Source organism: Equus caballus, chromosome 23 (assembly GCF_041296265.1).
Source record: "Equus caballus isolate H_3958 breed thoroughbred chromosome 23, TB-T2T, whole genome shotgun sequence".
Taxonomy (NCBI): domain Eukaryota; kingdom Metazoa; phylum Chordata; class Mammalia; order Perissodactyla; family Equidae; genus Equus; species Equus caballus.
The window spans coordinates 46,126,905-46,198,993 of NC_091706.1; the positions used below are offsets into that span (position 1 = coordinate 46,126,905).

At 36.9% G+C, this 72,089-nt stretch overlaps 1 protein-coding gene across 4 annotated transcripts; it reads left to right on the forward strand.

The window, feature by feature from the left end:
* The first annotated feature begins 23,228 nt into the window (after window positions 1-23,228).
* Window positions 23,229-41,586, forward strand: TYRP1 (tyrosinase related protein 1). Of its 4 annotated transcripts, none has more exons than XM_014735365.3 (8): window positions 23,229-23,471; window positions 23,902-24,372; window positions 25,510-25,832; window positions 29,108-29,312; window positions 32,926-33,093; window positions 34,783-34,962; window positions 39,503-39,649; window positions 40,512-41,586. In XM_014735365.3, exons 2-8 carry the CDS (start codon window positions 23,970-23,972, stop codon window positions 40,715-40,717), a joined length of 1,632 nt encoding a protein of 543 aa, XP_014590851.1. In that variant the 5' UTR covers window positions 23,229-23,471; window positions 23,902-23,969; the 3' UTR covers window positions 40,718-41,586.
* The last annotated feature ends 30,503 nt before the right edge of the window (window positions 41,587-72,089 follow it).

The window sequence follows — 72,089 nt, forward strand, 5'->3', positions numbered from 1 at the left end:
TTACTTTATCTATGTCATAAAAGAATACAGAGGGGGTCCACCTGTTTTGATGTATCTTCACATATTTCCCTTCTATTGAGATTTTTTTACAAAAACATATTTTATTTATTTTACAAATAAAGCAAAGATAAACTTAGCCAAAAAATAACCTGGAAGAGTTCTTGCTACTGCAGAAAGAAAGAGAATAGTAATATATTTCCACAAGATAACAACTAATTGCTAAATTTTTTAAAAAGAATTTTCACGCTGTCATAAATAGATGTTTCCTCACTTGGAATGGTCAGAAAATCCTACCTGTTGTAGAATCTCTGGGGACAGTAAATACCTTAAAAGCATTGTCAATAGGTATACAGCCTCTCTAGCCAGCTACAATTCAAAGGCAGAAGGAGTGGAACCTTTTCAGCAGATGGGATGGTGTAAGTGTCTGGGGCTGGGGATTTGCATGAATATGAATTACAAATAGCACAGATAACATGGTGTTCAAAAGCTGTTACGAATCTTGAATGTCAAAGTCATCTAGCTGACATTTGGAGGGACATAATTACCTTAAGAACATGAAAATGGGTTGGTCTAAATTGCATGGGCAGAGAATCACAGGACACACAATGGCATTGCTTTGGCAATAATTGTGACAAGTGGGCTTGGCCAAGGAAGCCAAGAATGGCACACATTAATGCAATGACATTTTTTCAATGTGTGCTGCCCTTTCAGAAATATGCATATGAGGCCTAAATAACCTCTGACCCATTATGAAATAACAGGAGACCAAAAAAAAAAATCTACCATAAACCCTATCACTGGCAGTCGAAAGAAAAGAGTTCATTCACATTTCATACACAGTTTTACATATTTTAAATATTTAAAATGCATTTAACGTTACTAGACTTCAAAGTTTCATCATTCGTAGTAGGTTTACTTGCAAGTCACTAATGATACCTAAGTTATTTGCATTGAAAAGACTGACAGTTCTTGATGATAGAATATGATGCTAGCTAAAATAATTTTCTATGTTAACATAAATTATCAGTCAAAAATTAAATATGCAATTCTAAAGGAAAAAAAATGTTTTCCAACAGTTTCTCATTTAGTCAGGTATATAAAAAAAGATTTTTGAAATGTGAGGCACTGTGAGATCCCGAGGAAGTGTACCAGACATAGTATACACAATACCAGCTCAGTTCACGGTTCCCTGGAGCAGGTAATTTACCACCTGTGGTGGGGACCTACAAGAGGGCCTGTTTCACTTCCTTAATTTTTGTCATTGATGCTGGACCTTCAGTATCAACTATGATATTAGAGGACACCATAGGAGAGTAATGCTCCATTAACATTTCATCAGATAATTCTCATATCATTCCGAAATATTGATTAAAATTCAACACTAGTGATGCAATGAACACTTTAATATCTACCCACTAAAAGGAAATTTGTGAACCCTAATTAATATTTCATTTTCAAAAGTGAATGAGATACTTGATTTCTTTAGCAGATCAATATCCCAGGTTTTAGTAAGATTTGGAGCTCCAGGAAGCAGACTTCAATTTACACTTCTATTTGCCTCCATGCTGATGCCAGCCCTGCTGAATCTCAGCCTCATTGGTAATCATTTCCTCTTATGTTCACTGGCACTCGTGGTCTGTTCCACACTGTTTAATAGTTTAACAGTTACTCCTGTATTGTTTGCTAGTCTTTCATGTACATCAGTATGTCCTCTTTTATAAATTTTTATTAAAATTAATAATTTTTATAAATTATTTATGGAATGATTAATATTATATTAAGGATATAATAATTACTGATAGAATTTGTTGATAGACTAGAAAAACACCAATTGCTGTGTGCTGATGAAAATAACAAATATGGATTGCCTACTGTATGCTAGGAGCTGTGTTAAAATATGGAATAAAACTTTTGAAAGAATGTTGAAAAGAAACTTTTTCACAGGCTGTGGAAAAGTCGAAAGTAGATAGATACATACATACATACTCAGAAGTCAAAGTAATTGACAGACAGACAGGATGATAACTGCTACAATAGAAAAACATTGTTATAGCAGGCAATATAATGGACCTAAGGAGTTCCTGCTCTTGAAAGGAATAAAACTACTCAGCATAGAGAAGCTTATTTGTTAACTGTAAAATATTTCAAAGTCAAATTTCAAGAATAATTCAAGATCACGCAAAATTCAATTGACATAACATTGGAAAAGTAACGGAAATAAAATCAATGTTAAGTTATCTCTAATTTATCTGGAATTGAACGAAACAGTGAAGTCGCTATAAGATATTTGTAAAGGTATTCTGTCCTAAAGAACTTGACTCTGAAATACAGTCATCAGAATCAAAACTGGCTCATTCATTCAGTGGATGAATACTGAGCCCGTGCTCTGAGCCAGACAACATGATAAAGTGCTGAGAGAGAAAAGTGAGCAAGACAGACCCAGTGCTGTCCTCATAGCACTCACAGTATTTCCCTTTGAACAGAGGCATGTTTATTTTGTTTGGCTCAATGTGAATCTAAAATTTCAAAAGATTATGGTCACATTTTCCTTATAGTAATAATTAAATATGTGCATATTGCAGGAAAATTAAAAATAGAGAAAAGTGTAAAAAAACTGTAAAACCATTAATAAATTAAAAAAACTGTAAAACCATCACTTTAATACTTAATACTTTTATTTTTTCCAGATATCTTTTATTTAAATGTAAACAACATGTTTTAAAACTTGAGATCTCATTGTTGACATAATCTTTATCGTGTTTTCGTATAGCTTTATGTTTTAATTATTCTCCCTATAAATCTTCACAGGCATGATTATTAATGTTTTCATATCACTCCAGTTCATTCATTCCGCAGATAATGACTCAGGGCATTGACACCTTCATGACATGCTCATGACACCATTCTAGATGGTGTCACAAAGGAACTAGGTAGATGAGGGACGTTCTCAGGGATCTTTCAGTAGTTCATATGACTTTACCATAATTAATTCTTTAATTCACTATTTTTGAACACCTATTTCTTATCACTAGAATAAGGAAGTGCAACAAAAGCCTTCTATAAATATGTCATCTTATATTTGATCATTACCTAACGATAGAGTCCTTGAAACAAGGCATAAGCAGGTATAGTTAAAATTTTTGATACACACTGCAAATTTCTTTAAAGAATAATTTCATAAATATCCACATGCCTGTCTGTTGCGTATGAATGTGGGCAGCATTATACACTCAAAGCTATAAAGGTTTTTAAAATCTTTGCTGATTTAGTCGTCGAAAAACATCTGAAATTGTCTTTATTGATTATAAGATTGCATAGATTATCTTAAACTCATTAGTAATATGTATTTCTATTATTTATACTGCATGTGCAAAACATTTGCCCGTTAGTCAATTGATGGTATCTTTAATGGATTTGTAAGTGCAATTTGTGTGTTTTAGTCTGTAATTATTACATTTCGCTTTTAGTAAAATGGCTCTGTGCTGGAAAATTCCTTTCCTATTTATGTCAATTATTCACCTCTTTTTTATAGAGATTTATATTTTACATTAACTAATCTATTTAATCTATTTTTCTTATTGAGATAATGTATAAGATAAATATCTAACTTGATTTTCTCCCCTGTTGTCAGTATCAGCACAACAGCAGCATCATGAGCTCATCTCTTTATTTTCAGCAGGTATATATTCTTTTCTATTTCATGTCTCATTCTATTAGGTAGAACTTCTAAAACAATATTCATAATAGTGGTGACATAACGAAAATATATGCAATCTGTTCCTATGATAGATATTAAACAATTGGGACTAGGATTATCCTAAATTTTCTTACAAGTTTCTAATAATCATGAAGGTTAGGTTTATCACGGTGCCTAAATCTCTCATCAAATATTGAGGAACACATTTGGACTCTAAAGAAATCCTCAGGGCCGGCCCAGTGGCGAAGTGGTTAAGTGTGCAGGTTCCGCTTCAGCGGCCGCCCGGGGTTCGCTGTTTCGGATCCCGGGTGCAGACACGGCACTGCTTGGCAAAGCCATGCTGTGGTAGGCATCCCACATATAAAGGAGAGGAAGATGGGCATAGATGTTAGCTCAGGGCCAGTCTTCCTCAGCAAAAAGAGGAGGATTGGCAGCAGTTAGCTCAGGGCTACTCTTCCTCAAAAAAAAAAAAAAAAAAAAAAAAGAAGAAAAGAAAAGAAATCCTCCATGCCTAGGAAAACAAGAATTGCTGTTATTTAAAAATACGTGAAATACTATTTTACACGATACAGGTTAGTCTAAGGAAACCAACAACCATTAATACAGTCATATATTTATAAAAAAATATTTATTTACATTGAGTCAGAAGGTTTCTGTTTAATGTAGACCCAAACAGACATCAACTAAGACCTAGCTAACACACAGCACAGATTTTGCACCTGCCTTTCCATACCAACATGATATTTGGTTTTGGTTTCTTTTGTGTGTGTGTGTGTGTGTATTAATCACTGTACTCACTAGTGTAACGCTTCCAGTCTGGAGTTAGACGAATTTATTTTTCAGCTTAAAAAGGAATCGTTTTACCATATTCCTTTTAAATAACTAATGTGATCTGCACATCTTACAGTTGTTCCTTGGCAGTAATTATTCCCCAGAAGGTAATTGCTGTGGATGTATAATTAATGAACTAATATGAAGGTGAGGTGTCACTTAAGGAGCTGGCAGATTGTCTTTAAAACTATTAATGTGTTTCTCCAACTCTTTGCACTTAGTGCAAGGTGCTGCTTTCTTTTCAATGCCTTTAAATCTCAGGTACCCACACACAGAATAAGCCTTCAAATCTCAGATACCTACACATAGAATGGGTGCTTGACTTGGGCTTGAAAAAACTTAATTTGAAAAGAAGAAACATGGTGCTGTTGAACTTATGAGAACACAAGATTTTCCAAGTTTAAACTGGTGACTTTCAAACTTGTGAGGGAAACACAATATTGCATTCTTTGTCTCGGGAGTCACGGGTTACTGGTACATATGCGTGCGTACACGACTGTCGTCACTTGGCTCAATGAACAATGCCAAGTTATCAAAGCACCCATGAGAACTGCATTTATGGAATTCATTCAGTTATTTCCTTTCGCACATATTCCCTTGGCATTTCCTTCTATTTTAAAAAAGTAGAATGGTTTTAATTTTCTTTCTTTGGAATTTCTCCAATTTGACTTGGTCAATGTGATTAATTTCTTTCATGCCTTTTGAGTCTCAGTTTCCTCAGATTAAATAGGCTCCATAGGATTCAATGATTTCTAAAATCTGATTCCCATGTAACACATACTGTCATTTGCAGTTGGTAAAAAACATTGGTATTGCAGATCACATTAATGACCTGAAGGTGAATGCAGGTTTCTTTTTACTTACTTGCACTTATTCATAGCTTATTTATTTAAATAACTCTGAGTATCTTCATATGAAAAATAATGATAGCAATAGACCCCACCTCATTGGATTGTGGGAAAATTTAAAAAGATACGTCTGTAAATGTTTTTATAGTACCTAGAATACGGTGGGTGCTCAATAACTGTCATTACAATGATTATTATTCTACCTTCTCATTGATGGGGATGTTTTAAATCAAGTACTAATGTCAATGAGGGCACCCTATCTTATAAAATAGCTTTTTAAAAAAAGAAGCTACAAACATAATCTGTATCATTATTTTTTAGTTAAATTTGATTCAACTGTCATAAAATTTCTCATGTGCACAATTTTTGGAAACATTTAACAATTTCTTATTTCAATCTCCACATCATTATTTTAAGATTACGAGAATGTTATAGGCATAGTGTGGCTGATTTTGAATAGGCCATTTTGATAGTCATTCTGATTTCACATTGCAAAAGCAAAAATAATGAGTGCTGAATTAATGTTAAGTGGCTTTTCAGTGGGATGAATGATTATTCATGTGGTCATTACTAACCAAGCAAAGTCTACATGGAAGGACAACTCTGTAAAATACTGGGTATAACTTTAGCTACTAAAATGTGCCAAGTTTTTAAATAAAGAGATAGTAAACGTGAGTCAAATTCACAAGTGATACAGAACTGGATATAAAAATCAGGAAGGGAATAGGTTAGAATTATAAAGGATCTTATCAGGCTGTAAAAATTGGCAAAGTGAGCAAGTGAAATATAACAAACAATCAAACATCAAAAGCAGCAGTAGAAGGTAAAACAAATTTGAGAGAAGTGATTTCCCTATCAGCTGCGTATGTAAAAAGTTCAGGTTTCTATTGACTAGAAGCTCAATGGATGATGAGGCTGCCAAAAAATACAACACAATCTTAGGATTTATTTTTAATTAAAGAATAGGATATAGAAAACTGGTGTTGGAAGTCTCATATTATTCTATGGTAAGAAGAAAACATTAAAGACCTGGATACAATTCTGGGTACAGTAATTTAAGTGTTACATTGACCAGTAGGAGAATGTTGGATGGATGCCAATAGAATAGGCATAGGCCTGGGAAACGAAATAGGTGAAAAATTATATATATCCATAAATCACAGAATAATCATGGAGAAGATAGAACAGCGGGATTAGTTTGGGAAAGGTGACAGCCACAATGTCATCCCAGTTCAAGCAGGTCTTATCTTTTGTGATGCTGTCCATGATACAATGGAGCAGGAGTTACTGAGAGATTAAATCTGTTTATATGGCTGAACTTTAAACGCTGCACCTAGAATAAGGAAAAAAATCCCTTCTTCATTGTCTGTATTTGATGAGCTCAAGCACTGGGTGGATAACTATTTAAGAAACCAGTTTTTTAAGAATGCCTCCAGAATATTTTTGAGCACATTGTAAAAGACACTGTTTTTGTCCCAGTATGAAGTCCCATCAGAGAAATTTCTTCATTATTATTGATAGAAAAACTCTGATCCCTAATCAGGAGAACTTTTTTTTACTGGACAATGAAACATCTGTAACTGATCATTCTCCCCGTTTCCCTTCTACTGGTTGGAAACTCAGAATTCACTCACTTATTTATTCAATGTTTATTTATTATATATGTCCATTGTATTTCAGAAACTATTCTGTTCTAGATACTGAGAATATAACAGTGAAAATGACAGGCAAGGAACTTTCTCTCATAGAACATCCATTCTCATAGGCTTGGAGGGTAGAAAGAAAGACATGAAACAAACAAGTAAAGAAATACCTGAGCAAAATAATTTCAATAGAGAGAACGCTATGAAGGAAATTAAATAAGCTGATATGATTGTGAGAGTCTGGCTTTTAGATAAGGCATCAGAGTTGAGTCCTGACTAATTCAGGAGAACTGCCAAAGCTCTGGGATTGAAGCATCTAAACAAAGGGACCAGGAAGAACAAAAGCCCCAAGGAAGGCAAGAACCTGGACTACTGATGGAAAACAGAGGAGGAGGAGGATGCAAAAGTGGCTGCACTCAGAGTGAGATCAGGGAGGTGAGAGAAAGGGGCAGGAATAGATAGTGCTTGTGCTGTAGTATTGAGAAGTAATTCAAATTTTATTCCACATGTGAGGGGAAGTCAGTCAAGGGTCTCAAATTTGGAGCAGCATGGTCTGTTTCTTGTTTTGAAGACAATCAACCAATCTATAAAGCTGTCAACTCTTTAGAAATCTATGATACACATATATGAGCATATGCATTCTTAGTTTCTCCCATCTTCATCTTCCATTCTGTTTTCTTTGCTCTCCAGTCTCGTCAATTTATTATTTAAATACCAGTATTTTATATATATACATATTCTCACAAGCTGATTCAAATCCCATGAAAAAAGGTGAAACATGTATTTAAAAATTAAATGAATTATGACTTGTTGGAGACATTTTTGAAAAGGATTAATTTCAAAGACATAAGTTTAGACTCTAAAAGCTCTATCAAGTCTGAGATTCTAAAAGCCTATTGTGTTTTTGTCAACAGGAGACATTGGGAGAAAAAGTGAATTTCAGGCCAGATAGGAAGGGGTGAGACATTGAGGAAAGAGGGCTAGGGAATGTGGCAAGAGCAAGCTTGGCCTAAGGACACCTGCATTCACTTTTTTCCTAATACTGTGCTGGTCAAACAAGACTTATTTACCCCTCAGAATTTGGTGCTTCCCGTGATGTCTGTTAAATATCTTGATCCACAAACTCAGGTGTGAGAGAAACAGTATTCTATTTTCTTTAAGTCAGCCCCTTCTACACATAGGTGTGAGAAACTCCAATGAATAATGGGGATCTGTCTCACCCAGGCCTATGAGAATCTGAAACTTTAAATGATGCCAAGAAATTGAAGAAGGAATGCTAATTTTCAGTATATCCTGGTCACTGCTGGCATCCTCATTTTCCAAGCTCAGAGTGACCACTCAAAATCCAGTGGCTCTTCACTTCTTGCCACACATTGGCTATAGGAGTGTTACTCTGGTTAGGATTCTGTGATTCAAGTCCTACCTCCCTAGATACACCATGCTACCAACCCCTGTGAGGACTGGCCACTTCCTAGTTTCTCTGCCAGGGAGAATTTCCTGGGTCCCCATTACTCCCTACATGCTCCCAATATATCCCCACTCACCCCCACCCTACCTCACTCCATTACCTAATACAGCTTTTCCATCAGCTTCTAAAAGATACCCTCCCTTTCCTCTCTTGCCAGTAAACCAAACAGAATCTCTTCAGTTAGCTTTCACTTTCTGAAAGACAGCCTTTTTCAGATTATTCTTACTATTTAGGCAAAGATTCCCAAAACCTGGCTGACTTGGATGAGAGGGAAGAGAGAAATCAATAAAGAACAAATAAAAACTATTTTCTCCATAGCATATCATATCTTTTAAAAGCTATTTCTGTCTGAAAGTATGGTCTTATTCTTAAAATCATATGAAAATTCCGGCAGCAAGTCACTGACAAATCACAAATATTGCTTTCTGAATTTCTTAATATCAAATTCATTTTTATGATAAATCTGATTTAGTTAAGAAAAAATGTAAAACTATGTATTATGGCAAATTAATGAAGAATGTGAAAAGGATACAGACTGTTTTTAGGACCAAGCAGCAGAAGAAATAAAACAATTAATAGCTAAGGTAGTGAGTGTAAAATCCTAATGTTCATGAGCTTCAGAAGAAACTAATTGCAAATTGCAATTTCTGCCTTCAGTCTCTGATTATACGATTATATCGGTTAGACAACCAATATCTGTGGCTCTCTGAATGTTCTTCATCTTGGAACCTTCCAGGGCCTTCTATAAATGTGTCAAACACATATCCTATTATAGATCAATTATTTTTGGTAAGGATTAGATGAAACCAAGGGTAATGTCCAAAATATTTAACAACAGTAAGAAAGATGAACTGATCAGTCAGCCAGATACAAAGAGCAGGGTCCTGTGGCTCCCGGCTTTAACCCCATTGTTGGATCACAGGAGGTACAAGGGGTCCTGACAAAGGAGCTTTAGTGGGACTGGGCTCTGGGAAGCTACTTGCCTATTGATGGCAAAATGTTTCAATGTTTTGTCCACTTATAACATCTCTACTGGTGTTTGGCAGCTGACTATCAGCCCTGCATGTAACCATACAAATACCACTCCGTGAGCTAGGGAAATTGGGTCAGGCAAATTCAAGTATTTCTTCTCCCTATAGTGGAAATAGAAAAATGAAAAGAAATTTATTACCTACTCTACAGATGACATACGGAGGATACAATTTTAAATTCAGTGTAAGCAGTATTTTCACACTTTTTATATTAAATGCCACCTCTTCATGGAAGCCTCCCTGATCTCCTCGTTAAAAATGAAATAGGTTTCCCAACCCTCCCATTAGCCTCTTCTCCATTCCTCTGTCTGTTTCCTTCATAACGCATACCACAACTTGCAATGTTTTTAATTTGTATATCTGTTTGTTTGTTTAACTGTCAGCGTTTGGGATTTAATTTTACTTTTCTGTGCGTGTGCGTGTGTGTGTATACTGGTTCTTTGATCTAGAATACAAGCTCCTTGAGATCAGGACCCCTTTTTCATTGCATGTATTTGTATCCCCTTTGTATTCACAGTGCCTGGCACATAGATCAGTAATTTGTTGAATAAAATAAAGATCCTACATCATTAACCAAAATTAATCACTCCATATTGTATATTTCCATTTCTTTAGTCATTTACCTCTGTTTTAGCAATTAATATTGTGTGCCATTTTTTAATGATTTGAGCTCCTTGAGGACAGAGGGGCACATCTCATTTTTTTGTGTGCCATTCCACTGCTCAGTGCCACGCCCATAGCCAGAGTTACTAAATAGTAGCTGAAACGAGAATGGAAAACAGAGAAAGCTGCTTCTATTACTTCTCCGCAACAAAGATGTGATTATTTGGCCAGACTCTGAGATGCTTATCCACGCAAAGGCTGGATCTCAGTCTCAAAACATAAAGTTTATGCCAGGATCATATGAGTTACACTGAAAAAAAAAGAAAGGAATGCAAACTATTTCTGCCTGAAAGCATGGTCTTATTCTAAAAGTCATATGAAAAATCCAGCAACAAGTCACTGACAAATCACAAGCATTGCTGTACAAGTTTTTCTAACTATATATCTCAAATACTCTGTATTAGGAAACAAAGAAATAATCATATGACCTAATTCTGAAGTCTCTTCCAACTTCCAGAAAGCTGGGTCATCAATTAGTCTGAGGAACTTACAGATAGCTTAAATCTTTCTCCACTTCAGAGAACCAAAAAGGAAACTTGAATTTCTCCTTTAAGCCTTTAGATTTGGGACACAGAGGAGGATTCATTTGTTTAACAATTTGACACAATACAGCATCCACAAGAATGAATGTGATAAATTGGTGCAAGTCCTACACTGAGGTGAATGCTGACAGGGTGAGGGGCCCTGTGGTTTGTCTACTGCTGTTGTCACACGCTGGCTTAGACCAAGTGGTGGCAGCTGGTTCTTTGCACTTCAGTTGAGGAGCAATGAGTATATCAGTTTTATTCATATCAAATTATCCACATTCTTTGAGAATAATCAGGAAGGGTAACGAGCAATACTTTTTTTACCTTTTGATTTTAAAAAATTACGTTACTCTTCTGAATATAGAATATACTGTGATTATGGAATCGTGGACACAGTTTGTGCCTTGAAGACTGTAAATTAGGGTTGTCAGATTTAGGAAATAAGATTATAGGATTTCCAGGTAAATTTGAGTATCAATAAACAACAATTTTTTTTAGTGTATGTCCCACGTAACATACTTATACTAAAAGAATTATTTGTTGTTTATCTAAAATTCAAATTTATCTGGAAGTTCTGTATTTCATCTGGCAACCCTACCTTAAGTTCAAATTCCAATTTTTCTACCAAATACCTTTTATTGGTTATTTAACCCGTCTGAGCCTTACTTTTCTATCTGGAAAATTAGAGGGAATATATCTATCCTCTGTGGTTTGTGAGATAATTAAATGAGACGTTGTGTTTCCTGGCATGTATGCCAGATCAGAAATACACTTAAGCATACATTTCAATGTAAAGGCATGCTATTAGTCAAGATAAAGTCAAGCATACATTGTGCTAACATGTTCAAATCTCACTCTCCTAACATAAAAAGAGTTCATTTCCCACACCTGCAGTATACCTTTGGATTCCATGTTGCCTCTCAGCAGTCCAGACTGCCTGGGTCTTGCAGCCCCGCCATTTCAGCATGGGGCCTCCTTCATAAGTGTCAGGTACAAGAGAGAAAGACAAAAGAATTGTGCCAGCAATTAAAAGCTTCAGCCTGGAAGTGATACACTTCACTTTTGCACACAATCCACAGACAAAAATTCATCAACAGCCCTGCCTAGCTACAAGGGGGCAGCAAAGTAAATCCCCATATGCCCGGAACAAGAACGGAACCAGCGCGGGTGAGCACTACAAGGCTTTACCACAATATTTATCATGGTGTTAGAAGCAATAATAGAACCTGCAAGTTAGAAAAGCACTCAGTGGTCCAAACTTCTTCCCAACGTGAAAAATCTCTTCCAGGATGTCACCAGCATTTCATCTACCCTTTGCTTGAATGCCTCCAGTGACGTGGGGCTCACGGCTCATTATTAAAGATTTTCTTCTTTGTTGAACTTGTTGAACTAAAATCTTCTTCCTTACTAAAATTTGCTCCATCCTGTAGCTGTCACCGCCAATGATTGTACTTTATTAAAAAAAGAAAAACAACTATAGGAAATAAGGTCAAAATTGAGAAGGCATAATTATTTTAAGAATGAAGAATAAACAAATCCTTTAAAAAAGAATAGATCACTTTTAAAAGCTAGGAATGCTTGCAGAAAATTACAATATATAATCAGTTAATTGGAGTTTACTTAGAAGTTACTCTTCAGAAGATGAAGATCAAGGTGGAGTGGACAAGGGGTGTTTATTGCTTATAGTTTTGCTGTTTTTCTGGTTGCTGTGTGTATGTACCACTTTTATCCTGAAAGAATAACTTTTATGCAGAAAACTTATGATATTTAAAAAAGAAAGCTTAATAGCTTTGGCCAATTTTAGGCTAAATTTCTTAATCTATTAGCCAGGTAAAAGTATTTAGTGTACTACATTATGTTTTAAAAAAATAATAATAAACTGCAATGATGGCAATGCCTAATGTTTTAAGGATCTGACTTGTTTCTTTTTAAATTCAGGGGTTAAAATAATGATGGAAATACTTAATATATGCATTCTACAAACAGAGAACATAAATTATTTTGTAACTGGCTTACTAAGCTTCATCTTCTCAAAAGAAAAGTTTCATTTGCTTCCCACCTGATCTTTCCTACTAATTAGTATCTGGGCTTAATTTTCTTTCTCATCAGGTTTCTATTTTGTTTGTTTAAACTTTTCATGCATGTGGGAAGAAAATCATAGAGCATTTCAGAAAGAATATAGAGCTCTATTTTTACTGACCTACTTATAATTCCACCTAAGAAAATAACTTACTGGAAGAGCTCATTTCAAATTACGGGAGAAGATTTAATAATGACCACTGACTACAAGAACACTCAAATAGCACCTGGAACTTTACAGCAACGTTAGACGAGGAGTTCGATATTAAAAGGTTATAGCCTATAATTGTTAATACAACTTATTAATACAGCTTATAAATGAAGCATGTCTTCTATCAACCAATTTCTCAGTCCCTTAGACATCAGTGGACTGTTTTTTATAATTCCCTCTCTGCTCCCCATCCCCATACCTGTTACAATTATTCTGTTTATTTCAAACTACATAATAACACAACTACAATCAGCTGTAATGTTGTGGAAATATTGCTGGAAATGGGACCCAGAAAACTCATTCAACCTCAGTTTGCTTATTTACTGGTACACAAACTTGAGCAAATCATTTAAGTTTGATGAACCTCTGGGAGTAAGGATATCTACCGACCTCACGGAGGTGGTATGAGGATTAAACGTAAGATGTGCTGCAAATTTGCCCCCAGTACTGTAAGCACCCCTCCAGTGTGAATTCCCTTCTCTTACGGATGGCCACAGAGACAAAAGGGTTGATAATAAATGAATAAGCTAGGCACATGTTTATTATCAACAGACTAGACAAAGAGTTCAGTTGTGAAACAAGTAAAAAGCAAATATAAAAATTGAAAAATAGAAATTAATGAGCCCTTGAAAGATATAAAATAAGCACTTCTAACAGGCCTTTCCCTAATAAACAAAAGGGAAAATATGGAATCCATATGAGCACTTTTCTTAAAATCAGACTTAGGAGTTTTTATAAATTTTTTAAAAAGGTAAGAAGCCACTGTTGACATTAACAAAACCTTTTCGAAGATATCAAGAATTTCTAGATACTGAGAGCAATAGATGTCAATAAATAGACATGACACTTGTAAGCAGCAGTGTACCCTCAGGCTACTACCAATAGCCTCACTTTCTCAATGTGACTCATAAGAAAACCAATGCACTTTTTTCTTTCACTTTTCTCTATACGTGTGCATTTCTGCCTGAGTATTACTGTTCCTACCCACCCCCTTCATATCAACATTCCAGGAGAACATCCAGCGCAGAAATTCTTTTGTGTTACCGGTAGCATGCGTAACCCTCCGCTGTGACTCTAATGAGAAAGGGCAGGGTGGTAGATCTCCCCTAAATAAAAGCCTTAGCTGATAAAACTCTCTCAAAGACAGAACTTATTTTAATCAGCTGCTTAGTTTAAATTTATTTTTCTCAACCCTGCAGAATCCAGGAGGCACCACTGATCGCGAGAACCTTCCCTAGTCTACCACATGTGCCTGAGCGCCATCACTGTACGTGAACACTCACCCTCCTGACTTACTCCTCCATGGTCACCTTAACAGGACCCTGCACACCCTCCCCCTGCTGGCCTCTGTCCCTCCCCCAGCACTTCAGTGCTGCCGACTTCTTCATTCTCTCCCCTTGTGGTGCAACTTCTGATGTCCAGTCTCCTAAGTGGATTATCAGATGGAGTAGAGAAGAAGGAGAGGCTAAATTTTGTTTCTGGAGAATAAGTGGAAAGGGCAGAGGGGTCTCCACCATTGCATGACTTCCGGAAGGTTATCTAAAAACTAAGGAGATTCTTTAATGTGAGGATTAACCAAATGTTAGTTGTCTCTTCAAACTTATTACGATTAAAAAAAATAAAATGAAAAAGATCTCTGTCTTTTTACCTAAATTTGATTTACATTACCCAAGTCCCCTCAGGCCTTACAGGTTTCAGGATAAGGAAGACAGATGTGTATGTCTCTGTGTGTGTGTGTGGAGAGAAAGGGAGAAAATGGACAGTGACAATCCTTTTAAATATATCAACACTTCTTGTACAAAACAATAGCAGTAATCATACATATACACAAAATCCCTCAGTGTTGATAATGCTTTTCATTGATGTCTCTGGATCTCCTAATTTTAACTTTTTTTTTTAAAGATTATTTTTCCTTTTTCTCCCAAAGCCCCCTGGTACATAGTTGTATATTTTTAGTTGTGGGTCCTTCTAGTTGTGGCATATGAGATGCCGCCTCAGCATGGCCTGATGAGTGGTGCCATGTCCTTGCCCAGGATTTGAACTGGTGAAACCCTGGGCCAACTAAACGGAGTGCACGAACTTAACCACTCGGCCACGGGGCCAGCCCCTAATTTTAACTTCTTAAATGTCTCACTTTCCCACTCTGTAAATAGGGAAGTTATAATATTAATTCAATGAAGAAACTGACTAGAAATGCATATAAAGTAGTTTGATCTTCCTCAAACTCATTACTGCATATGGTTTTCATCCTATTTTATTAGTAAATTTGACACTGATTATGACAAATCTTTCCAGGGCCTCACTTCTCCATTTGCATATTTCAAGGTTTAAGTTTAATTTTTAAGGGAATAACTTTTTCAAAAATTTCAACCTGTTATACATTTTCAAAGAGTTTTCAAGATGTTTTAATATGAGCATTCTTGTACATGAGATTTTCATATTTCTCTATCAGATGTAAACAATTAAATATAACTTGGCTGAAAAAAAGATTTAAGTTATTTAGCCTTTGAGTTATGTTTAGCCTTCTCTTATACATGATGCTACTCTTGTGACCAAATGACAAGTCACAGAGGTCTCTGGGGGGCTGTCTTCTGGATGACAGGCAGTAAATGCTCCTAAAGGCAGTGAATGGCCCCCTCTGAGCTTCTCTCATCATCTGCTCTTGAATATACTGTTTCTACTTGATCAGTAAGTTCGCTTGGTGGGCTCCCTCTCTGTCTGAATGTTTCTCTGATACTATCCAAAGCTAATAGCTTTTTCTGGTCTCAGAATTATCTAATATCTTTTGGTAGTGACAGCAGTTTTTACAAAAACCCAGTAAAAAAAATTGCCAATTGTCCTTCAAATGAGCCAATAAGGAGGAAGAGTTGAATCCAAAACTTGGAAGTCCTTCAATTAGCAGTATTTAATTTCTGGTAGATTCATTTTATCACATTTTAGTGAAGACTCTTCTAAAAATCAATGGAGCAGTCTGGTCAATGGTCCCAATAGGACAGCCACACCTCTTGTAAATCTTTTAATGCTTGTCGCTGTATTATTTGTGAATAGGGACCAGAAGAGTTCCTAAATGAGAAGTGTGATTTTGCCAACACTGAGAATTCTCATCCATCTCTCAGCCTCCTGTTTGGTAGAGGGTTACTATGAGAAATCATTGATTTCTCGCAGTTAGAAATGTCCCTGGTTTCTCTAGCCCATGTAAAGCCCCAAAATCTTATAGACAAGGCCAGGGTCTGATTTTCACGTGTGTTTCTCAGTCAACATCTATTTGTCTTATGGGTCACTGACGTCCTCACCTCCTCCTGTGCTTCCTCCTCATTGGAGGGAGTTATCACAGTTTCATTAATGTAGTGCACCATCAAGCCCTCCGTGATATTACAGACACTAACATCCATTCCAGTTAAGTGACAGCCATATAAGCACAGAATGTTACCTTGGCACCATAGCAGCACTACAATCTCTAACCATCAATACTATGTTTTCTTCATACTCTAGGCTGAAAAAGAACCCTGATCATGCACCAATCCATAATGATCTTACTATTTGTCAAACTGTCATTTCCTTTGTAGTAATTATGAAGCATTTCAGCAAACATATTTTGGGGATCATAATTCTCTCTCCCCAGCTAGGGGTAAGTTCACTGAAGAAGAGGGCCAGTTCCTACTCTTCCTTTATGGCTGAGACATTGATGGTAAGTGAAGAATTTTACCCATTAGCTATAGCCATTTATTTAGGAATCACACCAGACCACTTCTAATGAGTGGCTTGAACATAGGTCAAAGGAAAAAGGATCAGGTGAGACAATAGAATCACTAATGAGATCTACGTCTCAAAAACATGATGAATCCTCCATCTGCAACATTAATAAATATGTATTTATAATTATTATGCTGGCTATTTTGAAGCCTTCAAAATAGCTAGTGGTTGGTCAGTGGAACAGAAACTACTAGCTGATCATCAAACCTATTTCCTTCTTTCCTTTGGGATATAGCTAGACTACATTTCCCAACCTTCCTTGTAGTAGGGTGGGGCCAAATGACTAATTTCTAGCCAATGACATTTTGTAGGAAGAGATGAAAGCTATTTTCAGATCTAGCCTATTAAAAAAAAATCTTCCATTTAATAAATCTCCATACTCCTTCCCTTTTCACTATATTGAAGCAAATATGCATGGTGATCTGTGAAGCCATGTGTTGAAAATGGAAGATTCGCAAAATGGAAGAAATATAAGTTCTCTCACTTCAAGGAGAACCATCTGATTAAGAAGGTTCGTTTCACACTTCACATGAGGAGGAAATTAACAATTATGGTAAGCTGCTAAGTGTCTCAGATTTGTCTACAACTGTAGCTAGAGTTAAAATAATATACAGTCAAGCACTCTTCCTTTTTATACGAGGTATCATGTTGAAGGAAGAGAAGAAAGAAATGTCACCACCTAACTTCCAAACCCACTTCATCCATGATGCCAGGTTGGTGTACCAGAGAAGTTCTAGAGTTCTCTCATGTCTTTAAATAAAATGTATCTCGGAAATAAGCCTCAATGTCCATCTTACATGCACATCAAATGAGATACAGAGACTAAGTTCCAGAGCAGTCACATCCACAAATTGTATATATGCATATGTACAAAAATATTATGTTACATGACATATCTCTATATTTCTAAGATATAATTTATATAATATATAATACATGTCATATTATATATAACTATTATAAATTATATAATATATACTATTTATGTAACTATTATAAATGGTACATTATATATAAATTAAAATTACATAAATTAGGTTTTTGAAGTAGTTAATAAGAAAAAATGGCTTAGTATTCATTCTGTATACATTAACATCTTTTGTACTCTATGCCTTCTTAAATACTTCTTTTTGTAGTAAAATTTATCACTATCCCTATACCTTATATTATGAATATTGTAATAGAATTCAAAGCAGAAACAGTGTCAACATTATTGATCTAGATTATATAGGCTTGATATTTTGCTCTTTTCTACATAATTTCAAAATATGGTTAAAAAAGTAAGAAGTGAGCCAATCTGCTCATAACATATATATATATATATATATATATATAAACATTGTATATTTAACTATTTTTTAAGCACTTGGAGCATAATGGCTATACTACCCATCATTTTCAAAGCATCAGCCCTGGTTAAGCCCCTTGCACACAGTAGACGCTAAATAAAAGAATGATGAGGGGCTGGCCAAGTGGTGTAATGGTTAAGTTCGCCCACTCCACTTCGGCAGCCCAGGGTTTGTGGGTTCAAATCCTGGATGCAGCCCTACATACCACTCATCAAGCCATGTTGTGGTGGTATCCCACATACAAAATAGAGGAGGACTGGCATAGATGTTAGCTCAGTGACAATCTTCCTCAAGCAAAAAGAGGAAGATTGGAAACAGATGTTAGCTCAGGGCCAATCTTCCTCACCAAAATAAATAAATAAGTAAAAATAAGAGGAGGATGATAACCATAGAGATAGGTTTAGAAATGTCAAAATAACAGAAACATTATCTTTTTCCAATATTATAGTGCAGACATAATCTTTGGAAATGAGCGCAATAATTTTAACTACACAGTAAATGCACAACTTAATTCCACTTCAAACACAAGTATCTTTGATTATTTTGACTTTGATGCCTAACACACACGTATCTTGAAATTTTTCTGTAGGGAAATCTTACAACGTCATTTGCTAAAAGAAGAATACAAACCATCAGTAAAAGAAGTACTTTAAATGCTTTAATAACAACTTAGCAAGAAAGAATTTCACTAAACAGAAAGAAAATTGTTAACTGTCCTGACACCAGTATTTGCGATATTGTGTTGAGTTTTGAAAATTCAGTTAAGCAATTAATGGCACATTTTATCAGAGACCATGTTATCTGAGACTTCAACTTCAAATATTCTGTCGTAAAATATAAATGTTACGTTTGACTGAATCTCTGCTTAGTGACACAAAAACACAGGGCAAACATTCTTCCTGTTTGCTTTCACTGAATTTAAGCTTCTCCATGGGGTAAGAACACATGACTGGCCTAACAGACGACTTTGAGTTGCCTTAATGCCTTTGGAATTCTAGCCATTAATCTAAGCTTAGTACAACTAAGCACACAATTTAATAATATGTAATCCAATTGGATAATGAATATATTCAGTATCATTTGCCACACATGATCACCAAAGATATTAATATTTATTAACAATTTTTCTGGAAAAACAAAGGTGCTCCTGAAACTCTATTTCTCCTCAATTTAACTTAAATTCCTGGTCCTTATCACTTAGATTTTTGATTACTTCTTTTATAAATGACAATCATAAGATTTCAAAAGAAAACATAGGAAGGTAGGATCAGTCCTTATTCCTCAGATATGGTCTTCACATCAACTGTGAATGTACGGCACACACCAATGGTGGTTACTAATAAGTCTTATTCTGCTGCCAGTATGTGTATTTCTGAACAACTCACTTCCTTTTTTTGGTGAGGAAGATTGGCCCTGAGCTAACATCTGTTGCCAATCTTCCTCTTTTTGCTTGAGGAAGATTATCACAGAGCTAACATCTGTACCAATCTTCCTGTATTTTGTATTAGGGATGCTGCCACAGCATGGCTTGATGAGTGGTGTGTAGGTCCACGCTCAGGATTTGAACTGGCAAAGCCTGGGTCACTGAAGCAGAGCATGCAAAACTAACCACTATGCCACTGGGCAGACCCTGAACAGCCCTATTCTTAATTCTCTGTCAAGTACTCTTCCTTGTGCTTATTTCTCCTTGTCTCCAAAACTATTTCTTTGGTTTAATAATGCTTTAATACTAAGAGACAATTTACATAATTAAGCAGAATCATTTATCTAAGGGTCATTGGGCATTTGCTATTATTAACTGGTAATAAGAAGTAATTATTCATTTTTTTAAATATATTATTGTTTGGTTCATGCTGTAGGCAAATACATGTAGGCAAAGCTTCAGACTTAGCCCATTGTCCTATCACAAGGCAAAATTATTGTATAAAACTTAATTCTCACCAAAGAAATCTTAGAAATAACTCCTGTAGTGGGTCAAAGAGTGTTGCACATGTATGTTACATTCATTTGTGAGTAACTTTGCTGGATTACAGCATTTTAACCACTTCACAATGTTTGGTCAAAGAGGAAAGACGTAAGTACATTTTTCTTTCTACACTTTGCATCAGCCTCCTGAATTAAAAAACACCAGCAAGCCGAGGAATGATGTCAGTATAGGGGGTAGAATACACAACTGGTGGTCTGCTTGCAGGTTTTCACAATTATTAGAGAGTGCCATTTCAGCTTTTCCTCTTTCTTCAGTGTTTGAAATTCTCGTTTCACTGGACTTCCCATAACATTGATTGGATATGTAGTAATAGTGAAGGCATTGAATGAACTGCATTCTGGTCTACTAAGATGGTTATGAGTAAAGTATTAATTTCAGTATGTTTCCTCTACTTTAATATTTCTACGTTTGATTCATTTCTTACTAAACTAGTATTGATTGATTGTCTGCACTTTGCCAGTTATGTTTATCTGAGCTTATTTGCCCCAACAATATATATTTTTATAGATGAAGGACGAAGACTCAGAGAGACAAAGGCACTTGTCCGCTGCAGCAAAGCTGCTATATTTTATGCCTCGAAATCCAGCATTCTGTCCGTTCCCCAGCCTTCTTGCCTAGAGCGTGAGCAGTACATGCAAAGCACAAACATTTTGGAACCAAACTAAGCTGACTTCACAACCTTAAATGCCATTTACAAGTTACATGATTTTTAAAAAGTTTTTAACCTCCATAAGCCTCGGTTTCTTCATCTGCAAAACAGAGTTAAAAGTAATATTTTAACAATATTTTGAAAGAATGAGAGATAATGTATGTACATATAGTATCTAATTATATAAATGTGTATTTAGGAAATAACAGATGCTCAATAAGAGTAGCTAATAAAAATATTGAAGGTAGGTTGTATCTATTCCATATAGTGGGAGTGCTGATTAATCAAGGCTGGGAGTAAATCAGTCAGATGACTAGTCCTAATTCACCTAAAAAATGGCCATACAGCTCTCTAGAGATCCCTCAGGTCAACATTGACAAAAAAAGACAAAAACTTGCCTTCTGATGAGTGAGACAAATGATAAGTGAAATATGAGTAAGTATTAAAAATTTCAGGCAGCATTCGGTACTATGAAGACGAAGTCTTACAAAGGGAGTAATGAACGATGGGGTTTGGAATTGAGAGGTCTATTTTAGGTGGGGTTGTCAGGCAAGTCCTCTCTGAAGAGGTAACATTGGAACAGAGACTTGAATGAAGTGACAGAGCAAGTCATACAAAGATTCAGGAAAATGGCAGAGGGACTAGTAAGTGTGAGGCATGGAGAGAGGACTAAGCTTGCCACTGAAGAAGCGAGTAACGGGGCAGTGAGAGGATGGTAGGAGGTTGTCAGAGACAGGGGGGCCAGACCATATACGCTTCTGTAAGCACCTGGATGTTATTTAGGTGGCTCAGGAGCCATTACAGGGTTTTGGTGACGGCAGTGGTAATCAGGTCAGCAATAAAAGGCTCTCTCAGGCTGCTGGCAGAGAATAAAATCTAGTGTGGAGAATAAACTCCTGTGTGGTTAAGCACGGAAGGTGAGGGGATAAATTAGATTATTGCCACAGGCCAGCTGAGAGATAATGGTGGCTCCAAGTTAGACTCTGTTAGACCAGCTGATGAATGAAGTTTGCATGAAACAAAGAGGAAGAAACAATGACTTCTGTGTGCTGGTTTTTTTCCTAAGCAATGGGATGAACAGTGACTCCATTTTCTGAGATGGGAAGGACTAAGGAACATGTTTTATAAGTGTCTGATGAACCTCTTAGATGTCTAAGTGCACTTAGTGAGTGGGCAGTTAGACACGTAAGTCAGAACCTCTGGGAGAGATTGTTATTAGAGTTATTAACTTGGGGTTCACCGGCTCACAGACGAATTCCATGTCACTGGATAAAGTCACCCTCAGTAGTGATCTCCAAGGTGGGATTCTCACAATTTCCCAAAGGTTACACAAATCCATTAGGGTCCAGAAAGAAAATGTCACAACATCATTTTATATTTATTCAATATTTAGTTAATATTAATATTATGTGGTTTGACATGGTCCACATCAGTCATTTGTTTATCCTACTGCACTCGGGGTGTCCTGAGGTAACTGTGGGAATTGTACAACAAAGAGGTGTAACAGGCAAAGTCTCATTTTTGCCTTGTTTTTTTTTTTGCTTTCAACATAATGCGACATGCTGTAGTTTACTTATGTCTGCACACATGAATATATATGAGTAGATTATCTAGCTTTTAAAATAGCTTTTTAAAAAGAAATATCTTATTTTGGAATACTTTTAGATACACAGAAAAGTTGCACAGAAAACACAGTTTCCACGTGTCCTTCACACAGTTCCCCTAATGATAACATAGGTGACTTTAGTCCTTTGTCAAAACTAAGAAACCAACACTGGTACATTGCTACTAACTTTATTCAAGAGAGAACAATGATACTCTGCTTTGGGCCAGCAAGAAGTAAGACTAAAAAATCAAAAGAGCCAAAAAGACTATCTAAATATCATCTTATATATTTTATTTTTCACAATTAACTTTGCCCTGAGCAGCTATGAAGCCATGAAACATTGGTTAATGACTGTATGAAGCCATTAAATTAGAAAGGCATTTAAAAGTAGTGTCATTGGCTTAAGATTGCTTGCAGAGAAAGTAGGAAACCAGAAACCATTTAGTGGTCATCTTCTAAACAACAGAAGTGGCAGTGACCCTGTGATGCTTCACCACAGGAGGGACACCACTCCAATGGAGGTAAGGGAGGTGGGGTACCTAGCTGTCAACATCAGCAGGCACCATGGTAGCCAATGTCATGTGACTTGGTGTAATTATATCTGATGCCTTTTCTACTACAATTATTCTCTCTAGAAATTGTAAGAATGGCAGCATCTGTTTTCAAGCCCAAACACAATCAAAACCTACCATCAGGTATAAGCACCAGCCTCTATCACTAAGAAAAAGTAAGTGATGCTGTTTCATCCTCTAAAGATATATTGCCATAGGAAAAAATAAAATCTCTACAATGGAAACAAAAGTTCTCTTGTTTCTCTGACTTGTTGTATTCCAAATTAGTGCCTCTGACCTTTTCTTAAAATTTTAAGCATCACAAGGAAATCAGTGGGAAGGGAATCATGTGCTAACCAAGCACATACTTAGAGGGCAGAAAAACGCACTGAAGTGAAAGGGGATTAGTAAAGGCTGGAGAAGAGCACCGGCCCCTCCCAGTTTGGGTGAGCAGATTTGGGATTAGTTATCAGGCAGAAATCCACATGTAATTAACAGCTCTGACATCAGGGGACAAGCAAATATAAAACACTCAGCTCTCAGAGAGGTTCCACAGACAATCCCCTCAGGAGTTCAAGGTATGAGAGAGAAGCTCTCTGGGGAGTGGGTGGTCTCCCGCCAAAACTCCACTGAGAAGGGGGGACTTTAAATCATGGAAATTAACTTCCTGGAAATCTGCTCCCAATTCTTTCAGCTCCTTGGTTAAGTGTAATTAATGCTGGTGACCTGCTAATGAGTGCTTTTGATAAATGACATCCAGGATAAGTTTTTTTTACATATAAATAGAAATTAAAAATGAAGAAAACTAAATGAATAGGACAGGGGATTTAATTATGTAGGTATTACATCTGTCGAATTTTTAAAGGTAAATTACTATTTTTATTATTTGCTGGAAATATCATTTTACAGAGATGAAAAGCATTTTGAAGGTGAGTTGAGAAGGGCTTATGCCATTTATAAGAATACAAAAAATACTTGCATTGTTCTATTTTGTTTTCTCCTTTTCAGCTTGATTTTTATCTATGAGCCTCAGTCAGTCTCTTCACAAACGGCTGTGAACCAGAGCCTTGTCCTGCATGTTTGCTTCAAGCAGAATGAAAGCTCATAAACTCCTCTCTCTGGGATACCTCTTCTTGCCCCCGCTCTTTTTTCAACAAGCCTGGGCTCAATTCCCGAGAGAGTGTGCCACCGTTGAAGCTTTGAAAAATGGTGTGTGTTGCCCAGACCTGAATCCTCTGTCTGGGCCTGGGACGGACCGCTGTGGCTCCTCCTCAGGGAGAGGCCGGTGTGAGGCAGTGACTGCAGACTCCCGACCTCACAGCCACCATTATCCCCACGATGGCAGAGACGATCGTGAGGCCTGGCCCACACGCTTCTTCAATAGGACATGCCACTGCAATGGCAACTTCTCAGGGCACAACTGTGGGACTTGCCGTCCTGGATGGAGAGGAGCTGCCTGTGACCAGAGAGTTCTCACAGGTAAGTGAGGATGTGAATGGACACACAGTCCTGCAAGAGACTCAAAGCATTTAATAGAATCCTAAATCATTTGAGTGGGACGAACACCTGGAAATCATATATTCCAATTCTCGCTTTTCACGGTTGAGGAAACTGAGGCATAGAGAGGCTCAGAAATTCACTCAGTTTAAAGAGTTGAGGTTGAAGCTCAAGTCTTCTGGCTATTTCCTTCCAAAACATCTGTTGAGCAACCACCATGTGCTAGGAACTGTGCTGGGTGTTTGTGACCAGACCTTCAGTAACTTCTCAAGGTAGTTATGTACACCGTTGTAAGTGAGGTTCAGAAAGGTCAAAGCCACATCGCTGGTACGGGGAAAACCCGGAACTCACCCTGAGATCTGTCCAGCTCTACTCCATGAGCTTCTTCCGCTCCCCTTGCTGACTCACGAAGACACTTCCCAGGGTGAAGATCAAGTTCAGCCATTTTAGATGATGAGCCTGGCCTGCAGCCTAAATAGCAATAAATAACAAAGCCTTAAAGGGTAATAGCCAGCAATACTTGATTTTTTTAACTTGCCAAACACAAGACGAGGGTTGAAGGGAACTTTTCTCAGGTCTTTATTTATGAGCCAGGCTCTGGTCTAATTGCTTTTTATGTGTGTACTCTTTAATCTTTGCAACTCTGTAAAGCAGATATTATTTTTATATGCACTTTATAGATGAAAACTTGAGACTTAGAGAAATGCGTGCAGAGTCATAGAATAGGTCTCTTAACCACTATGTTTACCACATACCATGTTTTTGCAAGATTTTTGATATTAAAAAGGTAGCAAATTCCAAGATATATGCCAAAAATGAGCAAAATAAAGCCAACAGGATCACAGGATCATAGAATCCACAGTAAGATTAAAGAAAGCTAATAGGAATCCTAAAATAAGTTGGAGAGAGAAAGAGAGCAAGGGAGATGAAAAGAGAGAGAAAGCAGGCCTGAAGAGCGATTTTAGGAAGGGATGTTTTTTAAAGTACAGAATGATTTGAGCATATATGCAAATTATTATTAATGGGTAAATAGGACATGGTGTTACAAGATGATTATGCTCATTCTCTACTCATCCCCACAAGGCAGATGTTTTCATGTTTGAATTTTGTATCCCAAAGTCAGGAGAAACCTTCTGGACTTAAGTACAGAAGAAAAGAGCTACTTTGTCCGGGCCCTGGATATGGCAAAGCGCACAACTCACCCTCAGTTTGTCATTGCCACCAGGAGGTCAGAAGAAATATTGGGGCCAGATGGCGACACGCCACAATTTGAGAATGTTTCCATTTATAACTACTTTGTTTGGACACACTATTACTCAGTCAAGAAGACCTTCCTTGGGGCAGGTCAGGAAAGCTTTGGTGAAGTGGATTTCTCTCATGAAGGACCAGCTTTTCTCACGTGGCACAGGTACCACCTACTGCAGCTGGAGAGAGACATGCAGGTATGCGGGACATGGTTCAATTTTCAGACCCTCTCCAGACAAGGTGCCTTGTTTGTAAGTCACATTGATTCACTGTGTTCCAATGATCAAAACGTGATGAGAAAGCAATTTCATGTTATTAATCTGCCTTTAACATTCTAAGTTTCTCCCTGTACTAATTATTTATTTTTAATTATTTATTTTTAATTAATCTTCATCTTTTATGAGGTGAAAAGAAAGTAATATTAATGATGAGGAAGCCAACTGAAACATTTGTAGGTGTGAATTAAAGTGTTGGACATATTCTAGAGCTCTGTAACTGAAAAAAATGACTCAAATAGTTTGCAACAAAAGAATCTCTTTAGATATGTCTTCCTTCTCAAATGTAAACCAATGCCCCCTCTTGGTTTAGATGAAGCAAGTGTCTATCTACTTCTCAGTTTTCGAAGTCCCAAATATATACCTCATCCTTCCAGTTAATAATTCTTTCTAATATGGTAGAGGGTTTAAATGCTGAAGAAACTTCCTTTCCATTTATATTGTCATATTTTCACTGAACACCATTTTTTTTCCACACCCTCTACCACTTTGAGGCTTTCAAAAGAACTTATTAAAAACATCACATCAGTCAGACATCATTTTTACTTAAGCAGCATTGGCCTTTTTTGGCATAAAGTGGATATCAACCCAAACACAGTTATTTCCTGTTTATTTTTAAGCAGATGAGCTCAAAGCACATTCAAGTATCCATTAGCATACTTTAGTATTGTTTCTTTTACCAATTGCTGTTTCTCAAGAAAAGTATTGTGATTTTTAAATGAAATTTTAAATTATTAGCTTTCAAATAGGGAATCCACAAATTAAACCTGTTTTCTATGTGAAATAACAGCAGAGAATTCCTCCCACCCAAGTTAAAATCTAAAGATTAACCTAAGGATATCTCAAGATAGAAGAAAACATGTTTGGCTTCATTTATTGATTAGCAGTATGCTTGAGCCCCGCATTATGCCAAGAAAATAAATAGTTAGAAGAGAGAAAATTAATGCACTAAAATACAGAATAAAATATTTGTATGAAAGTAGTCTAGCCGTATGCAGTTTGAGAGTGATTAAATGAATTCATCTGATACTCTGAACTTCATATTTTATAGCTCTGATTACAAGTAAGACATTCAGTAGATTCTGAATAGATAAATCTGTCACTTGTAATCGACTCCAGATCTTCAAGCCTTCGAGGCTTTTTCCCATGGGCACATCAAAATGAAAGGGCAGGTGGAAAGTATCTAAAAACTTCAATTTTGCCTGTGTAAACTTCAACCTCTATGACTTACTTTTTAAAACCCAAGAGCACAAGGGATCCAACAAATTACAATCTAAATGTAATGCACCGTGGAAATGCCACATGAATATGCTCCAGCTCCCAAATGTCAGTTGCTGAACCACGAACTGACTCTTAATGATCCCTTGGAAGCTGTCACTAATTTTTGTGAACCAGAACAATAGCTTCTAAATGAGGACTTCCAATCTCTGGAGATCAATAACGAGATGCCTTGGAAAGCTTTTGACCCTCCAACACACCCCGAGGACCAGGAAATGCTTCCTAGAAAGAGTTTAAAGTCAAAAAGCAGAAATGAACTAACTGCATGCGAGGTGCGATAAAACAATCGCAATCCCTCCATTTAAATCCCGCACTCTAAATATAACTCTCAAAAGACCGAAAGGAATGTGAAATAACAAGTACAATAAATATATGCTTTAAGGAACCCAATAAAATAAGCATGTGATCTTGAGTCCAGCATTTTTAAAATTGTTGAGGTCAGCTGTAAATGGAAACTAGGCCTCTGCTCTGAAGAACAGCATGCACAAAGAAATATTCTGCTTCATTTTGCATTTCCTGTCTGTATGAGTTTTGGGCAGAAGCTTGAGTCTTAATAGTTTAGATTTTGAAGTAGGGGTCTCTAAGTAAAACACCTTTAGTGCCCAGGCAGATGAGGTCAATATGAAAGAGCCTGTGGCCAAACCAGAATCTAAATGCCTAAAGTCCTTCGAGTTAAATTCAAAAACAAAAAGGAGGGGCCAGTCTGGTAGTGTGCTAGTTAAGTTCCCTCACTTGGCTTCAGTGGCCCAGGGTTCACAGGTTCAGATCCCAGGTACAGACCTACACACCATTCATCAAGCCATGCTGTGGTGGCATCCCACATACAAAATAGAGGAAGATTGGCACAGATGGTAGTTCAGGGACAATCTTCCTCAAGCAAAAAGAGGACTATTGGAGCAACAGATATTAGCTCAGGGCCAGTATTTCTCAAAAAGGAAAAAAGCACCATCCACGTAACAAATTTCACATCTGGATCTGGTTCCAGACCAAGGGCTAGTGATGCCTGAATTAGAGATAGGAAAACAAAAGGAGGTAGAATTGTCATAGAGTAGAAGTTATTATTGATAATTTTTGGTATAATCAATAGAAATGTAATTACCTCCCTAAAAAAGAAAAGGAAGGGGGCCAGCCTCGTGGCTCAGTGGTTAAGTTGGTTAAGTTTGCACATTCTGCTTCTGCGGCCCAGGGTTCACCAGTTCGGATCCCAGCTATGGACATGGCACAGCTTGGCAAGCCATGCTGTGGTAGGCATCCCACATATAAAGTAGAGGACGATGGACACGAATGTTAGCTCAGAGCCAGTCTTCCTCAGCAAAAAGAGGAGGATTGGCAGCAGATGTTAACTCAAGGCTAATCTTCCTCAAGAAAAAAAAAAAAAAGAAAGAAAGAAAAGGAAGACCTTTTGCTCCCCACCCCCAAAATCATTTGGAGAAACTTCCATATAATGAGTTGAATTTCATTCCCTCTAGTGTCTAAGTAACTCCTTGTAGTAAATTAGAAGCTTTGTTAAATAAGGTATTTAAGGGGGCTGGCCCCGTGGCCGAGTGGTTAAGTTCGCGCGCTCCGCTGCAGGTGGCCCAGTGTTTCGTTAGTTCGAATCCTGGGCGCGAACATGGCACTGCTCATCAGACCACGCTGAGGCAGAGTCCCACATGCCACAACTAGAAGAACCCACAACGAAGAATACACAACTATGTACCGGGGGGCTTTGGGGAGAAAAAGGAAAAAAATAAAATCTTTAAAAAAAAAAAAAAATAAGGTATTTAAGTCCTCCGACCCCTCAGACACCACCGATAAACTAACTGGTTCCAAAGTGGCTGAAGAAAGCTAATAGAAATAGACTGCCAGGGAGTAAACCAAGCAAAGAGGGAGAATTTTCAACAAAAGCAGAGAATGCTAACAGAGTTTCTGTGATCTAGGAAATGTTGCAGGATCCTTCTTTCTCCCTTCCTTACTGGAATTTTGCGACCGGGAGGAACATCTGTGACATTTGCACCGATGACTTGATGGGCTCGAGAAGCAACTTTGATTCCAGTCTTATCAGCCCGAACTCTGTGTTTTCTCAATGGCGAGTGGTCTGCGAATCTTTGGAAGATTATGATACCCTGGGAACCCTTTGTAACAGTAAGTTTCAAGTGACACCTAGGATTCAGAATTAGATAAAGAGATTAAAGGTGCTGCCTGAAGGCTCTTCATTCTACTGACTTCATACTAAAACCTACTTTTATTATAGAGAATCAATGTACAGATATTCACTGAACAACCAGGATACTCAAGGCAATCTCTAAGGTGTTGCACGGGAAACAGAAAGTGCCAATACATTTTTCTGTTGCTTTTCTTGAGCAATTGGGTCAGTGCATTTCTCCCTTTCTTATTCAGAAATGTCTAGTTGTATAAATTAATCCTCTTAGTACACACTGCTTAGTAGTCATGTGCCTTGTGCTGGAATTTCACAGAAAACGTTTCCCTAGGAAATCTGAAATATGCAGAAAGAGTTGGAAGGGCCCTTAGAGTAAAAAATTATTATAATAGTAATAATTATTAATATGTTATAATTATTATTATATTATTAGTCTGTTAATCTTGTCAGAGGGCTAAAAACCAAAAGTGATATGGAGGATCCCTTTAAGAAAAGGAAGACACTGTAAGAAGACGTCTGCCAGCTGGCTGCTTTTCAGCTCTCTCAGTGTGAACACAGAGAATGCTTAACCAGTTGTCCTAGAATCTTTTCTCCAAAGATCGAAACACCACCTCAGCCATAGGTCAAGTTTCTGGTTGAAACTTGTGGATCTGTTCCAGAGTTTTTATTCTCTTCCTTGGATCATATTATTATCTGTCCTTGTGCTACTAACACAAGGTCTTAATTATCAGAATCTCACTCTCCCATCTTATTTTTCTTCCTCAGGCATGTCTGGCTACTTTGAACTTTTGTTCTTCCATATAAAAACTAGAATTATGGGCATTTAATCTACTATTATATTCACAGCATATTTATTCTGCATATACTCTTTTAAGCATCAAATATTAAATTATTTTGTAAACTTAAAAAGAGAATATTCTAAATGGAGCAAAGGAATTAGATAGATTTTTTTCACCATTAGAAGATTACTTAGCTGTGTACAGGTATAAGAGAAGTGATAGTGTATGAAATTTTCTTCCATAGACGTGTACAAATTAGAATAAATGTTTATTTGTTTGGCATGCTGAATGAGCAGTCCCACATTGTGGCAGGGAAATGAAATCGGTGCTCAAGACATCTTTAGATGCCAAAACATTTCTCTCTTTCTCACCAGGCTATTGTATTTTGGCCTAGGAGTTTTCCAGACATTTTCCAATTACCCTGATGATTGGATACCAAAATACAGCACAATTTAAATGAGTAAGCTAAATTATAGCATAGAAGAGAAGAAGAAAGGGGAGGAGATTTTGTTTTCATCACAATTTTTCCTGTCAACTCACATAACACGTCTCATAACTCAGACACACAGTTTCTTGAAAAGTTGAAGTTACACATATTTTAGGTGAAACAAATTTCAAGATTATCCCTTGCCTTAGTTTGAGATATAAATGCCAAGCATTTTATTTATTAGGCCAATGAAAGAAAAAGGAAGCTAACATTTTATTGAACACATATTATATATCTGATACGGTGCCGAACACTTTAATATGATATCTTATTTAATCCTCATAGCAATTCCTCCCTCCCTCTACTGGTCTTCTTGGATGAAATTATCCATTCCTTTGGTTCCATTGATCATCTTTAACAGGACACCTTGTACATACATGTGCATCTTTAGACCAACCTTCCTTAGATATTCTATGCCTATGTTTTCATATGGTTCTTGCACAGGAGCTCTCCAATACTCCATTAATGCACCAAACTCAGTATATTGAAAGAGTGAATTATTGACGGCTAACATTCTGCCAGCCACTAAAATATCATCTTTGATTCATCATATAAAAAATATTGTTCTTTCTTTACAATATCTCTCAAATCTACTTTCGCTTCCAGATACGCAGAACTTTTCATTCTTTCCTGCATGGAAATTCCACCGGGCTCCAGTCCTTAGGATGTTAGGTGCAGCGACAGATGTTGTTCATGTGCAAACAAACTTAAAAATCACTGGGTTAAAATTAAGCTGGTTTATCTAGTTTCTTTACTATCAGAATTCTCTGCTATGAAACTCCATGAGGGAAAATTTGGATGTAGTGTTTTCAAAACTCATGTAATCAATACATTTTCTTGGGATTTATTGAGAACTCCCTGAACAGTAATCCCCGAAACACCAGCTTGAATTGATAGTTTAGCCAATGCTGTCTGAAGGTTTTGATGACAATGTACACCTAAAAAGTGCATACACGCTTTGCAGTCTCAATATAGGAATCTGCTTTATTTTTATATTATAAAAATACAGTTAGCTATGCTAATCCATCAGGTATCAATCCTTATGTTAATTATAAAGCATAGACCATAGGAATTTTTATGAATGAGGTAAAGTGAATATGAGTAGATGTTGTAATATTCTCTCTCCCACCCCAGTGGATTATTCTGCATGTCCCCTCTAGGATTCAAACACTCACAAACACTCCTCACTGGACACCACTGAGGCAGACTAATTACTGCAAAGTGCTCCTAACCAATCTTCTCTCCTCCCACCTACTTAAGACTCCTCCCCACTTCCTAATGAATTAAATACAACATTCTCCATGTTGCTTTTTGACTTCTTCACAGTAAGGGTCTGGTTTAGCTTCCCACCTTTCACACCGTCCACCAGTCTCTTACACTGCCACGCACCCCAGGCAAGCAGGTCCCCAAACGGGCCCTCTTTTACAGCCAACATGATCTATTCCATATAACAACATACACCAAACAACTACGTAGCATCTATCATATGCCAGGCACTGTATTAAGACTGGGGGATATACTGGTGAGCAAGAACAGATAGAGTTTTGCTCTCATGGGGCTTATATTATAAATAGAAGAAATTTTATCGTCTCTTCTTATTACCTCTCTGCCTAAAACGTTTGACTTGTAAAATTCGTCCTATTTCACCTATGGAAATTCTACTCAGTCCTCCAGGGCTCTTTCTGGAGCCACTCAACCGGGAAGGATTGATGGCTTTCTCTCTCTCCTGACCTCCCTCCCTTAAGGCATCTATCGTACTATCCCCAGTATCACAACCGTTTGTTTACCGGTTTGTCTTACTGCCCTTCAAAAATTTAATTATTTGTGACATTACTTGCTGAAAAATACGTGTTGATTGAGATATACACCACTTCCCAAAGAGATTGAAGGTTGTTTTTCTTTATTTTTCTGAAGGCTTGAAACAGAGCATTTGAGTACAAAATTTCATGTATGTATGAAATATCGATTTCAGTGTGGAATTTAGGTTATGGAGGTTATTTTGGCAAAATTCAATTTTCCATGGAATATACATTTTAATACATTCCTGTGAAAGAAGCATATGTTGATTTAGCAAATACCAAGCCCTCTGTTATTGTGATCACTTTTTTCTTCAGATGATTTTATGTATCACATATCTACTCTTCTCACAGAAGTTGGACATGATAACTTAGATTTTCTCACTTTAATGCCTCTAAATAAACATTTTTAAATTTTCTCTTCTAGCAAGAAGAACCTGTCTTTCCGTTTTGATGCTATGTATAAAATTTTAAAGAGAAACGATAAGATCTCTAAACATTCTGTAAACGTATGCATACCCCATCTTTCTCCCAGGCACTGAAGGTGGGCCAATTAGGAGAAACCCAGCTGGAAATGTGGCTAGACCAATGGTGCAACGTCTTCCTGAACCACAGGATGTCGCTCAGTGCTTGGAAGTTGGGTTATTTGACACACCTCCTTTTTATTCCAATTCTACAAACAGTTTCCGAAACACAGTGGAAGGCAAGTAAATAAAATCTGTTCTTTGAATTGGCCTAGTTATAACAGAAAACTGAAGTAATATTCAAATTCAGATCTCCTTGAAAAATCTTTAAATGCCATATTGATCCCGTGAGTTTATGTGAATGGCACTGCCTGTTGTGATGTAGTGACAATTTTCTGCTCACAAGAAGAGATTTCTTAAAAGAAAGTGTCAGAATGAAACTCTTTTTAATTATCAGAGGAGAAGCCCTGGGAAATTATTCCCCAATCTCTTAAGTACCTAAATGTATTTAAAGTCAAATTTCTGGTAGGTGGTTGTCTGATGTGTGTTTAATTATATCATATTCTAGTATAGGCAAATACTATTCAAGACTTTGAGAGCTTATTAAAATTTTTTCCTAAAAAAAAGAATAACAATAAAAAATTCTGAAAGATTTGTTGACAACCAATAAAGCCTGATTTGAGCAAATGTTTTACTTAGTTCTTTATTGTCCTGTTACCTTTTTTAAGGTCTATAAAAATTCATCTAGTGACATTTAATTTGGTTTTCCTTATTTAATTCAACGTGTTTTAAAGCTGAAACTGAGGTCCAAAGAAGTGAAATGAATTTCCCAAGATATTCGGCTGGTTAGTAACAGAGCACAGATTCAAATCCAAATTTTCTAAGTCCGGTGTCTTTATACAATAAATTGTGACACCTCTAAAACATGCTTCATACATATTTTAAAGTTTTAAAAGAAAAGAATCACATTTAACTTTATTATAAACTTCTTATTGTCAAAATTAACCCTAAATATAGCATTGTACATGTTATACCCTCCTCTGGAAAAAAACGGGAAGAGATCTCTCTGTCCCCATGATCTGAGATACTTGATGTGTAAGTATGATAATTATTTTCAATTTTCTCCCCTTTTATCATCCTTCTATTTTTGTTTGTGATCTTCATCTTCTCCCTAATATATGTATACATGATATAGGGGAATATATATGGGAAATATATATTTTGTATGATCTATATGAGATATGCATAATATGTGTATTATATAATATGGGGATATATAATATATGTGAAATGTATAATATACAATATGGAAAATATATATATGAAAACACATATGGAATAGAGATGATTATCAGAAGTTCTATAAATGTTCTGACAGCAGGCTTTCCAGATGTTTAAAATTAGTACAGAGATGGTAAGAAAGCTCTGAGAAATCGTAATTTCTCCACAAAAATAACTTTCCAAAAATAAACATGCTGACATTCGCTCAAAAGGAATAAGGTAAGAAACTAAAGTAACATCTGGCAATTAAAGTTCCAGGACAATGAGAGGGGTACTCTCCCAATTGCGTCAGCAGTTTCTAGTAGAAGCTGGAGATTTCCACTATCTCTAATTCCGTGTAAACTAATGTTTGCCGTGTCAAAATAGAGTGTTCTATATATTTTTACCTGTATCATTTGCAGGTCACTATTTTTAACCTGGAAGCTACATTTAGAATGTCACGCCACTAGCTTAAAACTAGCCTAGCTCTGGGTATAGCAAACAAATATCACCACATAGGTACAGAGGACCAGTGCTATTATATTAAGGTAAAAATTGGCCTGACAAGCTCAGGAAAAATCGTTTCCCAATATAATCACTACTGTTGACTTGAAAAGTAAGATATTTGTAATGGTTTTTATTATTCTCATCCTTATTTTTATATCTAGGTTACAGTGATCCCACGGGAAAGTATGACCCTGCTGTTCGAAGCCTTCACAATTTGGCTCATCTATTTCTGAATGGAACAGGGGGACAAACCCATTTATCTCCAAATGATCCTATTTTTGTCCTCCTGCATACTTTCACCGATGCAGTCTTTGATGAATGGCTGAGGAGGTACAATGCTGGTGAGATACTTTCATATGCTTTTTGCAGGCTCAGCAAAGGAGATTGTTCCATGGCAGAGCTGTCACTGCAGACTAAGCACTTGACACACACAAACTACACTTCAAAATGAGGATAAAATAGCCATAATCTCTAGCCATTTCCAAATATTCCAAACCGCTTTTGAAAATGCAGACCGACGTCTCTCAGAATAGTTACTACAAGATGATATTTACTAGCATTTGCTAGGACTAAGCAGGTAATCCCTTCTGATTTTCACTATGTAAAGATAACTACTAAGTATCCCAAATTTCTCTTCCTTGTATCTTCCAATGAACATTCTCATTGTTTTTTAGTACGAATGGGAAAAACTTACAAGAGCTCTTCTTTGATAGCCCAAAAGACAAGAAATTATACTCACAATCCACAGTTTCAATTTTTATTACTTTTGGCTTCTCACAAATGGAAATTTTATTCAACTCGCAAAGTTAATGTTGGTTTTTATATCACACCATAGAAAATCTCTTTCAAGTTCATTTTAATGCATTCTTTAAAATATTATTTAAAAGGCTACTTTCTCTTCACTTCTATTCGGCTGAGAGGCTCACATTACTTTTCAATGAATATTCTTCTACTGATTAAAACATCATAAATTTTCATATTTTAAAAATGTTCTAAATTTTGGCTTCTGTGCCCTTACTTCATCATGCACATAAAATAATATTGGAGATTAACTATCTATTGATTTATCTAACCAATTCGGCCAGTTCCCCTATGTGTGTGTGTGTGTATGTGTGTAGCAGAAGCCTCTAATCCAACCTGATTAGGACCATTAATTGATGAGTTGGTCGAAATAGTTTGTTCCATCAATCAGTTAATCAATTGATTAATTGATTAAAGAAAATCAATTAAAAAACAAATACCTTCCATATAAGTATTCACTTGTCAATCTGTTATGAATTCACTGATGGGAATTCCACCTCATTTTCATGTGTACTTACATACATACATACATAATACATACATACATACAGCCATAACGAATTATCTACAATTTATAGTGTCCATTCCTTAAAAGCAAAACAAGAAATTTCCAGCCCTTGAGAGGAAATCTGAGTTCAGTATTACTCTTTATTTTCATAATGCTTCCCTAACCCTTTACAATCATATTGCCCCCTCCTAAGTCTATAGTAATATTTCAGCCATTCATTTTTAACAAATCTTTCCAAAGCATTCAATTTATTTATTATAAAAATGACATGCCTCTCTTTTTACAATCATAGTTATCACTTTATGTTCAGCTGGATTACTTTTATTACCATAACAAATAAGCTAGAATTAACAGGTTTAGGAATGAACAAAACAAACTTTGTTAAATATACGCTTCTGGGAACTAGACAGCAACGTACAAGTTGTAGTTGTTCCACCATCACAATGCCATGGATAATAGTTTTTCAGAGGAAATGGAGAATCTTGGGTAATCTGGCCAGTCTCTTAAGTGGAGATTTCTTTCAACTATGAAAATGTTTATTCCTTTCCCTTACATATCTTGATTGAAAATATCATTATTTCAATTCCTAATAATTTGTTCAAAGTTCTCCAGATCTTAATATAAAGGCCATTGATGAACCAGAAAAATACCTTTTTCATTGTTATTTCCCTCCTACTCCCTTTGTTTGTATTATATGTAGCATAAGGTCTCTCAGTGACCTGGATAGGAGGGAGGGAGGGAGAAGTCCCATAAATTAAAAGTAGAGAACTAACCTGCAGCACATTTCTGATAAAATGTGGCCATAAATTTACAGGACAAGCCAATGTAAACACTTATCAATTGCATGAAAGCTAAACTCAGTTAGCTACCTTCTTAAATATTCCATGCACCTGGGAAAACAATGTCACAGAACAACTATGTTAGGAAGAAAAAGAAAAATTGGAAGAATTTCTAAAATTATCCATATAGCAGAAGTCTTTGTTGAAAATAAGTCTAGGAGTGGAGGATGGAATTATTTTTCAAAATGTATCAAAAGGTTTTTATAGATATAGAAGGCTCTTCAAAAATCATAGAATTATAGAATTGTTAGGATCGGCATGGAACGATTATTACATTTTACAACTGAAGGAAATTACAGTCATTCACATGGCGATGTCCATTACAGAATCCTCTAATTAGACATAAGAGACAGTACAATGTAGAACATCCAAACTCTATGTAAAATGATGTTAACTCCCATTCATTAACATCTTGTATCATGTACATATTTAATTCAACTCCCTTTTTTTTCCAGCTGAAAATCACGTGAATTAAATTTTAAACATAGTAGCCTGGAAATTCAGTACATTTTTCAGAAGAAGCAGTTTATACTTTTCTCAGAGCAATCACAACTTTACGTATTATGCCCTGATAGAAAGGAAGTAATCATACACTCACACTTAGATCCTTCGACAAATATTATTTGATCCTTTATCTTGGCTGCTGTGAATAATGCTTCAACGAAAATGGGAATGCAGATATCTCTTCGACATACTGATTTCATTTCCTTTGGATATACATCCATAGGGATTGCTGGATCATATTCTAGTTCTATTTTTAATCCTCCATAATACTCTCCATAATGGCTGGAGCAATTCCCACCAACAGTGCACAGGGGTTTCCTTTTCTCCACACCCTCACCAACACTTGTTATCTCTTGTCTTTTTGATAATAGCCATCCAAACAGGTGTGAGGTGATATCCCACTGTGATTTTGATCTGCATTTTCTAATGATTAGTGATGTTCAGCACCTTTTCACATACCTGTTGGCCATTTGTAAATCATCACATTGTACACTTTAAATATATACAATTTTTATTTGTCAATTATGCATCAATAAAGCTAAAAAAATATTATTTGGGCATTTACTATTTCCTAGGCAGTATTCTAGGTATCAGAAATACAGTAGCATACAAAACACACAAAAATATTTTCCCTCCTGGAACTTTTGTACCTGTTGGTAGGATTGACAATAAACATATGTAAATAAATATATAGTATGTTAGATGGGGGGAAGTGTTTGTAGATAAATAAAACAAGGAAAGGGGATAGGGAATACAGTGTATTCTCTCTCAAGACAAAGGAGCCCACTGTGGGGAGCAGAGTGGGGAGTGGGAAGAGAATGGAAGGAGATAACATGGTCAGAGAGATAACAGGCGGCAGATTCTGAAGAAGAGAAATGGAGGAGGAGCTTAAGGGTCTTACATAGAGCAGTTACATGACAGACCAATTGTGATTGTTATTTTTACTATTATTCCTCCATTCTTTTTAATGGACATAACTTTCTCTTTCACTCTGGGTTGAGGCTGATCAAGTTAGGATTCAGTAGAAAGGTGAAATGGGAAGTTTAAAAAATTATCTAAGCTATTAACTTTAACATCTAGTTTTAATAAATAATTAACACAATACACCAAAATGTGAGTTCCATGCGGGCAGAAATTTTGTCTGTTCTGTTCAGTGCTGTAGCCACCATGCCTAGACCAGTGCCTGGCGCTAGTAGGGGCTCAACAGATTTTAATAGATAAATACTCAAATAGCATTAATACATAGTAAATTTAAAGTCACTAAATTTTAAAGTTACAAAAATATGAATACTACATGCCATTTCTATTATCAATTGTTCATCAAAGTAGATGTTCCAACACTCTTCTGTGCTTCACAACATCACAATGACTATGCAGGTAATACACTTCTTGCAAACAGAAAAAATAATACTTTGCTAGCTTTCTCACATATTCCAACTCTTCTAAATATATCCCCACTAATTCCTGCCCAAGCCCACTTCCAACTCTGGTTTTGTGACATTCCATTTGGCATTTAATTGAACCAACAAAAATATAGAACAACAACAAAAAAGAACAATCTTTTGCCACAAAAGGCGTTATCACTCCTTTTATCCCTGATGACAGAAACTTACTAATATAAATGCCTGTGACTTGTATTTAAGTAGAAAGAGAGGCGGCAAGAAGCAATAGGATTCTAGAACTTGATTCAAAATTTTAAGTGTTTTTTGCTAACCAAGTAAAACCTGGGAATAAATATTTATTTCTCTAAAAGTAAACAGGAAAAATGAAAAATGCTAAACAAAAATATTCATAGTCAAGGACAAACCTCCATTAGACACATCTTCTCTCAAATTTAAATTATAGATGATGCTACAGCAAACTACAGGTTCATCTTTTCCTTATCTTTGAAAAATAAGCTTAATGAATTTTATTCAAATTAATTTTGGTAATTTAAAAGTAAAACAATTAATGATCATCATAGATGATAAAATACTAAAACTTCCTTGCTTTTCAACTTCCTTTTCCGCTTAGATGATACCTTAGAGCTGTACTCAAAGCGTTTGAACTCCGTTTTATCAATTCCCTGTTCTGTTGTAGTGAAACTTTTTTTATGTCTTTATTCAGTGTAAAATATGAAAGATGATTTTAATATTATCCTTGAATATTTTGGGTCACCTTCAGAACATACTAATGTGTTAATACTAACTTTATTATGTCTCTTAACAAGGCATGTTTGACATATTTTAGATATATCCACATTTCCACTGGAAAATGCTCCTATTGGACATAATAGACAATACAATATGGTGCCATTCTGGCCTCCAATTACCAATGTGGAAATGTTTGTCACTGCTCCAGACAACCTGGGATATACTTATGAAGTTCAATGGCCAGGTGAGTATTGAAGATATTTTTACAGTGAAAATTTCCAAAAGCAAATTTGTTACCTTTAAAGAAAAGTAATCACAGCATTCCTGAGGTTTACATTTTCTGCTTGGATTTAGAAACTTTCACTCAGATTTTTATTTGGGGATAAAGAGAGTGAATTTAACATTTGTTGAGAGCCCATTCTGACCCAGTATTGAGCTAATTATATAGCACACCAGCTCATTTAATCCTTACAGTCCTCTGAAGTGAGTATTATAATCCTCATTTTTATAAATAAGGAAGATGAGGCTTAGAGAGGGTAATTATCAAAGATGACATTTCTAGTAAATAGAGAGAATGAGTTTTGAGCTTAAACCTGTTTAATATGTCCCAATTTTTCTACTACATAATGTTGCTTGCATTTATTTATCCTAAAAAAAATTAAAGATGCGGTGAGATTCTCTGAGCTGTTTTTCTTGAGATTTTGAAATTCAAAACTTTTTTGTTTAATTTGAAATCTCTTTTTCAACAAAGGCGGTAGGGTACAGAGGAAGAGCAGATGATTTGGATTCTGAAAGACCTAGGCCCCAAAACCAACACTACTGCCTACTAACCAGTGACCTTGGGCAAGTGACTCAAATTCTGAGCCATTATTTCCTTATTTTTAGAATGGAAATAATAATAACCATCCCAGTAGGGTCCACTCCTTATGAGGAATTAAAAAGTGCCCTTCATGATGACAGGTGCTATAACAGGCAATGTGGCCAATAAAATTAAATATGAGGATTTCTGTAAAGTGCCTGGAACTGTGCCTAAATTTAGGGTATCTAGTTTTTGGTGGAAACTCTTTTACTATTTATGTTTTGCTCTCGTTTTATTTTTCTAACAGGTCGGGATTTCAGTATTTCTGAGATCGTTACCATAGCAGTAGTTGCTGCGTTATTAGTGGTTGCAGTCATTTTTGTGGGCGTGTCTTGTCTGATTCATGCCAGAAGCAACAGGGATGAAGCAACTCAGCCTCTCCTCACTGATCGTTATCAACACTACGCTGCAGAATATGAAAAACTCCCGGATCCTAATCAGTCTATGGTCTAACAATAAATGGCTTATTCTCTTAGGCATTAGTATCACAAAACCACTAGGTTGAAAAATAATAGAGTGAGTTACTAACTGTATTTTCTTTCACTCTCTTACTTTCTTCCTTATGCATGCACATGTTAAAATTTAAGCTCCAGGTATTATTTTCGAGAACTGAGAAGGGTCATAGTCTTTGCAAAAGGATCTAATTTTCAGCTCTTTTTAAACCAGTAGGTTGCGCCAACTCCACAGTATTTAAGCAGATAGCATGAAGATTTTTGTCACGTTTTAAAGGTCAACTATATAACAAGGTACATAATCTGCTGTGCTTTGTCTATGTGTAAAGACAAATCATGATTGCTGGTAAATCCCTGATTAAAATACATGAGTAGGCACTTCTACAATGTTAAAATGTAAATACATTTCCATCCATTGACATTGACCAACAGACATAAAGTAAGCCACATCTATTAGTTAAAATAAATTATGTGGAGTTATAAATGGGATCCCAATTAACTTCTTCAAATTGGTCTTCCCCTTTGGTCATCAGCATATATTATTTTGTCTAAGGTTCAAGGTCACCACAAAAATCACAGTCTTTGTCACACTTTGGAGAGGTAAAAGCTTCACTTTGTTTGAGAGACAGTTAGTATTGCCTACATTTGCCATTGTGTTGTCCTCTCTCTCAACTCACTGAGAAAGGAACTACCCATGCATACATTTCACCTCTCAATTCTTCTTCTCACATCTTAGAGGTCCATAAAGGTGAGAATATGCGGCCCAGTACTCCACAGATAGCATTCAACTCATTGTGTTTAATTTGAATAGCATTCTCTTATCATTTAGCAGCCTTTTATGTAATTTCAAAATAAAATAATAAAATATTATTTCATTGGTCCCCTTTTTCTATGCAATTCTGCAAGAATGTCATTCTTTTTTTTCTCCCTATCTTCTAACATAAAGTATTTTTCTCTCTTTTTGACCTTATGGTACTGAAACAATATTTCCAATGAAGAATTCTATAGGCTAGTCACAGTGAACAAACATTTTAATTAATTGATGAAAATAAATAATAACAATAGTAATCATACACTATAGAAAATGGGTAGTCTGATATTCCCAACTCAATAAACAGAAACAAGATTAAAATTATATACACCCAATTGGTTACTGGGTTTCCTTACATTAAGCAATCTTAAAGCTATGTACACAAGGTAAACAGATAAAATGTGTTAGTGAAAGAGAATGCATCCAGCAATAGTATTTTTTTAGCTTTCGAAGAGCATTATTCAATTATCTTGGAATATGTTTTGATTTATTAAAATATTATATACTCACAGCTTTTCAGGTAAATTATTGTATACTGTAAGATTTCTTTTTATATAAACATCAATGAAACTAAGTTCCCCACTTCATATTTTTAGAGATTTACTCATCACGCATTTCATAAACATTTATTAAGCACATACTGGATTTCAGACATAGTTCAAGGTACTGTGGATTTGGGGAAGGGAAAGTCAGGAATGTAAAACTGAGAAGGTCACATTTGACGTGGGCTTCTAGGAATGCCAATGGATTTACCAAAATTAAGAGTACAGAAGGGCATTCCACACACAAGTGACAGCATGAGCAAAGTCACAGTAGTAGGTCCGTGTGGTTAGAGCATCGTTTTCGTGGAGGGAAGTAGAAAGATAAATTGGGAATAAAATCAGTGTCCTATATGCAATCCTAAGAAATGTGGAATTTATTCCACAAATAAGAGGGAATACATGAGAGTCACAAATAAAATGTGTTTTATAAAGATAACGGTGGTGATGATATTTGTAAATAATGTTAATTAAGAATGATTTGGAATGGTTAGAGTAGAAGAGCATAGTTAATATCAAATAATTCACAGGAGAAAGGAGGAGAGCCCGTCCCAAAACATAAGCATCAACTCTAAGAAATCCTAATTCTGAGAGAAAACTACACCCATTATCTTATCAATATAACTTTGATAATTTCTCCCGAAATGTGTTGCTTTATTTTTCTTTCATTCAAGGACTTCTTCCTAGTCATTTGACAGCTCTGTAAGATCTTATGAGTTATCTTAATTAGGTGACCATTACTCTCCCTATAATATGCCATATTAGTCACTGCTAATAAAACTCATTTGTAATCTTGGAGATTTTTCACTGTTCTCAGTCCTCTAGTTCTCTTATAAAACACAGTACATGAAGTTTGTATGCACTCACTGGAAAGCACATTCCATACCACTTAAACCCATTCTTTCCCGCTACATAAGCACCCATTGCATGCCAATGCCACAAAGCGAGCTAAGCTGTATGGTCTAAAGAGAGTGATTAAAAATGCCCGATGGGACCTTCCTATACAATCAAAAATGAAAAGCTATTACTTTTGTGTCCCTCTGAAGTTATATCTTGTGTTCATTCCTAGAAACAGATTTCAGAGATAGTGCTCACTTACGGTTCCACGTAATCTTTAAAATTGAATGCAGGGAAAAAGATTTGGGCTATTAAAACAACTGTTCGAAGTTTGGTTATGAGACATTTGTTCTGAACTCAGTCTATGAATATTCAATAATGTTATGTATTTTGTCTTTTGCCATTTCCTAGTCAAAATTTTTATCAGCCAAGCAACCAATGGAATATAAAATTGGGCAGAGAGACCTAATATGTAACAGAAAAAAACCAAAAATTTTAAAAATATATTAATAAACCAAGAACAGAGCCTGAAATGAAAGAGAGGAGATTTAAAAGAAAAAATGCAAAATCTGGCACTTCAAAAGCATGACTGCAAAATTACAGGGTAGAGAAAGACAGGAACTAGCAAGATTCTTTACAAAATAACCAGGAGATTTTCGTGGATTTCAAGTTAAACATAAGCCAAGAGTGGAATGTGACCAGTAAAGGGAAAAAATGCTGTGTGATTGATAGAGGGGAAAAAAATACTACGTGAATGCTAATGTATTGTGCTTCATTAATGCAGAAACAGAAATCTGTGGTGTTCGAGTCACACTCAGACTTTATTTTTCAACTTCAAGGTCACAGTTTAAGGGGAACGTTGACAAATAGGAACATGCCTCTTTATCTTTTAAGTGATACAATGATGCAATTACTATCCCAAGAAAGAAACTTGGAAGTCACTCTTGAATTCTACCATCTCTCTCAATCCTTGCAACCAGTTAATTAATAATTTTGTTAAAACAGTTAATATCTATTGACCACTATATCTTGAGCACTGAACCCATCATCTAAGCCAGTCGTTCTCAGTTGGAGGGCAATTTACCCCCAGGAGACATCTGCTACTGGCATGTAGCAGCTAGAGGCAGGGGTGCTGCTATATATCCTGCTATGCACAAAACAGCCCCACACATTGAAAAATTATCCAGCCCAAAATGTCAATAGTGCTGAGGTTAAGAAAACCTAATCTAAGGCTACAAGGATAAACAAGTTTCATAGTGCACCTTAGTATCTAATGGGAGAGAACAACAAAAACCAATGGACTCTATTAAGAATGCATTATTTTCTCACAGAATAGGAAGTTTGAAAGGTAGAGAGCCCAGGGCAGCTAAGGCAGCCCGATGATGCCTTCAAAGACTCAGGCTTTTTCTAACTTTTCACCACCACCTTTAATGTGTGGTTTTTATCCTTTTATTTATACTGTCAGGGCTGCAAAATGGCTGCTATATCTCCAGAACTTGTATCCATCCCACACCAAAATTTCTCTTTTATTCAGAAGCGGATATTCTCCCCAAATTTTCCCTATATCTCATGAGAAGCTTATCACAAGGCAAGGGAGCATAGAAAATTGAAGATGTTTTTGTTGGTGGTGGGTGCTTGGTTGGTTACTATCCTGAAGGATATCAGAATAGTAAGGGATAAGAGAGAATGAATTTGGGATTGTGGCAACTTGGAGTATTGCCATAACAATTAAACAAGCAAACAATCAAGATACTTCATAATTATAGCAGAATGAAAGAAACAGACAGTGTACTTTCCTTTAAAAAAATCTGGTGGGGGTTATTTAATTTAGAAGAGTGAATAGCGAAGTTAAGCCAAAGAAGTGAAAATACCTGAAACCTAGAGGATGAGAAAATTGCTGAAAAAGTTAACTGAACAGGGCTATGATAAAAGCCAAGTCCTCATTATTCACAGCAGAATGTTTGAACATGCTACCTCTAAATTGTTTTAAAAGATAAGAAATAGAAGTTTAAATATACTATTTAAAAATAAGAAGGCAAAATCAGAAGAAGCAACTTGAAAAGCTGAAAATTATGGTATCCGGGAAGTGTGATTTGTGTGTGGGGAGGATGGAGGCAGAGGATCTTTTGAATTCTTCACGAACCTTGACATTTTGAAAGGAAATTTCAAAGAAGAGAGTGACTCTTCTGGAAATCTCAGGAAATAATGATTGATTTCAAAATTTGTATCACTAAGCAGAAGTTTATTCTTAATTTTTCCCCTGTGAAATAGGAAATTTTAGACTTTTAATTTGGGGGAGATGGAAAAAAAGGACAACGAATAAAATCTGTCATAGCTTTCAAATAGAAACTGTTAGCAAAATGAGTGAGACCAGTTATTAATCAATTAGATTAAGTAAATTACCATGGAAATATACTTTTGTATTTTTTTATGTAGGCTTCAAACTACAGGCTTCTGACATATCCTAAAATGTTCTTTCCTTCCAGTCTTCAGATTTAAACCAGAGTTTTATCAATATATCTGCTAAGAATTGAATAGAATATTACCAAAAGATGGCAGCTTTGAACATATTTCAAAAAATGATTATGAACATCCAACGGCTTCAACTGAAATGAACAGTGAAGACATCTGCTATTCCTCTTCTGGTTAAAAAAATGTTTATGTGACATCTGAAGGCAATTTTTCATTTTGGTTAAAAAATGGCTTGTGAGATTAGTAATCTCCACATGGGTGAAATTCCCAACCAAATAATAGTGACACAAATGTGTCTTCTTATTGACTAGAACTCTCTTGTATACATTACCCTCCTCCATCATGCTCGCTTATCATCAGGCCCTTCCGGGCCACAAAATGAAGAGTGAGTGGCACATCACCCAAATGGTTTCACGAACAATAGATGATTATGCCAGCATCAAAGACACTGATAATTTGTGACAAGGGTGAAAAGGGCTAGCCAGCTATGGGAATCCGCTCCATTGAGCCACTGAGACTACAAATAATGAAATTCATGGTTAACTTTGTAAACATTCACCAAAACTTTCAAAGAAAAACTGGCCTAATAGAAAGCTAAAAAAGTAATAATTCATTTCTAACTTACTTTGAAAAAATCCAACTTATAGCATAGTTGTAAGAATACAATGAACTCCCACATACATTGCACCTAAATTTACCAGTTGTCAATATTTTGCACATTTGCTTTGTCTTTCTATTCCCACGTATACCTATGCACATATTATTAGTAATATTTTTCCCAAACAAGATTGAAAGTAAGTAGTGGATATCATGACCCTTTGTTGCTATTTCCATGTGTCTCCTAAGAAGAATGACATTCTCCTACATAACCTCAATACAACTGTAAATTCAGGAAATTTAACATGGATACAATACTGTTTGCTAATATACAGTCCATACAAATTGTTCCAATTGTCCCAACAGAGTTCTTTGAGAAGTCTTTTTAAAAAAATAACCAATTTGAAAATAAACACTTTGAAGAAGAAATAAAAATAGTATGACATAAAAATATCAAAAACATAAGAAAAACTTATTTAACTCAAGTTGAGTAAAGCCAAGTAAACCCAAAGAGTAGAAAAGGGAGGGGGGACCTTCTATCAAATTTCCTAAAAAGAAAAAAAAAGAGGTCAACATCTGCTTGTGATAGGACCAACTTTGTATCCAAAAAACCCTTGATTGACTTCACATCTCTTCCATTTATTAGCAATGCGCCATCGTGCAAGTTGCATTACTTCTCTAAGCCTCAGTTTTCTTATCTGTAAAATAAGGGCAGTTCTTAAAAAATAGGGATTTTTAGACCATTAAAAATGACATTGTACGGCAAGTACATCTCCCAATGCCTGGAATGTAGTAAGTGCTTAATAAATTTTAACTTTCATTCCTGGAATCGTGAAAACTCCAACAACCTCCTTAAAAAATGGTTTGGCAAAAAAGAATTTATGCTCCAAAGTTAAATCTCATGGTTCATGATGCCATGTTGCACACTGGTTTCCAACTGAACGCTCTCATCCCACCGCCATCGAGGGGCATGTCACAGCTAATTATCTGTCATCACGCCCTGTTGCATAGGCAGTACCTTGCCTGCTGCTGCTGGGACCTCGGTGCTGTCTGTTGATTCATTTGCATTGCCTCCTGAGTGTCTCTGCTGTGTATGGATCACACACAATGAAGCCCAGGGGCCAACTGGCAGGCCCATCTGAATTGTGGAACATATCTAAGGCCCCTCCTCATTACTTAGTGAGTAATGTGGGGGATGTTCGCTGGTTCACACACCCTGGCAATGTAAATGGTCATCTGCTGCCTCATCTGCTTTTCCGCGTCTGGGGTGCAGGACCAGATCGGCTGAGGAACTTTGCTAGCACTTATGCAAATAGCTATGGGAGCTCCTGGGTTTGGCAACATTTCCTTTCAGAAGCCTCATTTGTGGCGGCACCGTCTGCCTCTTTTGTGCTTTCAGAGCTTTGTAAGGCGACCTCAAAACAGATCTCTCCCGTAGTCGTGTTGTGTTTATACGCCTTTACCATGGAAAGACTGAAACTCTTCCTAGTACATTTAATATGCCCTGTTCAGTGACTGTGACGTTTGTGCTTAAACTCTGAAAGAATATATATTCAAGAAAGAATCAGACTATGCATATCTCGTTTTCCAAATTAAGGGGAAATGCATTTTCTTAACTGACTACATAATTTAGATTTAAAATACGTAAATAAATTCTCAAAGCATGTGTAGACATAGAACTTCGAAACCTAAACTGTTAGGCATATATGTATAACATTGTAATTTTGTTCCAATACAAACTTTATTCTTCCAAATACACCACAAAATGCATACTTTAAAAAATAAAATAAATTCCACCAATTTTTTTTTAATTATCCTCAAATTACTAACTCCGCAAAGGAACCATGGAATCATTACTAAGTCACAAGGAGAGTTGAATCTTGGCATGAATTTTTATTCCATTAATGGATGGAGTTTCTTAATTCTTCCTTCTGTCTATATTATGCTATACTTGTAACTATCAGATTCTTCTATAGAAACTAAATTCAAAGTTTGCTTAGAAAAGAAGGAAAAAGATAAAGCCTTATAAATAAGCCCCAACCATGGGAAATTTATCTACAAAAGACTGAAAACTACCGGAAATAGGTGATGCTTAAAAATGATTTCCTCTAGGTGTCAGTATAGTCCCAGAACTTAGAAACCTTAGCGTTAATGAAAAAATAAGAACACCGTAAAATAAATATGTTTATTGCCAGTCCACACTATTTATACATTTGAAAGATTTTTCTTTTGAAAACTGAGCTAAATTTGCAACTGTGAATGTTCATCTGCAGATGACAGAATGGATTTTGTACTAGAAAGAACAAAATGTGGCCATGATATATTTCTGCAAACACATATTGTTTTCCTTATCTTTGTTGGCATTGTAAGGCTCTATCATTCATTCTTGGATATCATAACTTACTCTCTCCTTTATAGAGATATTAACGTTTTAAAAACTCAATAAACTTTATGTTAGATAATGATTGATACTCATTACGATAATAGGGACTCACTTCAACAGCCTAGTGGCATGAAGTCTTGAATTATACCTTTATCCCCAATGGTGTAGGTTTGCTAAATTAGACTAACATAGAATTTAGAAGTAATACAACAACAAAGATTTGAATGAGTGTGTAGTTGATAAGTATTACAACATGTACTCTATTAAATAAACACTGGAGGGCCGCACGGTGGCACAGTGGTTAAGTTCGCGAATTCTGCTTCTCAGCGGCCCAGGGTTTGCCGGTTCAGATCCCAGGTGCAGACATGGCACGGCTTGGCAAAAGCCATGCTGTGGTAGGGGTCCCACATATAAAGCAGAGGAAGATGGGCATGGATGTTAGCTCAGGGCCAGTCTTCCTCAGCAAAAAGAGGAGGATTGGCAGTAGTTAGCTCAGGGCTAATCTTCCTCAAAAATAAATAAATAAATAAATAAATAAATAAACACTGGAATCCTCATTCCTTCAGCCATAGAGAATTCTTCTCTTTCTTTTCTCCAAATTAAGTTCCCTGAATAGGCTATATACCACCTGGATGCTTCCCAATGATCAGACCAGACACGTAATAGTGACATTTCTATACCTACAGATTTAGTGTATTTCAGAAATTCATTACACCCTACCTCTCCATTTTTCTCCAAACTTTATTTTGAAAAACGTCAAACCCTAGAAAATTGAAAAAGCAAAACAATGAATATTGACATACACTTCATCTATTTCATTAGTAGTTAACATTCTGTAACATGTTTTATCTCTCTAAACAAAAACCTTGACATTCAATTTTAAGTGGAACATATTTCTGAGGCATAGAAGATTGTTGTTAATCAGAAACTTCAGTAGTGTAAATTACCATGACAGTCTTCCATCCAATTCTTATACAATATGAAGGGTTGGTGTATGTATGTATGTGTTTAATTGTCTACTAGTATGATTTGTAGTCCCCAAAAAGGCTGAAGAGCTGGATCAGGCAGATAATCGCACAGCAATCAGGAAACAGCAAGATAATAGGATCTTTGCCATCCCTTCCAGGGTTCCTACTACAGAACCAGCACGACCTCTATCTCCTCTGAACACCCAAGCCACTTTCTGTCTTACCTCACCAACGTTACTCTGTCATCTGAAGAGTGAGAAAATTACGGAGAAGGATAGACGGCCTAGGTTACCAATCTATAGGATCTGGAAGAAATCACTGGAAAATTCAGAAATATGGTTCTATTGACCTCACAGACAACTTTTTCCATTTATGGCAAAATATAAAGTAGTCCCTGTCTGATCAAAGAAGACAGAAACTTAAGAAAAAAGAAAGAAAGAAACTAAACTAACCTCCATGATAGAAGTGGCCCTGCCACGGTTGAAAAATTATTAGCCTGTCCTGGGCACCAAATCTTAGTCTAAGTACTCAATTTGCTCCCGTAGCCCTCTGGCCAACTCTGATGATGATGTCACTCTCACAGTTGAAGGTTAAAGTCTATTTATCAAAGTTCTCCAGGAAATAAGATTAGAACACCCACCTTTTTTTGAAGCTTTATTTTGCACTTTGTCAAAACAAAAAAAAAATATTTCTATCTTTGCTTAAGTAAAAGATGTTTTCTTTTTAAGAATATTTTGGGAAATCTCTGGAGCAATTATTTTATAAGTTTAAAATACTCTTTTAGTTTCCTACTTGCCTCTGTAACAAATTACTACTAATTTGATAGCTTAAAATAACACAAATTTGTTCTCCTACAGTTCTGGGACAAGATGTCCAAAATCAGTTTTAATGGGCTAAAATCAAGGTCTAGGCGGGACTGTGCTCCCTGAGGAGGCTCTGGAGGAGAATTCTTTTCTCTACCTTCTCCAGTTTCTAGGCTTCATTCCTTGGCTCACGGTCCCTTCTTCCATCACCAAAGCCAGCAGGTTACATCTTTTCTCTCTGATTCCGCTCTGTCACAAGGCCATCTTCTCTTCTGTTTGTCAAATCTCTCTCTGCTCTCTCTTAGAAGGATATTTGTGATTGCATTTAGGGTCCACTCAGATAATCCAGGATAATCTCCCCATCTCAAGATGCTTAACTTCATCATGACTGCAAAATCCATTTTGTCATATAAGGTAACATACACAGGTCCCAGAGATTAGGACCTGGATATCTTTGGGTACCATTTTTCAGCCTACCACAAATACTTTCTTTGTGTGCCCATTTTGAGAAATTGGCTCAGTTATTACCAACAGAGAAAAATGAAGCCAGTTCCAAATTCTTCATTTTTCTTCATTAAACTGCCACAAAAAGTTTATCCTCAGCCTCTCTTCTGGCAATGCTAGAATTTGCTGAATCAAGACTGTAAAACTGATTGAGAGACTCTGCTATATCCTCATAAATCTTCCATGAAATTTCCTGCTCTCCATTTATTTTCTCTCCTTTCCACTTGGAATTCTTATTTTCTGCTATGTTTCTACCCAAACTACTTCTATGAGAAACATTTCGGTTTAACCATTTAGCAGAGAATTTCAAATTCTTCCTTTTAATCCTAGTTTTGTTTTGTTTTTCCTTTTCTTTAAACTTTCATGTAATCAGGATGGTGTTACGCGTCACAGCTTTCACAAAAAAGGTAATAATGCACTTGCCCCTGTAAAACTATCTTTAAGACTTGAGAAAGAGTCTCAAGGAGGCATCCTTAGTCCATCGCTCTTTGAAGACTACAAACTCCCCTTAGGTAATCTCAACCATTCCCATCACTTCAGTTACTCTGTTTATGCTAATAACTTCCAAATTTCTATATTTGTCCTTAATCACCACCATGAGCTTCAGTTTCACATATTTAACCGCAGGCTAAACAAATCCATTTGACTTGCTCTCAAGAACTTCAAATTCTATATATCCAAAATGGAACTATTTATTTTTCCTACATAAAAATGCCACATCCTCGTTAACCCTGTGCCTCAGTTAAAAGTGCCATCATCCATGAGTCTCTTAAGCAGAAACCTGGGAGTCGTTTTGGATTCCTCCCTTCTCCTTCATCTGCCAGTTGGCTACCCATCTTTATAATTAATCCACACCATCTCTCCTCATTTGTCCTCCAAAATATTTTTCAGTTCTCTTCTCTTTCTCTAATCCTTCTACCACTACCTAGTTGGATTTTTCCAGAACTTAACAAAGGCTTTAGATATTTTCATTTTGTGACACTTTCAGTATATTAACAAGTGAAAAAAAGGGCCAAATCAGCTATAAAACATAAAGTATATATGAAATATTTAAATTGAATAAGGCTTTCAGTACACGGAAAACCATACTATCCATGAGACAATTATAGCACTTATAAAAAATTCAGACTGCATTACAAGAAATATGGTTAATATTGGAACACAAGTTTAAAATCATTTGATAACATATTCTTTCAAACCTGCCAGTGTTTATCTAAGTCTGAATACACAACCTCATTTGGAGATGATATCAAAAATCTGTATTTGGAGTTCTTTGTGAATGTGAGTCCAATACCACATGGCCTTCCGGTTAACCTCCCTGTCATTGCCTCTCCCTCATTGATAGGACCTGAAGCTTCACCAACCACAGTCTCCTTCCTCCTCTCAAATCTATTCTCCGGCCAACAGACTGACCTACTAAATCTTTATCCTCCTGTCGCCGCTAAAACAGCCAGTAAAGTGCAGTCTCCCTGGCAAGGCACCCAATGCCTCTGTGACCAGCCTGGGATAGCTTTGAAGGCTCATCTTTTGTCTCTTCCTCCTCCCAAATTTTAAGTTCTAGGACTACAAACTGCTTGCTTTTCTGAAAAATCAATGCTTTTTCTTCCGTGCTATTTTTTCATGTTCCGTCTGGTCCACCACTTCCGCACCTGACTGCTTCTCGGGAGTCCACTCAGGGAAGCGTCATGCACTCCAGGCAGCCTCCCTCGGAAGCAGGACGGGAGGACGCGCCTCCTCCAGGGCGCAGTTTGCCCAAGGCGTGTCCTTGGCTGTTTCCATGCCTGCTGCCTCGCGATGCTGCGTGTTCTTTGAGGGCGGGACCCATGTCTTACTTATTTTTATGACCAGATACCCTGGAGATTACCTAGCTCAGGGTAAAAGCAAATAGATTGTTTATCAAACTGAACAAAACGGAGTAGAGAGAACTTGAAGGTGCTGCTTTCATATCTTCTAACCTCCACCAGGTGGCACTGTTTTATTTTCAAAAGAGACCAAATCTCAAAAATAGGAAGTGCAAGGAGGGTGTATTGGCATACACCCATGCACGTGTATGTGCGTGTGCAGAGTGGAACTCTTCTCACTGCTACCCATTTATACTAATGCAAAATACAGACAGTCGGTTTTGATTTTCCTTTGCTGGGTTTTGTTTGTTTGGTCTTTACAAAAGCAGAGTTGAAAAAAACTAAATTACTGGGCAGTTATAATCAATGTTCCTAAACAAAAAGGACCCAGTGTCTTTTTCGTTCTTAACGTTATCACGCAAAATTGTTCGAGAGTAGAGATGACAAGAGTGAATGTCCACTCTTGAGATGATTTCAAGTTATTCCCAACTAGAGAGATGAGAATGGAAAGATTGGGGAATTTATAAGCAAAGAGCCCTTGCTGGGTACAATTTACTCTCCGAGGTTCACAGTCTCAAGTATAAAAACTGGATAATAATGCTTATCTTTAAATTCTGATGTAAAAGACTAAACATTAAGCAACCTATAACACATTTAACGTAGCCAGCGCAGTCAAGAAACTGAGGATGTGATGATGATGATGATTAGAAAAGACGAGATGGATCAGGAAACTTATAAATTTCATCCGGGCGTAAAGTTTCTTAAAAGACAAACTGAGGCATATTAAAAATTTTAAGAGTTTATCTGAGCAAAAATCAACTGGAATTGGGCCGGCCAAACCACCAAACCTGAAGTGGTAGGGGGAGCCAGAGAGGAGCCAGGGGAAAGACATAGAGAAAGTGCAGAGGCAAAGCAAGGAAAATACTTGGGGCTATAGCATAAAGCCTGGTTGGCTGTGTGTGATTGGTTGTCCTCACTGTTTTGATTTCACAACCTTGAGGCATTTACAGCTTAGGTTTTGGTTTCTTTACACAGGCCGCCATGGCATTAGAGCCCTCAGTCTAACAGCCTCCTTGTTTAATTAATTTAAAAAGTTCAAAAAATTCAAACTGCTTTTTGATTCAACAGACTCCCTGGGCTGGAATCTGTTTCAACCACTTTTTTGATATTTAACAAGTCACCTAAGCCTCATTTTTCTCGGCTGTGAAATGGGCCTTGTAGTAATCCCTGCCTCATTTGATTGCTAGGGGGACTGACTGAAAAATTAGCTGTTAGTCTAATGGTCATCGGAGAGTAAGAGTGGCAGAAGTCTAGGATGTAGCAAATTGTTTGCCCAAGGCTTTGTCCATTAGTCCCAAACATGGTCCAAACCTGACATTTCAGTTCAAAATGCAGATCCCACCAATGTGCTGGGTTAGAGAAATTATGTTTAGATCTTTCAATGGGGTTCAAAAACTGAACTTAGTATTTTGTGACCTCTCTCTCCTGTAAGAAGGTGCTCTTTCTTTTTAAGGAAGCAAAACCTTTTTGCCTGATCTGTATAGTTACATGGCAAATGCAACCTTACAGGCGCTGCCTTAAATCCTATGCTGGTGCTTCCCCTAGTTGAGAGAAAAATGTTTGATAACAACATCATTGTTAGCAATAACATTCTATTTGGGAGTTCTGCCCTTCCTAAGTAGACATTAGGTACTTCTTTCTTAAATATCAGGCGGCTATAAAAGACACAGAAGAAAACTGGCGTGTTTTTTACACAAAAACATAACCACCCAAAAAATTATCCTTGTTTAATATTCCTTATTAATCGCCAGCGCCCACTTGGGTGTTGGCTAGTCTAAATATGCAGACTGCCTACGGCTTCCATGGTGGAAAACAGAAGCATGGGGAAGTGAACAGCTGAGCAATGAATAACTCTCTCAATAAGTAGTTAATTCCTAAAATTCCACAGTTAAAGTTTCATTCTTTTGACTTAAAACCTTTGACCCCTGATAAACACGTAGAAGGGCAGGTGACTCTTGAAACCTTATCAGTTATTTGCATCTAAATATGAGTGATCTTATCGGAACCCGCCCCCTTAGGCAGGTGTTGAAAAGGTAAGGATGGAGGAAGCATAAACTTACCAAAACCTGGAGGTCCTGGGAGGCTCTGGGGGAACGCTAATTCCATAACTTTAAATACTCCTGACCATTTTGTGAAGATCATATTTTTAAGATATTTATTCACATTTCATAGATAATATGAAGCTCAGGAAGCCATGTAACATCAAGTGGCAGAGCTTGTATTCAGATGAAAATCTGTATCTCCCACTTATATATATCCAAAGGTCAGACCATGAGACCAAAAGTAGACCAACTTTATCAACACCACAGTTCTGCGTCGGATGCTGTGCCTCTCATTTCATTTTGCCACAAGACTGCCAGGTTATGGACAGGTAAAGGAAAAAGAACTCTCTAAGTAAGGAGCCCTTGGTAAAATGGCAACTCCAACTTTACAGCTCTTATCCAAACATCTAGATTTTTCTCCCTTGTCATTCCACACATGTTAATAAGTTTAAGTTAATATACGTAAGAAATGTGAAGAATGTATTTCAAATTCTGAGTTATCTTCCGGCAGCTACAAGTGTTCACAGAAAATAGCATCACTAGAAGTTAATTATTTTATGAACTGTTCTCCACAACCAAAAATTATTTCATTTGCTATCCAGCTTTTTATCCCCCTACCCCACCCAAAGCAACTACAATTATAAGAGATGTTTTAAGGGAACCTACAATCATACTATACTGCCTTCTTTCAACAAAATTAAATATAGAAGTCGCAAATGACCCCTGTTAAGATTCCTTCTGAAATTTCACCATCACAGCTTGACATAACTAATAGCATTTTGCAAAAGTGATGGCTCTATCGTGAAGTTTTTAGCATTTCTGTCACTGTCTTGTCTGACAGGTGGTAAAACACATTTCTACCAGTAAAAGGACAAAAGTGAATTCATCCTTATTTGTAAGTAAATGTTGGTTAGTGCAGCGCTAGGCCAGATCTCATATATCACCCTTAAAAACAAACCACTTTGTTGAAATTCAGCAATGACACGGAGCCTGTTCAGTAATCATGATCCATGGTGCGATTTTCTTATTTGTTTACAAATGTGGCTTTCTAAAGTGCTTTCTTCAGTTGACTAATCAAAGTGATTATACAAAACTTTTTCAAGTAAAGAGTTTACAGGATGTAGCAAAGCTTTCATTTATTTGTTCATTGGGTCAATTCATTCAACAAATAATGTGTTACAAGCCTACTGTGCATAAGGCACTATGAGTTTACAAATACATGTAAGGCATGGGCCTTGGCCCCAAGAAATTTATAATATAGGAAACCAACATATGAAAAACAGCCATGCAAAACAGTGTATGATAAGTGAGTACCAAAATAAGCTTGGTGTGCTAAGAGTCTCACCAAGCTATAGTAGGAATCAAGTGTCTACAGGAGTCAGGAGGTAATATAAATAAACGAAATGCTTCAGGAAACATGTATACTTTAAAAGGGCAGCTGCCATCCAATCTAAGCTAATTGTTATCATGAAAGCATGCAACTGCAAGATTGTCAAATCTTATTATTTTTCAAAAGAAAATCTAGATTTTTATGTGGAACTCTTCCAATATTTAATTAATATCACCTACAGATTTTTTAAAATACTGGGCAAATTTTTTTAAATAAGATAATGCTTTTATTTTTATTTATTTATTTTTTTTTTTTGAGGAAGATTAGCCCTGAGCTAACATCCGTGCCCATCTTCCTCTACTTTATATGTGGGACGCCTACCACAGCCTGGCTTGCCAAGCAGTGCCATGTTCACACCCAGGATCCGAACTGATGAACCCCAGGCTGTTGAAGTGGAAAGTGTGAACTTAACCACTGAGCCACTGGGCCAGCCCCATGGGCAAATTTTTTTTTAAAAACACACACACATACACAAAAAACAAAAGAACAAAAAAAATTAGCTTGCAAATTCTGTTTGGTTTTCAAAAGAGCAAGGAACCACATCTGACCTGCATGACCTGGAAAGGCTGCAGGCAAAAGGCAGGATTTTAGTTATGTCTTCAAGAGGAAATAAAATTTTCAAAAGACGGTGAGAAAAATAACCATTTCAAATGGAGGTAAAGGTTTGAAGAATGGAAGGCAGCTGGAAAAGGTGTTTAGGAAGCACACAGGTGGGGTTGTTTTTTTTTTTATTAAACTGTATTTTTTTTTTAATGATTTTATTTTTTTCCCTTTTTCTCCCCAAAGCCCCCCGGTACATAATTGTATATTCTTTGTTGTGGGTCCTGCTAGTTGTGGCATGTGGGACGCGGCCTCAGCGTGGTTTGATGAGCAGTTCCATGTCCGCGCCCAGGATTCAAACCAACGAAACACTGGGCTGCCTGCAGCGGAGCGCGCAAGCTTAACCACTCGGCCAGGGGGCCAGCCCCCACAGGTGGGGTTTTTTAAATACGTCTTCAGAATTCTTTGATGTGATCATAGAGCTCTAGTGATCTTTTAAAAATTGTTGATGGCCATATAGTAGTACTTAAAATTAAAGTTATTTCAAAAGAGCTGTTTTTTCTTATTGTTACAAATGAAACGTGTTCAATTCAGAAAATACGGATAGGTGAAGATAAGAAAATAATGTCATCCTTGTCCTGTCACCTAAATATAATAACATTTTGTTAAATAAAAATAATAGCTACCATTTACTGTACATTTACTACATTGCAAGCACTGTGCTAAACATTCTTCAAGCCTTCACATCATTTTTCAGGTAAATATAGACTTTACACCAAAATTGATTGCAGTATATATACTGTTTTTTAATTCATTTTTACGCAAAAATATTATGGATATCATTCTATGCCAGTATCTTCTTCTACAGGGTCACCTTTAATTTTTTCTTACTATTCCATTGTGTTTGCTACTATTTATTTAACCAGTTCTCTACTGGTGGATATTTCGGATGTTTGTAGTTGTTCCCTCTATAAAGTATCAATTTTGATGGATTCTACCAAAAGAGAAGATCCAGTTTAAACCACTGAAGAAACATTCAGTTGGCTCTTAAAGCTCACATGACTGGGTAAAATCCAGAGTGAGGGCACTGGTCAGCTGGGGTTCAATCAGAGCTCAGGCTCCATTTCTCTAAGATTTCTCTAAGATTACCCTGCTCTTCTCAAAAGGTCTGCTTAGTCCTTTGCTTGGTGAAAAAATGGTAGCTTCAGTACTGGGCCTCACATCCAAATGCAGCAACATCCAGAAGAACAGAAACCACCTCTTCTAGCACCCTCAGCAAATTTCCTCTTGTGTCTCATATTCCCACTTATGAACCATTTCCTGTGATGGCCGAAAGCCATCAATAGGTTAGTTAGGCCAGTGTTTCTGAATGAATCACTGGAAACAGAAAGTGGATTTACCCTAGGACCAACTAACAAGGCTCAACTTCAGGACTGGAGTCGGGAAGCATTAGCCCTGAAGCAGTAGGGGTGAGATGGATAATTGAAGGCAAATCAAACACTGTTGGGAGGGGGAAAATAGATGAGGTAAGCAACCAATGATGTTCACTACAGTAAATAACAATACAACAAGCACCTTCGGAAAGGAAATGTAGAGAGATCATGAGGTTGTTTACAAGAATTATTTCCTTAGGAGTCATTCTGAGAAGAGGAATTGCTAGAGTAAAGACTTTTTTCTAATGTGGGTTTTTTGTTTTTGATGCAATGCCAAATTGTCAACCAGAATCGCTGTGCCAATATATACTCCTTCCAGTAATGTTTGAGTTCTAAAAAGGAAGAGTCTATTTGGCTGGCACAAAAGTATAAGTGGCTGATACTTGATGAGACTAGAAACATAGATTGAGCTGAACTATGGATACCCTTAAATGTCAGAATGAGAAATTTGAACTTCAGTACAAATTTAAATATTTTTAACTATTTTTTTATTTGACACGCTACTTTTTCTTAAAAGGGTTTTGAAAAGGCTTAGAGTAGAGGACAAATGTACAATAATATCAATTAAGTATAAATGAGAGAGACTGAGAAGACAAGACACAGACTGGAAGAAAATATTTGCAAAAGACACATCTGATAAAGGACTGTTATCCAAAATACACAAAGATCTCTTAAAACAATAATAAGAAAACAAACAACCTGATTACAAAATGGGCAAAAGTGCTTAACAGACACTGCAGCAAAGAAGATATACAGCTGGCAAGTAAGCATAGGAAAAGATGTTCAATATCATATGTCATTAGGGAATTGAAAATTAAAACAATGAGATGTCACTACATACCTACTAGAATGGCCAAATTCAAAACACTGACAATACCAAATGCTGACAAGGATGTGGAGCAACAGGAATTCACATTTATTTCTGATGGGAATGCAAAATGATACAGCCACTGTGGAAAACAGTTTGGCAGTTTCTTACACAACTAAGCATACTCCTACCAAACAATCTGGCAATCACACTCCTCATTATTTACCCAAATGAACCTGCACACAGACATTATATCAGCTTTATTCATAAATGCCAAATTTTGGAAGCAAGCAAGATGTCCTTCAGTAGGTGAATGGATAAATAAATTGTGGTACATCCAGACAATGCAATATTTTTTAGTGCCAAGAAGAAATGAGCTATTAGGGCATGAAAAAGACAGGGAGGGAATTTAAATGCATATTACTAAGAGAAAGAAGCCAATCTGAAAATGCTACATATTATGTGATTCCAACTATATTACATTCTGGAAGAGGAAAAACTATGGAGACAGTAAAAAGGTTAATGGTTAATGGTTGCCAGGGGTTGCGGGGGAGGAGGGCGATAACTAGGCAGAGCATAGAGGATTTTTAGGGCAGTGAAAATACTACATATGATACTACAATGGTAGATACATGACATTGTATATTTGTCAAACCCATAGATAGTACAACACCAAGAGTGAACCCTAAGACAAACTATGGACTTTGGATAATGCTGTGTCAAAGTAGGTTCAACAATTATAATAAGTGTACCACCCTGGTGGGTTGATAATGGAAGAGGTTGCCCATGTGTGGTCAAGTGGAAAGTACACTCGACTTTGTGGTAAACTTAAAACTGCTCTAGAAAATAAAGTTTATTAATTTAGTAATTTAATTTATTTACTATATATATGGCTTTCTTGCAAAAGGGAGTGGCACACACTTTAGAAGATTAAACCTGCAGTATTGTTGGGGACGAACTGAGAGCAATGGAAGCTGGTGGAAAGAGACAGGTAGAAAGCTATTGTAATGGCCCAGACAAGGAGTCACAAAGTTTTCAAGCAGGATAATGTTGGCAGACTACCATAGGATACATATGGGAAATAGCAGAAACAAGAAGATTTTCCAACTGATTGCCTACTGACCTGTTTTGAGCAAGCTCCCACTGAATATTCCTAGAACTTGAAGGAAATTGGATCCAACTCCTAAGTGTCTGCTGGTGAAGAGTCACCTGGAGCTAACCTTTGTCTGCCTTTTCAATCTCATGTCTTGTAACTTGACCTTTACATTTTTACTCAAGCATACTGAATTCTTTAGCTGTTTCTGAACAATACCATGTTCTTTCATGCCTCTATGCCCTGCGCAATACTCCTCAAGACTGAAATATGCTGCTCTGACAGAGTAGGTTAAAATGTCAGCTCTGCCATTTATCGCCCGTGTGACCTTGGGCAAGTTAACCCCTTTTTGAGTCTCACTTTCTTCACCCATAAAACTGAGGTAATAAAATAAAAATACGCATCTCACAGGATTATTGAGGTAATTAGTTGAGGTAATATAAAATACCAAGCAGAGTACCAAGAATATCCTCGATGTGCAATATTTTTCTTTCTTCTCCCTTTCCAGTGACCCCTCAGCACACACACAGAGCCTCCGACTCTGGAAACCTCATTTACTGTCTACCCAGTTCCTTTTTTTTTTCTTTTTCTCCCCAAAACCCCCCAGTGCATAGTTCTGTATTTTTAGTTGTGGGTCCTTCCACTTGCGGTAGGTGGGATGCTGCCTCAGCATGGCTTGATGAGTGGTGCCATGTCCGTGCCCAGGATCCGAACCGGCGAAACCCTGGGCTGCCGAAGCAGAGTGCACGAACTTAACTACTCGGCCAAGGGGCCGGCTCCCTACCCAGTTCCTTTTAAAACTTGCTCTCATGTAAAGACTTGATAAAGTGATTCCTATAAAAATGTAAATAATTAATAACTCAAAAACTGTTCCCTTGAGGTATTTACCAGGTTACACAGGCTTCGCGGCGAAAGAAGAAGGAGGAGGAGGAGGAGGAGGAGGAGGGGAAGGAGGAGGAGGAGGGGGAGGAGGAGGAGGGGAAGGAGGGGGAGGAGGAAAGAAAAAATCTATAACTGTGAAATTTAAGCATCAAGTGTTCTCTTGGGCAGGGACTCTCCCAGTGTTGCTTACAGGCTCTCCACCAACTCCAGCCCCACTCCTCCTCCTCCCAAAGTCCCCGCCAATCAGCGAATTCTTCCTTAATACCACCAAGCTTTCAAGCTTTCCTCTCCCTGTGCTCTCCCTGCCCTGCGTGCATAGATCAGATTGCACTGCTGTTGTTTGTAAATATTTCTTTCCCACCAGCCTGTGAACCACCTGACAGAAGCAACTTTATTTTCTAAATCTGCAACCTAGGGCCTTGCAGGGAAAATGGAAAGCTGTAGATAATGAATCAATATTTATTGAATGAATGCTATAAAAATCATAGATAGCAAAACAGCAGCAACTTTATTAATTTAGTGCAAGAGAATTCTGACTCTTTCTTTTCTGACAGCCATGTCTGTGAACGTAAATATTGGGGGACTACATCGGAATTGTCATGGATATGTTCTGAATTCTTTCGTGGCTGTTTTCAAGAGGAGGCATAGTCTTCTTTCTTTCCCCACCCATGTTATACTCGCACTTTGACCGTGATCTTCAAACATGAAGGTGAAGGGTGGTACAGCTTGAAGAGTACTGAGCAACACCTAACTTTCCCTTTTATTTCCCTGAAGAACCATCACGGCAGAGGCAGGCCTCCTTCCGCGAAATGAGCCTTGTTGTAAACTCACATGCATAGTGTGGGGAGCTGATAATGACTCCAAAACACATGTCTATATCCTAATCCCAGAATATGTGAATGTTACCTTATTTGGAAAAAAGCTTTTTCAGATGTATTAAGTTAAAGATCTTGAGATGAGGAGACTATCCCGGATTACCTGGGTGGGCTCTAAATGCCATGACAAGTGTCCCTATAAGAGAGTGGCAGAGGGAGATTAGACACACAGAGAAGAGAAGGCCATGTGAAGAGGGACGCAGCAATCGGAGTGAATTGGGCACAAGCCACCAGAAGGTGAGAGAGGCATGGAAAGGATTCTCCCCAGAGCCTCCAGAGGGAGGATGGCCTTGCTGACACCTAGATTTCTGACTTGTGGCCTCCTTATTTGTGAGAAAATAAGCCACCAAGTTGGTGGTAATTTGTTACAGCAGCCACGGGAAACTAATACAAATAGGAATGGAAATGAAGCAGGTAAACCATCAACATCTGGGCAGCTTCAGAAATGGTCAGCTTCCCCAGATTTCTCTGACTTCAAGTTCCCTGCTTTTTCTCTGTCCTGTTCTCCTCTTTTTTTCAAAGGGACTTTTTTTTTGTCTTCTGCTCCCTGTAGTTTTCTGTCTCATAGTTTCCACTTACTCTTAGTTTGTGTTACCTCGTAACTTTAGCTTGCCATTATCCCTCATGTAATTGATTCTATATCATAGAATCACTCTTTTCATCTTTTCTGTGTTAATTCCTATCTCCAGCTGCTAACTCATTTCATTTTTTTCCAGTTCAAAATCCTAAAAGGGTGAAAACAATTGGCCCAGCATGTCATAGATTACTTTGGAGTTGTTTACCTTCGGTCAGATCTATAGCTCCAGTCCTATCGGCTACAGCTTGGGTCTCACGGTACTAACATGGCTGCCTATGGCTGGTCCTTCAACAGGAATCCCATAAATATGTAATTCACCTTAAATAAGGCTGTGAGTGTGACACTCTGTGACAGACACCCACTATGCTTATGTTCAGATAGTTAAAACAGCCTGAAGGAAAACTAATCCAGCCATCGTTATGAACACAGTGACTTTACATGACCCTTCCCTTATGACTGCAAAAGCCAAACGGAAATTTTATGACCTCATGCTATCATAACGAGTTTCTTTTCCTAGACCTTTGGGCAAGAATTTTGCATGTGTATCACTGCCGTAGTTTTGACAATAAAATAACATTACTTTGGCTAATCTATTCTGAGCACATTTGAGTTTCCTTAAAAATGAAATGGACGTGTCTGGTTGGTTTACGAATAGACTTAAGTGCATCTACGTGGAAGGCTCAAAGTTACTGTGAAAATGGAATTGCTGAACACCTATTACCAGCTACATATTTAATCACGGCTTTACATTGTTAGGCTTTCATGAGGTCATTTTATAAAGTGAACAAGCACCAAGCCTGTCTGGGTCAGGATAGGACAAGAGGGACTAAACATTTTCCTTTCTCATGATATCCTAAGTAAAATTACACTCAGGATGCAGGAAGTTACAAAAATACTTTTGCGGGATTTCCTGAAGGTGCTTATGGGGAACCAATTTTAATTTGAAAAGCAGCAGTATTTGGCACGGGAGGACAGTAGCCACAGGGTATAATGCTATACACAGAAACACGTGCACATCCAACAGCAATAAAGAAGGGCAATGGGACAAAGACCATTGTTCCACCTTCCCAATTCCATCCGATTGCACTCAAAAGGTCATCTGAAATCCTTTACATATGGTACGTGTCGGCATCAAAGACAATGAAATAAGGACGGAAAATTTAAGATTATTTAAAGTTTAATTGCCCCAATATTTTGGTTATATTTCCAAACTAGCACACTTAATCACCAATTTTTTAATATTTAATCACATCTTTCCCTGGGCCATTTTATTTATTACTATTTAACTTTTTAATAAATTGTGTTTCAAAACAACTATAAGCACCACAGTGAATTACATCTTTCCCCCTGTCAGTATAAGAATGAATGATCAGAAATTAGGTACAAATGATCAGGTTATTTTGATGAAATATTAATGGATTGCTTTCAGGAAAACGTTAATTTTTCCTTTCTATATTCTGCTAAACTAAAAGGAAATAATTCAAACTGCTTTTTGTCTTTTTCTCCTGATGTGAGTATGAGTCCTCTCTGGATCTGTGTTTACCTGTAAGTAGGTGGTCTAGTTAGGTGGTTGAACTTTGATTTGATGTAAGCACGTCAGCCGCTCCAAGTGTAGAGACGTGCTCTGTGCAGCCGTGGAACTTCAGAATCACAGCAGCTGATCTGAGCTCCCAGCCTCCTCCTTAAGGGAATAAAATTAGATGCTCAAGTCCCAAGGAGCTCCCTTGGAGATATCTTGGAACCTCCAAGGTTAAGACTAAGAATTAGAGATTCCCCTAGGACTCCTACTAGAGCTTTCCATCGCATCTGTTTTTGCATCTGAATAAACCATTCCTACCACATGATTGGCTCTACAATGACCTCATTTTGAAGGTTAGCCCCCAACTTGTTCATGTAGAGGCATCGTCTTATGATTCAGGCTCTTCCTTATAATTACAGCTTAACTCAGCATACCTGTGGTTTCACTCGTGCGCATGGCAGAACACCTGAAAGTGATGGATGTTTTAACAATACTCCATAGAACAGTTATATATGATTAAAATAAACAAACGTATTGTTTTATTCTAAATGAGTTACAACTTCATACTGCATGTGAGGTGGCAGGTGTTAAGGGATTCAAAAAACTTATGGGAGAAAAGTTCAAAGTTATCTATACATTAATTAAATATATTATTTCCCTGAGTATGAGAAAAGGCTCCTGTGGTGGAATTTTATTTCAGACTTGGAAGGCAAGTATTGCATCCAAGCATAGTTTGAGAATGACCACAACCCAATAAACGCAGTGTAACACAGGTAACAACATAGGCAGAAGGTGTGGCATCTGTGAGATCAACTGAGAAATTACAGAAGGGAGAGCTGTCCTTTGTCCATAATGACACTGACTTTAGGGCTATGAGCTATTTTACAAAACAGTTTCCCGCCTCAAAGTTAGGCCAAAGATCCACTACTCAACAGAGGCTAGTTCTGTTTAGCTTTAGTTGAATGAGGCTGTGTCACCCTGCTTACAGCCATTACACAATGGTACCAATGCAGAAAATGTGTGGTACTTTAGGCTGATAGGAACTTTTAATTATAAAGACAAAAAGCTTCTTCAGTTGAGCTCATCTTAAGCCATAGAGCTTGGCTGGGTTTTGAAGGAAACCATTTTTTTTTTTAATTATTTTTTTTTTTCCTGCTTTATCTTCCCAACCCCCCCGTACATAGTTGTATATCTTAGTTGCAGGTCTTTCTAGTTGTGGGATGTGGGACGCTGCCTCAACATGGCCTGACGAGTGGTGCCATGTCCAGGCCCAGGATCCGAACCCTGGGCCACCGCAGCCGAGCCCGCGAACTTAACCACTCAGCCACGGAGCCAGCCCCTGAAGGAAACTTGTCCACAGGGTGAATCAGTTTAATAGTTCTGACAATGTTTTTCTAGAACTGGTTTTACATTATTTTTATTATTACTAATGGGAGGAAGAGGAAGTGCATTCCTCTCCATTAATGAACTCATTTTTAAGTGAATCTAGCCTGTCTTTCCCTCAGAGATCCTTTCAGAATCTTAACCATGTGGTTAAGCAGCAATATCCTCAGCTCATTTTTAGACCTTCTTAATGGGGCTTTTCCAGCTCTTAACAATAGAAGCAGATCATTTCACGTGTAGCCTCAGTCTTCAAAAAGACTCTTTAAAAAGGATGCTTAGAAGTACTCGAACTATTTATTTCATTGTAAAAAGACTGTAGCTCTTCCTCATGTTTAGGTATGGGCTGAATGAGGAATGTCATGAACCAAATTTGGGATAATGTTATCTTCTCATCAGGTTATAGCTTCATGGTTCATATTCTCACAAAATCTGGGAAGAAAGAGCAGAGCCCTTCTACTTCAGGACTGACATAGGTCTGTCTTTAATTATGGCTATCACAGGGAGAATTTCCTCAACCAAGCCCGACTTTTTGGAAGGCTGTGCTTCCCCCAGATCACTGCCCTGTCTCTGGCCACCCTGGCCTCACACACACCTGGATGAGGAAAGGCTATGTGCCACATGATCATTATTGCTGGGCATGCAATGTTTCCTCCGAGTGTGGTCCACAGACACCCGCAGCGGAATCACTTGGGGGTGCTTGCTGAAAATATAAAGTATTGGATCTCGACCCAGCTCTACTGAATCGGTCTCCAAGGGTGGTGCCCAGTAATCTACTTTTTGCAAGGTTACCAAGCGACTCTTATAAGCATTCATTTGAGAATAAAGAGAAAAAAGTAGAACGATAGTATTACAGCCCAGAGGTACGCTAGTTATCTAAATATGGTGTCGAGTTGTCCTCAGAAGACTAACTTGATCTGAAAATAAAATTAAGTGAAGAGGGTTTTATATTTCTTTCTGTGGATTTAGAAACTCTCTAACTCAATGAAACCCCTGGCTTTGTAGTAGATTTAAGTCTAGCAGATTGAATTCTGTTCCATCTGAGTTTTAGAACTTTTATCCTCCTATTTAAAATTGACTTCAGTTTGACTGCAGCAGAAATATATGAAAGCACTTAATGTCCAACTAGATCATTAAATCTGCTATGTAACAGCATAGCCAACAGGAACATCTGGGACCCAAGCTTCATTACAAGTTAAGTTTTAAGTTTGTTGCCATTGGCATCAAGGACCTGGTTTTATGCTGCTCTAGGAGGCTACGAGAAAAATGTGAGCTGAAAGGATGCTTCAGTGGTGATACTTGATTCTGTGCATGTTTTATAGCTCTCAGTACAATTACTTGATTATTTATGGGAAGTTATACTACCTTTGCTTAGCAACCATTTTTCTTGTGTGGTCATTTTCATGTTAATATGCAGCTGGTTAAATATTTCTTTAACTACCAGGAAAAAATAAACACTTGATACAGTGAGATTATAGCCCTGATAAATTAGAGGAGAGGGAAAGGGAATGAGAAAGAATAAATGGACTGGACCTCTCATTTGACATTTGGCTCCGGAATCTGGTCTCTGACCCCATTTTTGAAAGGGCAGTGTCAAAAGGAAGCTGAGGGAGATGGAAAGAGCACTGGGCTACAAGACAAAACATCAGTCTGTTAATTCTTCCCTCCTACTATTTGTGTGATTGGATAAATATTTTAAATCTCTAAACTACCGTTTCCTTTTCTATAATAAAAAGGAATTAAACGGAAGTATCTCAAGGATTCCTTTAATTTCTAACATTCTAGTACTAAGTATAGAAAATTTTATCAAACTTAGTAAAAAGTAAAATACATCATAAGAATGAATCAATTGAATTTTTTATCTGCAATAACATGGAGCAGTGGTTCAGAATTTTTTATGGACGGGAAGCACTTTTGTTAAAGAAAACACTATGAATCTCATGTGATGGTATTTTTTATTTTGGTTATAGATTGATTAAAAAACAACATCAAATTCAACTAGAAATCCAGGAATACACTTACTAAATTTTTATTTTATTAATCATAGCAGCATCTACATACTCTTATAAACTAGTATCTATGGACATAAAATAAAACTAATTCAACGTAAAAACAACTCTTAGTTTATATAAAGATTCTTGGATCCCTTGCAATAACTCCAAAAATAACTCCAAAATTATTTGGGGAACTATCAAAATAGAGCATGAAGAGATAAACTTGAGCATTCCTAAATAGAAGCTAGATCTTATTCATCTAAAGGAGATATCAAAAAGTGGGGGGACCGCTTAAACATAATGGTCAGGGAAGTCGTTCTGAGGAAGTAATATATTATGCTGAAAAGTAAAAGAACAGAAAGAGATAGGCTCACAGAGCTGGGGTAAGAGTATTTCAGAGAGAAGACATGGGCTATGAAGGTCCTGCAAGGTAGAGCCTGCCTGCTTGCAATGGTACGAGTGGAATGGCATGACTTTAGAGAGATTAGATGAGTCCTGTAGGGCAGATTCTTACAGTTTATCACGAAGAGTGTGGATTCAGACCAAGCACAGGGAGAAAACAATGAAAGATTTTAAGCAAGGTAGTAACAGAATGCAGCTACATTTTGAGAAAAATCACTTCTGCTGCTATAATGGGCAATGGATTGGAAGGAGGAGAGAGGAAACGAAAAGACCAGTAAAGAGACTCATGCAGTAGTCCAAGTAAAAGACGATGATGGTGCAGAATAAAAGCGAAGACAGTAAAGACAGAAAGAAATGGAAGACTGTGAGAACATATGAAATTAACAAGACGATGATGGGCTGAATACTTGGGGTGAGGGAAATTGGGCAACCAGAAATTAGACCTCATTTTCTGGCTTGTATTACTGGGTAGTTGGTAATTCTTTGGAGATCTGGAAGACTGTGTATGAGGGAATAAGAGGAGTGGGGGAAAATACATGAATTATACTTAACAATTTTCTAATAAATTGTCTATGCAACTTATTACTTGGGAAATAAGTAAGAGAACAAGTAGGAAACACAAGATGCTAAAGGAGAATTTAACTGCCTGCAGTTGTTTGGTTTTTTTCCTGGTGAAAAGCTTTCTAATAGATCTGTAAGATTTCTATTAACTTGGACACCTCAGTCTTGAGTGAAAATCCTCTTCCCACGGTTTGTTAGCCGAACCCTCAATCTTCACCGTCCATGCTGGTCTGATCCTTATCCTTCTACTTATAGCCTATGTTCCCAGTGGGGACTTGTGTTTTGGTTTCTGTTAGCCCTGAGCCCTGAGGCAGCCTGCTGGAATGGGGAGTGGCAAGAGGCTGCTTATTAACTAGTCATGACAATATCCACCCACCCTGTGACTTCATTTCTGCTTCAGTGGAAGGGAGGGTAAGTAGGTGGATGTGGCTCTACTGCTGTCTGCTTAAGAAATATGAGACAATCATTATTCTAAACTAGCATATGTTGGGAAAATGCAAGAAGTAACATTTTCCATTTTTATTATGAAAATTTTCAATATACAGTAAAATTGAAAAACATTTACAGTGAACACCTCTATAGCCACCACCTAAATTCTATCAATAATATTTTAGCAAAGATGCTTTATAATGTATCTATCATTTATCCATCCCTCTAGCTGCCCATTAATTCATCTTAATTTTTGATGCATTTCAAAGTAAATTATGAACAGTATACTTTCCACCATGCATACTTTGGCATGTGTATCAGTAAATAGAATCAATATTTATTTAGTTTTTTATTTTGTTGAAAAAATTATATATGTAATACACAATTCTGAAGTGTACACTCACATTTGACAAAGCTATATATCTGTGAAATCCAGACTCATGTCAAAATATAGAATATTACCATCATCCCAGAAATATTTCTCATACTCTTTCCCATTCAATCTCTACTTCAGGGGCTGGCCCAGTGGCGCAGTGGTTAAGTTTGCACGTTCTGCTTCTCGGTGGCCCGGGCTTTGCTGGTTCTGATTCCAGGTGTGGACATGGCACCACTTGGCAAAGGCCATGCTGTGCTAGGCATCCCACATGTAAAGTAGAGGAAGATGGGCATGGATGTTAGCTCAGGGCCAGTCTTCCTCAGCAAAAAGAGAGGAGGAGTGGCAGTCGTTAGCTCAGGGCTAATCTTCCTCAAAAAACAAACAAATACACAATCTCTACTTCCCCCTCCCCAGAGGCAACCCCTATTCTTATTTTTTCCATTCTAGAACTTAGTAGAAATGAATTCATACAGTATGTTCTCTTTTGTGTCTGTTTTTTTTAACTCAGTATAGTATTTTTGAAATTTATCCATGTTGTTATTCATATCAGCATTTCACTCCTTTTTATTGATGAACAGTATTCTAACGTATGGATATACCATAGATTTTTATCCATTCTCTTATTGATGGATACCTGAACTGTTCCAGTTTTCACTATTATAAATAGAACTGCTATGAACATTCTTAAACAAGTCTTTTTGTGGACATGTATATTCATTCTCTTGGGTAATTACCTAAGATTAGAATTGCAGAGTCACAATGTAGGGGCATGTTTAGATTTATAAGTAACTTCCAGAACTTTTCCCAAATTAGTTGTACCATTTTACACTCTAACCAGTAAGAGCTCCAATTGCTCCACACTCTTACCAACATTTGGTTTACCTATTTTTAAAATTCCAGACATCTCAGTGAGTGTATAATGGTATTTCATCGCAGTTTCACTTTGAATTTCCCTGATGACTAATGATGTTGACCATTTTTTCTTATGTTTGTTACCATTCCTGTGACTTCTTTTTATGAATTACTTTTTCAAATCTTTTGCCTATTTTTAATTGGGTTGTTTGTGTTTTTATTATTGAGTTGTAAGAATTCTTTACATTTAATATCAATGCTTTGTCAGATATATGTCTTGTAAATATTTTTCCTCACCTGTGACTATTTATTTTCCTAATGATGTCTGCTAATAATCAGAGGTTTTAAATTTCAATGAAGTCTAATTTATCATTTTTTTCTTTTATGGTTATTGCTTTCCATGACACAAGTAACCTTTGTTTACCACTGAACTCAAAAGATTCCTCCATGTTTTCCTCCAAAAGCTTTATAGTTTTAGCTATAGGATCATAAGTATGTGATCCATTTTGAATTTATTTTGGGGTAAGGGGTAAGGCAAAGATCAAGGTTCTTTTTTTTTTTTTTTAATATGGATATCCAAGGCTTGCCCGTGGTGTAGTGGTTAAGTTTGGCACACTCCCTCCAGCGGCCCAGGTTCATGGATTCAGATTCCGGGTGCAGACCTACACCATTTGTGAGCCATGCTGTGGCAGTGACCCACATACAAAATAGAGGAAGACTAGAACAGGTGTTAGCTCAGGGCTAATCTTCCTGAGCAAAAAAAAAAAAAAAAGGGATATCTAGTTGCTTGATACCATTTGTTGGAAAGGCTTTTCATTTCCCAAGCAAGCAATTACCTTCCCACTATGCATTGCTTGCCTTGAATTGTACTTCTGTAAAATATTTTTTTTTTGCAAATTTTTATGTGCTTACTTATTTAAGAGAAACATAAAACAGGCAGTTTTTACTTTGTGTCAGTACTATAAAATCTGCCTCATCCTCCTCAGCAAAAGTAATAGACCAGTTGAATGTGGCCCATGTTGTCATTTCTCTCCATAAACAAAGGCTGTTCATTACACGGAATAGGGCAACAACTCTATATAATCTGATGATTCAGAGATCCAGGAAAATGATGAGCTATCTTTGATTCACATGGCACTTCCTTTAGTGCTGCTTACTTGCTATGGTTTGTGGCTCATCTCCTACCACTCCCTAACAGACACCTTGCCCTCAACAATTCTGAAATACTTATTTCCAGAAAAGTCCAGGCTTTTTCACTTCCAGGAATCTGCATGTACTATTATCTTTGCCCATAATGCCCGTATCCTGATGTCTAAAGAACTCTATTAACATCAGAGGGAGCTTTCCCCCATCTCCTCGTCAATGTTAAATATTCTGTCCTACATGCTCCCACGGCATGTTGGTCATAAACGTATTATATCTCTTATCCATATTCCTCTAATTATTCATCCTATATTTCTCTCTCCTCCTCATATACAGCCTTCTTAACACGAGCCTCTGGAAAGCATAAATCTAGTCTATCTTCCTTTGCACCCCAGTAAATTAAGACAGCAAACACAATAGTAGATTTGCTGAATGAAAGAATTTGAATTTTCTGATGTAGTTTAATTTTCAAATCTCTTCTCCCTCACTCATAAATATATTTATATTTATATTTACAAGATACCACAGCCTGATCATTTGGTTTGGAAACTTTAATCATCTTCCTATATCGTGGACTGGAGAGAAACAACTCCCTTGAAAGAATAACAAACAACGTTTGTACTTTCACCTAGAATATATTCTGAAGTTTTCTAACATATGGAGATTGAAATAATGAATGTAGTACAACATTTGAGGTAAATCTTCTCAAAGAAGCATATTACATGTAGCCTACTGTTTTCCAAATTAAATTTATTCTAGCACAGTATTTAAGATTCTGAAAAGAAAGTAAACTAATAAGTAGGTAGAGTCCCAACTCTGCTATTTACTAGTTGTGTGAAGGTATCAGTGAGGATAGGCTGTGTTTTACTGCATTAACAGTGATCTTGAAAATCACAGTGATCTTACTCACATTACAAGACTCATCATGGAACAGCCACCACCCTACTTCCCATTGCCATCACTGTAGGGATCACCCGGCTGGAGAAGCCTGTTTTGAATATTGCCGATCACTGAGCCAAAGAGAGAAGAGACGCGGTAAATCACACCCGGATTCTTGAAGCTTCTTTCTGGGAATATGACTCACATGACTAATGGCCACTTCTGAGTTCATCAGAGCATTATGCGCAATCTTCAATTAGGGAAGAAATTTGGAATACAGTGTTTGGCAAAAGTAGTTCAATCGACCAAATAAATAATCTTGGGGAAAACACATATCCTATCTGTATTTCAGTTTCCTCATCTATAAAATGATAATGCAATGA

Bases quoted from the DNA above. Each gene is read 5' to 3' on its own strand.
- TYRP1 (XM_014735365.3), top strand. From the start codon at position 23,970: ATGTTTGCTTCAAGCAGAATGAAAGCTCATAAACTCCTCTCTCTGGGA. The intron at 24,373-25,509 runs GTAAGTGAGGAT...TGTATCCCAAAG, and splicing joins TGACCAGAGAGTTCTCACAG to TCAGGAGAAACCTTCTGGAC. The intron at 34,963-39,502 runs GTGAGATACTTT...GACATATTTTAG, and splicing joins GCTGAGGAGGTACAATGCTG to ATATATCCACATTTCCACTG.